Source organism: Pituophis catenifer, unplaced genomic scaffold (assembly GCF_029215685.1).
Source record: "Pituophis catenifer annectens isolate HBS135680 unplaced genomic scaffold, rPitCat1.0.hap2 SCAF_8, whole genome shotgun sequence".
NCBI classification, from domain to species: Eukaryota; Metazoa; Chordata; class Lepidosauria; order Squamata; family Colubridae; genus Pituophis; species Pituophis catenifer.
In genome coordinates this window covers 12,087,700-12,145,638 of record NW_027256888.1, presented here as the reverse complement: position 1 = coordinate 12,145,638, position 57,939 = coordinate 12,087,700, and the positions used below count along the sequence as shown (strand labels likewise).

At 42.1% G+C, this 57,939-nt stretch overlaps 2 protein-coding genes across 6 annotated transcripts; both read right to left on the bottom strand.

Annotated features, from left to right (window-relative positions):
* Positions 1-6,762: 6,762 nt before the first annotated feature.
* TMEM165 (transmembrane protein 165) lies at positions 6,763-19,746 on the bottom strand. 4 transcript variants are annotated; one of them, XR_011600678.1, is made up of 7 exons: positions 19,451-19,746; positions 13,138-13,363; positions 12,212-12,387; positions 10,992-11,174; positions 10,103-10,208; positions 8,138-8,322; positions 6,763-6,833 (listed from the first exon to the last, which is right to left on the bottom strand). XR_011600678.1 is itself a non-coding variant. In XM_070948293.1 (6 exons), exons 1-6 carry the CDS (start codon positions 19,625-19,627, stop codon positions 8,246-8,248), a joined length of 945 nt encoding a protein of 314 aa, XP_070804394.1. In that variant the 5' UTR covers positions 19,628-19,746; the 3' UTR covers positions 7,465-8,245. The 4 variants fall into 4 exon arrangements, 2 of the variants coding, with proteins under 2 accessions (XP_070804394.1, XP_070804395.1); XR_011600679.1 differs by having other exon boundaries at positions 6,783-6,830; XM_070948293.1 differs by lacking the exon at positions 6,763-6,833 and having other exon boundaries at positions 7,465-8,322.
* Positions 19,747-23,587: 3,841 nt separating this feature from the next.
* On the bottom strand, positions 23,588-38,905 carry SRD5A3 (steroid 5 alpha-reductase 3). Of its 2 annotated transcripts, none has more exons than XM_070948641.1 (5): positions 38,683-38,905; positions 33,430-33,608; positions 28,690-28,884; positions 26,998-27,120; positions 23,588-23,889 (listed from the first exon to the last, which is right to left on the bottom strand). In XM_070948641.1, the coding sequence occupies exons 1-5, from the start codon at positions 38,883-38,885 to the stop codon at positions 23,630-23,632; spliced, it is 960 nt and encodes a 319-aa protein (XP_070804742.1). In that variant the 5' UTR covers positions 38,886-38,905; the 3' UTR covers positions 23,588-23,629. The 2 variants fall into 2 exon arrangements, with proteins under 2 accessions (XP_070804742.1, XP_070804743.1); XM_070948642.1 differs by having other exon boundaries at positions 33,442-33,608.
* Positions 38,906-57,939: the final 19,034 nt, after the last annotated feature.

The following is a 57,939-nucleotide window of genomic DNA, read 5'->3' as shown; positions in this document are numbered from 1 at the left end:
GTATGTGAGTAACAACACAACTAACTCGTAAAGCAATTTAAATTGAGTTACCTGAAATGAGGTGGAATACCTAAATAAGATATAAAGGGATAACATTGTATTAAGACTTCAGATGACAAATTCACTTCATAAAGATAATAAAAAGATCCAACTGAAATTCTGTACAGATTTTTTTAAAAAATGTTTAATATATTTTATGGTACTAATTTTAAAATCCACGTCTGCAGAGCAAAATAAGTTTGAAAAGACTTATAAATTGGGTATCTAAAAGAAAAAAAAAAGTATTGGAATGTCTGAATCAAGAAAGATTGGGTAATAAAGAGGAGCTTTATTAATGTAACCAAAGTTATAGTGAAAGCCGCAAAGAATGTAGTGCTGTTTGGACAAAGAAACATCTTGGTAGAAAATACCAAATGTTTTATCCTAAGGTTAATTTGAATGCTATTCAGGTATCATGCTAAACTATCAGCTTATCTTAGTTGAAAATGTGCCCGTGTACATCTACTGACTATTTTTTAAGTGGTAGATAAATTGAGCGTAACATTCATACGAGATTCTGCTTTCATCTGTCTTGAAGAAATCAGAGAATGAAGCCATAATTTGTTTAAATGCCATCCATGGCTTTATTTCTTGGTTTTTCTGGGAAACATGCTAGGCTTGCCCACAATGTGGGTTGACTGTAGCCGCATTTATGACCACACCAGTGGCTATGCTTGAGCATGTTTGTTACTAAGGCAGGCATATGGTTTAATGTGATATGTGAATGGCTCCTTCAAGTTTTTTTCATTGCTATAGCCTTATATGGTTTCAGTCCTTCCTTCCCACCCCATGCATCATTCAACAGTTTTAATAGTTTGTACCGTAATCAAATTTTTAAGATTTATTTTTAAAGAATCAAAGAACCAAAGAATTGGATTAATCCTATTCCCTCTTGGCAAATACTGGAAACCAGTAGGTAGCTTACATAGGAAACTACGTAGCGTTATTATCTACATACATAAGAAATGTGGAAATAGTTCTATGAATTTAATTGCCAATAACTCTGTTCTGCCGTAACTTGTTTGTTGTAATCCCAAGCCTGGCTGTGTTGAACAAAGATCTTTGTATGTAGTAAATGATTGTCTAGTTGGGCTTGAAGCTGTTTAGAATATTATTAAATAAGACAATTGGGAGGGCTTTGGAATTGCTTTATAGATCAGGGTTTTAGCCTAAGAATGCAGAGCAACAGTCATGGGCAGTTTATTTGGTATAGATTTTCTTTGTAATTTTTATTGAGAAAGAACACATCTATAGTATCAGTAGAAGTGACATGTATTTTTGGAGATTATATAAAAGGTAAGCTAATGGAAGAAAAGTAGTAAGAAAGTAAAAAAAAAAATTACTAAAGATTTTTTTGTCTACAGCACTCCAGACATACTTCAGTGAAACAAAAATATTTTTTTTTAGAAGGTATGTTGGCATTTATGTTTATCTTCTGGCTGACGACTTTGTCTGAAGATCTTTTGCTTCCGTGGAGTGTCAGTGTGCCCTAAGTAGCAAAAAGAGCCAGCTTTCTCAAGGCTAACTTTTAATCTCAGAAATCGTTTGTAAGCGTGGTTATTCCACCGTCTGTGATCTAGTATGGCCAAATGTCTCTGCTGGGGGAGGCAGGGTGGGTGTTGTGGGCACGAGGAGTTAGGAGTTGCCATTGTGGGTATTGCACTTAACCTAAGGCAGGGGTGGGCAACCTGTACAGGGTCAGGGACCACAGTACAGCTTCCTGACCTGCAGGAGGCCTTCCGTTGACATGGAGAAATGGGCTGGCCTTTGCAGAGGCAGTGTTTGAGTGGGAAGTGGGGACAGGAGACCTCTGGGAGGCAGGTTCCCTTCCCACCATCAAACTCTGCAACCGTGCCAAAATGCATTCGTTTTGGCAGTGCAATTTTGGCCCCTTTTTCAGGGTGGTTGGATAGTGTGAAGGGTGGGAATGGGAACCTTTTGCTTCCATTCCCATTTTTTTTTGGGGGGGGGGGGGAAAGGAAAACTTGCTTTGGCAAAATCCAGTTGTTTTGCCATTGAATTTCAGCAGTGCCGCTGCAGAGAGGTTACAAATGAGTTCCTGGGAGTGGCAAGATGCCAACCTCTGTGCCGAAGCAACCGTTGAACAAGGGGTAGGAAGCCTGACAAAGTGCTGCTGAAAGGGAGAAGGGTAGTTTAGGTTTGCTTACATTTGTGGGGTTGGGAGGGTAAGGAAGACTCCAAGATGAGCTTCTGGGAATCCTAGAGGGAATCATACAAATATTTTTGATATTATATTTAATATATATATATATATATATATATATATATATACACATATATACTATATTTCTACACATATTAAGAGAATATAGTCAGCACTCTCCATATGCCTTCCATTATTTTTATGTAGAAGTTTACTTGCTGGTGCAATGAATTATTCCAGTCTGTCACAATCTGTAGGCTTCCTGCCTGCTGCCAGCTGACAAGAATAAAAATGACTGAACATCCACACAAGTCCAGAGCTGTCAGATAAAATCATGTTAGTTGCTTAAGAATCTGTCGAAAAGGTAATCCTTGTTAACCACTGTGGCTATAGAGTCACTGGGATTGCGAAGAGATGGAGGTAACCGCACTTAGGGTGGGATTCGAAATAATAAAATATTTTTTAAGTGGAAAGAATCTTGCCAAGAGACCAGAACCTAAAATATAAATAATGATGCACCTGGGTAGATTGGCAAGTCAAAATTGCTTTTTCTCTGAAATGCCACACTCTTTGTTTCTGCAAGTGGTGATCACTCTCCTGTAATACTTGAGTATGATATTAAATTAGATAGGCTAAAATGTGCGCAAATATAAGCACTTTATTGGGGGGGGGGAAATCTCATTTTGAAATATGATTTATTTAGGCAATGGGACTGTTCACAGAAGAAAGGGGTGGGGTCAGAATGTAGAAGAGGCATTGCTGGAAAATGTTTCTTAACATTTAGGCTTAAGTCTAAATATGTGATTATGCAGACATGTAGTATCGGTTGGCTTTGTACGGATATAAATAAATACCTAAGCTTTTTTCAGAACTGATTTTTTTTTTTTAAAAAAATAAATGTTGCACAATTGCCAGAGAATTATCAACGGGAGGCTTTCATATAATTCTAAGTGGTCCTTAGGATTAAATGTGTAGAGGGTTTACAGATGTGGCCTTTAGTAGATTGCTTCAGTCACAGGTATAATTTGTATTTTTTAGTGAACACCCATTTTTGTTGTGTATGTTTGTAGGTGTGCGTGATTTTTTTTTTTAAACAATGTTACTGTGTCATGTGATGTCAGCATGCATGTCAAACTCCTAAATCAATTGTCGGAAATGTATTGTTGAGAGATGTATGTGACGAGACAAGAAGGCCCAGAGGGAGCCGATTTGATTTGGAAGAGGGGACGCGTGGTTTCTTCTTCCCTAGCCCCCACGTTAAAAAAAATTGGAGATGTTTTCAAATGTATACAATTGTTTGAAGTTGAATGTTGAACAGTCAGTGAGCGAGACAAGCTTTGAGAGACATTTTTAAAAACATAATTTGGTTGCTTATGAAACTGAATAGTTTATTGATACATATTTTTTTAACACTACATTCCTCTGTCTTTAATAAACAAGTACTTTACAGTCTATATTGCTACGCTTCATGCTTTCTCATCTGCATGGGTATTGCCAGCAGCATGATCGGCCGTATTGCTTAAAAGATATTGTACCTGCCAGTAACACACAAACAAAGCAAAATGAAACACTGTGTATGAACAAAATACTGTGTTGCCTGATATACAGATCCCAGCTCTAACTGAGGTGCTGCACTAGTAGACAATCAAAATCTATGGAAGACTTTGGGGTGGGGGGGGGTATGTTCTTAAAAGATACAGCTGCTTTGAAAGTGTTTTTTATTCTTAAAAGTATTTATTTTTTAAATTGTCTAATTGGATACTTTTCAGTGTTGATTTCACATTGTCTTGGTTTTGCATTTTTAAAATTTGGCATTAGATTTGTATATGTAGGAAACCTGTGTGATTTTCATGATCTGACATCAGGAACTGTAGATATGGATCCTTAGTGTTCATGTGATCATTTACCAAGTGTCAGTTTTTAACTGAATAAACATAACATTTGAAATTTCTGCTTTGTAGCATTAAGGTTTTGATAATGTTTCCCGCTTGAATACTTCTTCTTGCTGACTTGGTATCTATACTATTACTTTTCTTCAACAACAACAATCTCAATCGGAAAGAATTGAGTGGGGTGGAGAGAGATGAAGAAATTGTAAATACAAGCAGCACCCTTTGCATTTGGCTAGTGATAGTTGTGGCTCTTTTTGCATTTCAGTGATGATGCTAATCATCTAGGACACTATTTCTCAACCTGGGCAACGTTTAAGACGTATGGACTTCAACTCCCAGAATTCTCCAGCCAACTTAAAAGTCCATACATCTTAAAGTTGCCCAGTGAGAAACACTGATCTAGTATAATAGAGCTGTTTCCAGCCTTAGATACCGGTCTCTCGCAAACACTGAACAGGAGTACCTTGCATTTCTAGACGGATGGAAAGGGAACAAAATTCGCTATTCTTTTTCAATGCTCATGCTTCTGACAAAAATTCAAACTTACAACAAGTGGTAGGAAGAACAATAATTTAGGCTAACTGCCAATTAGTTTTATTTTCAAGGATCTGAGATCTGAAAATCTTGAGGATTGTCACATAACTCTTGAAAATCCCAAGGATGAGAAATGACCTAGATTTTGAATCTTTCAAGAGTCTACAGCTCTCCCTATTGACTTTGATGGTGGGGAAATGAATACTGGTCTATAGAGTCTGTGTTGCTTCAATGGCCATAGGATTGTGGTCTGTGTGATTTCTTCCCTGCGTTAAATAAAATCATGTCTGATAAGATTTCATAGATGTGCTGTTTTTTTAAAAAAATACCTCTAATTGAATGCAAGACCCAGTTGCCCTTTAATAAAATTTAAGTAATAGTTCAGGAATTTACCTAAATAATAGTTAAACAAGTCTCAAGCGTTGTTAGGATTAGGAAAAACCAAATGCATAGTTAACAGAATAGGTGGAACCTGGTTCAATAGTAATAACTCTGAGAAGGATCTCAAGAGTTAAAAGGTGTTTTATGACCCTATAAAGAGTGCAAAGAAGGCCAACGATGATAAGAGGACTAGAGGCTAAACCATATGAGGAATGCTTAAAGGAACTAGGTATATCTAGCCTGACAAAAGAGAAGGGTGAGGGGGGGATAGGATAGCTGTCTTCCAGTACTTGAGGGGAAGTCATGAGGGAATCAATTTATTTTCTATAATTTCTCATTATAGTCACCCATCTAACAAATACCAGTTGCCAACAATACAATAAGAATGTCAACTTCATGTTGGCTTTAAAATTGCATTTTCCCCTCAACGTAGCTTCAAAATAGAATGATTTTCAAATATTACAATAAATCTTTTAAATAACTCTTACTGCCCTGATAATTACTCATCCGTCATTTTCCAATATTCAGAGACTGAGGGTTTGGTAGACTTGACACCCACGCAACAGGATTGGAGAAAGTTTGAAAATCAGCCGATTATGGAATAGGATCACTTATGATTGCAATAAAAAAAAAGCAGATCAAAAGGACTATCATGAAAAATTTAAGCCCTGATCAAAATGCTCCAACATTTGCTGTGTGATACGATTTGCTTAAATTATCTTTCAACGATGTAAGAATATGTTCGTGACACTGCGATGGTAAGAGTTCCATTATTTTTTTTAAAAAAATTCTTGCATAGCCTGTTATCAGTTGATAACCATATTGTTTACTTTTGATTTTTAACATTTGCTGTCCCATTTGCTGAGCTGTCCTGAGAAAGGAGTCCGAAAGTAGCTTTTTCTGCAGCAGAGCTAGGTGCACAAGGATTCATTATATTGTGCGGGAAGGAAGATCAGCAGTAATGATCCTAGAAAGGAATGACGAGAATAAGGGCCGAGACCAAAGTGGAGCAGGAAAATGTGTCCGTGTGCAAGAACAAGAAAAGCATGCAATCTGGCCACACGTCTCAGGTGATGAGCAGTCTGTTGACTCTATGCCTCCATGCTGTTACCACCAGCAAAAAAAAAAAAAAAAAAGCATCAGGTAGTCACCAAAGGAGCCTCAGCTGGTACTCTTTCTCTCATTTGATTTCAGGGACTGTAGGCTTCTCTCTCCCACCTACCAAGACAGCGGGAGGGCTTGATTTCATTCCATGCAGGTCACTATAGTATCAATGGATTGGGGACTCAGGTTTTACAACACTTTGCAACTCTGCTAGATGCTGTTGGCTTAAGGATGGCAAGACTGAAGAGCCTCTGGAAGGGATGATGTAAAAATAAGGACATACAGATGCAGAAGCAAATATACTACACAAGGCATGTTACCACGATAGGAAATGCTTTTAGATAGAAGAATGCTTTTAAAGTCTCAGTAAAATGGCAACAAAAAGATTAAACTTCTGAAAAACAGTGAAGGGTTTTTCTTCCCTCTTTTAGGCATAGCACCTACACTGGAAAACATGAAGGTGAACCCCTCTTCAGAATCCTCCAGAAATTATACCTGTACACATTACACTTAACTAGAAGAATCTCATACTTAGGAAAGATGAGAGTAAAGCAGTAAAAAATTCATCTTTACAAAATAATTTATTTTAAAATGATCTTTCCAGCTTGATACTCATCTTTTACAAACTGGATTCTTTCTTTTTTTTCCCCTTCCTTTTTTGGCTACAAGATGGACAAGTATATTGCTCAGTGATAGCAATTGGCAAATCCAGAATCCTGCTGGCAGATCAAAAATAAGAACAGCATTAATTGAACTATTTTCAAGAAACTAATTCCATTCCAAGCAATGGGAAGATACTGGTTTTATACCAGCAAAATAGCTGATCTAAATTCTCTCCTATGCCAGGCATATGATATAAGCATGGGGAATGCTTTGAATTCTTTGGATGGCTTCTGAACTTCTAGACCGAGGAGAGGATGGTGGAACAGTTTCAGAGGGCAAAAAGGAGAGGTAATTTGGAAAGCTTCCATTTGATCAATCTTATCTCAGCCTTCTTATTGAAGTATTGGTTAGGAATAAAAGCTTTAATTTGGGAAAGGGGTTCCCCCATATTGTGGCAGTGCCATTCTTTATGTAAAACATCATCTTTAGCAGCCCAACCTGATGCCTCATACTATGGCTCCACTAATTACATTAAACCAATGATTTGCTAAATGTTGCATCTAACTGGGTTTGCATAACACCAAGTTAAAGACCAGAGTTTATGTATCAAATGGCTGAATCTACACAGCGTACTAAGGCAAAATTGTGGCACAGCTTAGAACAATGCATGTGGCACTGAATCAGTGGCAAATTATCATATTTCCATAACTGACAAGCAGCATGACTTAAAATTAAAAACAAAAGCAATTATGAGAAATCACAGAAATATTTATCCATCAAAGGTACTGGAGTAAAAAGAAATGGGTACAACCACTAAAAATATAAAATATTGAACAGTACACATAATTTTCCTCTGAATAAAACCAAAACACATTTTAATTGCATTTCTATAATAGGAGGTACCTAGTTTTTATCCATTTGCTCCCATATTATTATACTTACTAAAAAGAAAACAACGACCACTTTAAGAATATTTTAATCTGAAAATGCATCAAATGTTCGGTAAAATACAAAAATTGATCTGCAAATATCTAGATGGATTCTGTATTTTGAGACCATTTCTGAATTAGCACATTCCATATCAAAATATCCTGATTCTTCCACAAGTCCACCACGTTCAATATCTTGAATAGATGACTTAATTGTTGGCACAGCTCTCCATTTCTGATTGTGGAACCATGTACTTGAGAAATAAAATCGAAGGGGGGGGTTTTCAAGCAGTGTTTTTTTTTTGGACATCTGCAAGTAAAATAACTCCGCAAAATTTCAGGAGCTGAAACCTCAGTTTATCTGAGTCGGTACAGTAAGCAAATGTACATTATTCCTATCCCAAATATATAGATCATGTAATTGTTCAGCAGAGACTGTATCTACAAAACATATCAAACTAATTGTTACTATAAAAATTACAGCATCCCACCTTCAGTGCTTGTTTGAATAAGTAGCTGTACATTATATACAGGAAGCCGAATGGCAGTCACTGGTTCTAATTCTTGTATTTCAAGGAAAAGGAGGAAAAATAGTCCTGCTAAAATCCAACATCTGGGCTTATAAATAGTGCAGAGAATGCAAAGGCTAAGAAAACAATGCCTCCTATGATTGTCACTGTAAAAGAAAAAAAAAAGGGGGGGGGGAGAGAATAACAAAGTGGTTAGAACTTATATATAAAGGACAAAATTTCACAAGGCTTTTTTTTTTGTATTCATGAAATTACTTTCATGCCTCTACTTCTTACCAGTATCTAATCAATCAAGACACCCGCCCTATATATTTCCAACATGGTCAGAGTCAAGAAGTTATAAACGACAAGCTTTAGTTAATGTTTATATACTGTAAGAAATAATCCACATCAAATGATCTTTGTGCAAGTCAGCAAAATTTGAACCACAAAGACCTCATCGATGGCTTTCATAGGAAACATGTACTTTCCCTTTCTGTTTTTTGTATTTTTATTGTTTCTAGGGTTTAAAGGTTGTATCTTTTGTTATGATTTTAGTTTTGTATTTTGTGTGTGTGTGATTTGAATCCTGTTAAGCCACCCACTCTCATGTATGTGAGATGGGCAGTTGTATAATTTCAACCAATAAATAAATGAAAAAAAAATGTCATTTTTGCCTACTGTATACTCCTATCAAGAAAGACTAAATAATAAAATATTTCAGTAAATGGTTAAATGAGACACATTTGAAAAACTGATCTTGAACCAATTGGAAAATTAAGACAGTATATAGGAAGTTTCATGACAAGATGACAGGTTTGTATCTGCTCAGGCCCATTCACACTGGCTGACAGTGGATTAAAGACAATTTCCCCTCTCTATCCAAAAAACCCCCCCATTCTAAATAGTGAGCATGAACTTAAAAAAAGAATATAGTAAATGGACAGATTTCACCTATTTCAGTTTTCTTGAACCAATTATCCACTAACTTAACAAATGGTAGGACTTGGCTCTATTTTAATGCATTGGTTACTTTGGGCAGGCCTAACGTGAAGGATTTGCTAGGTGTTTAAGACCATATGTCCCATGGATCAGCTTTTCAAAATCTACGGAACTGATAGTGATACCCTGTTTCCCCGAATATAAGACATCCCTTGATAATAAGCCCAATTGGGCTTTTAAGCGCATGCACTAAAATAATACCCCCCCAAAATATTTTTTTTATTTTAATTTTTTTATTATTTTATTATGACACATTAAAAAAATACAAAACATATGTTTATATACATAAACTCTTTTTACAGCTCTTTCGTAGTGATCCTTACTTATTATTTACTATTTATACAAATTTTAAAATATTTAATCCCATGTGCAGCCGGTCCCCGCCATTTCCTCTGGTTAGGGTTAGAGACAGAGCTGGAAATCTGCTAAGGCGGCAAGAGGAGCTTTATGTGCCCCAAAATAATAAGTCCTCCCCAAAAATAAGGCCAAGCGCTTATTTCAGGGTTCAAAAAAAATATAAGACAGGGTCTTATTTTCAGGGAAACACAGTAATATTAATTTCCAGGTGAAAGAGGGAGACTAAAAATGTATCATGATAGATAAGTCCTCAACTTATAAAAGTAATCGGGACTGGAATTTCCATCATTTAATGAAAATGATTCAAGGCGGTCCCCTTTATGAAGTTTATAAATAACTCAGGTCCAACACTCCTATTTCCCCCACAACAATCACCCTGTGAGGCTAGTTGGGCTGAGAATGACTGGCCCAAAGTCATCCAGATGGCTTTCATGCCTAAGGCAGGACTGGAACTCACAATCTCCTGCTTTCCAGCCTGGTGTCTTAATCATTAGACCAAACTGGTTTTTTTAATCTCCTGTTAGAAAACATTTCACTTTCCCTTTCTGTTTGCAAATCGATGGTTTTCTTTTCCTGCCCAGGACTTACCAGTTCGAACTGAGATTTTTTGTGCTATCATTCTTCCTCCAATCACCGCTAGGCCTGTACACAAACTATGCCCAAGTGTTCCACCCACAGCCACACCGTAGGGGTCCTGTGTCAAAAATGGGAAACATTTCAGTGCTATTTGAAAAGCTACAGCTCTTTTACTGCAGTTGCTTACAAAGGAGCCACTAATACTTTCAAAGGCCGCAAACAGATAAAAACACACAGAGAATGTACTGTCAGCCACATCCAGCCTTCGTTCATGACCAGAGAGAATTCACTAGAATGTCATTCCTGGGATAACAGAAAGTATCACAATCACTTTAAAAAAAATGAGAAGACTAAAAACAAAAGGTCCTTTTCCTACTCAGTTTAAATGCTCACCTCAGCACCAGGAGGAGAACCAATTTTCCCCCCTAATGTAACTTAACCAATTGGACAGAATAAAAGTGCAATGAATTAAAAATGTGTTAATATTAAACCAAAAAAAGATGTAACTAATTACAATGCAGGACTTGTATTTTCAGGTCTTTAAAGGTTACTATATAAGCTGAATTACAGTTGCTCCTACGACTGATTTGTCGCCGTGTTAACATTAAATCAAAGCCACATGGGTCTCAAAAGCACTCTTGCGACTGCAGGTCCCATCGCTTCTCCGCACAGAGATAAGCCAGATAATGTCCTTTCTCAGATACATCAACTCTACTGAGTGCATCTCACGGAGTATGCATTGCAACTGTGCCTTTTAAATTGGAAAGATCCCAAGGGAAGGTGGATTTATTACGCTGCTTAAGGCTCAAATCGTAATATTAATCTACCTATACCTAATTAGATCCTGAGCATTTTGCTCTGTAACTTCTGATCGTGTGCATTTCTCGTACAGTTGACTCACCTCTCTTGCTGCCAGGACAATGGTGGTCAATTGGGAGCGATCGCCCCATTCAGCTAGGAACGTTAAAGTGAATGCTTGCACAAAAATTGGAGAAATAAAATGCAGACATTTCCTCTGAGGTATTGCAGGGCCTGTACCCGCTTCCATATCTCCAGGGCCATTTAAGAGTTTCATTCTCTGGAGCTAGGAGAAGAGAAGCAGCAGCTGTTAGAATACTTGGGGAAGCACAGTCAGATCCAAAGAGTCAATACCAGCGATAGAGAAGCAATGATCAGCTTTACAATGTAAATCTACACAATGTACCAATGTAAATAGATACAAACAATTAAATAATTAATACTTCAGCATAAGAGTGATGAGTGTGGGAATCAAGACAGTTGCTGCAACTAATCACTGTGGTTAAAGCCTGAAGTTTTTGCTGGCTATAAAGATTTCTCCCTTTACAATCAATCCTTGGCTGGAAACAGAATATTCAATGAATATAAAGGAATGGGTAATCTGATTTTAAAATGGAATAGCAATCATAGACTACAATCCTGATTTCTGAAATAATCACAAATGGAAACAATTCTGATACTGAAGTGTTACAATATTATACTGATAATATATCATATCAATTCTTATGGTCATAGACTGGCATATATTGGCAATAAAAATACCAACAAAAATGTCCAGAAATGGATGTCTTAATAAGACTGATCCACTGCTAATTTTGGACACCCATCCATGTAATCCTATCAGGAACAATTTGTGAGTCTCTTGAAATTATCTAACTACAGGATTCAATAGCTCCTAGCACTAGTCAAGATACTAGGGTTGTAACTCAGTGGCATCTGGTAACTCATTTCCCCTCCCTAATTTAGTGATCTTATGCAGCAATTTGGATTCAAGGGAGAAAAAGTTATTCCAAAAGTGCAAGGAAGCAAGAATTCCATATCTGGGTAGGGGTTTGTTTTTTTTCCTGGACCAACACGCCACAAGTAGTAGTGATTGGTGCCCTTTGATTCACCTTTCCTTCTTCAGTCTGGATCTTTGCACAGCCTTCATATCATTAAGTACTCAATAGGTACTTGTTAAGAATATCACTTAAGAAGTACTAATCAAATACCAACCTAATCGTTTCTAAGCAAGCATGCTGGCTTTGAGAATTCTGGGAGTTCAAGTCCACACATCTTAAAAATGACCAAGGTCGAGAAACACTGTTATAAACCTTAACTTACTTCTTCATCTTTCTTTTTGAGTTCTGCTTGGACTTCCTCTAGTTCTTCCTGACCTTCATCTGCGCTCATCTTCAAGCCTTCTCGAAGCATTCGGATACCAAAAATTGCAAAGAGTGCTGTTGACACGTAGTAGGTATATATTCTAGGAATTACTGTGGTAGCGTAACCAAATAAAACTACAAACAGAAAAGCAAATAGTTTAGGCTTTCCATGAAGCAGACTAGGTTTATTTCTACTCTCTAAGCACTTTTTTAAAAAATTCAGGAAGTCCTGTATTTATTAATTAATCCCATGGAATTATATTATATATATTATTTCCCAAATTATACAGTAATACAACATTAATATACAATATTCCCACATTTCTACCTAGCTGAAATCCAGATAAATTTTTCAAGAAAAAGTCAGTTTATAAAAATCAACATGAATACAGCCTTTTATAGTAGCCAAAATATCCCTACATGATATTTTGCAGTAATTCTAATTTACAACTCCTCTATGAATAGGGCATAGAAAGTGTAATTTTTTTTATTGCATAAAATTTTTAGATTGATTAAATGATACAGACTTTAAGTGACTTAACAAGTAAAAAGAAAACAATTAAAGCTAATATAAAAAAACCGAAAACCAAATGGCTACTCAAAATCTTCCTTCAACACCGAAAACTATGGCCTCTAGTGCCTTCCTATTGTCAGAAGGGCTCCCCTAAAGAAGTGCAAAATATTTCAAATTCAAAACAAGTGTGTTCCAATGCTTCCCATAATGTCAGAATGGCACTGGGCCACTTCTGATAAAATGGAACCACCTAGTTTAAACTGGGCATTTCCACAACTGAAATGTTTCACAGATCCCTTATCCTCTCCCGCATACAGTACATACACCACGTTTTCACTATGTTCCAGGGAACAGAAGACAAAAGCACTAACCAGATAGACACGTCATCAGCCCTAAGGCCAGCATAGCACCAGCCAGCACTGTTAAGCGATTGTAACGCATTGCCATAATAGCAGCAATGAAGAAGGTTTTATCGCCCAGTTCTGAAACAATGATGACAGAAATCGCAGCCACGAATGCATGGATAAATCCTAGGTTAGTTTTGTCTGAAGACTCTTCACTAACAGAATGGACGGGAACAACGAGGGTAGGTCCTTTCTGAAAAAAATAATATGTTTTTTATTCCAAGTTTTAAGGAAATCAATTCCTTATCATGCCAACACATAAGAAAAATGTAATCCATTGGATAGTATGTAAAAGGGCCCTTACAAATTCTTTACTTACCTTATGAATTAGCCAAGAAGTTTAAGTGCCAAAATAAATCACCCAGTTCAACTTATCTGGGGATCGACACATCTCAGAGTATATACAATATTTCCTTAAAGTATTCATATTTTTTGTATATGCTCATGTAAGCACATACGTAGGTAAGCATAACGTCGAAGTACCATATGGGAAAGCCTTTTTATTTTATTTTATTTATTGGATTTATATGCTACCCATCTCATCTGGAGGCAGCTTACAAACATGAAAATCAGAAACACTAAAAAGATAAGACTGTAATAATCATAGTTAAAATTTAGATTAAAAAATAGTTTATCATTTAAAGATTAAAAGGAGGGAGTACAAAAATCACATGGGAAGGTCGGGTCGCCTCTCAATCTACTAAGTACATGAGAATGATACCCGCCCCCCCGTTGGTGCCCCAGGCCTGCTGCCAGCACCAGGTCTCCAAGCCCTTATGCAAGATCAGGAGGGTCAATGCAGATCTATCCTCAGAGGGTATGTTCCAAAGGGCAGTGTTGTGGTCCGTCAGCGGCCTGTGCAGATTGTAGCTGATTCCAACAACGAGGAGGCTGGTGTGATGCTGCGCCAGCAGCCTGTGAGGCTGGCGCTCGAGTCAGACAGTGAAGAGGCTGGAGAAGAGGTGGTGCCAGAGGTGGGGATTCAACCAGGGCCTTCAGAACCTCCAGAAGCTCCTCAGGAGGAGGTCTCCTTGAAAGTAAGGCTTGGGGCTAATTGGCCACTCCCTTAGCCTATTTAAGAAGGAACGCCGCTTGCAACAAGCTGTAGAGAACAACTTTAGTTCACTCTCCTTTGTGTTTGCAAAACTGCTTCTGGGCTTTCTGCCAACTCTAGTAAGACTGTGATTACCTTATCTTAGAATTCTGGTAGGCTGTTAAGACAGTTCATTAACAGCCTTTGAATCATAAAGACTAAGTTATTTTGAGTAAATAAGCTTTGTATAGAGTTTGTGTGTGCTGCGTTCTTTGGGGTCCATAGCTGGGGCAGAACAGACAGGGGCCATAGCAGAGAAGGCTCTTCGCCTGCCAGAATTCCTCAGCTGAACGGGTCCTTAGCATGCCCGCTCTGCCAGCAGAGGTGGATTAGCCAATCTCAATGAGGTGATATGGTTCCTCCAGTAGTTTAGACCCATGTCATGCAAGGCTTTAAAGATAATAACCAACAGCTTGAATTGAACTCAGAAGTAAACCGGCAGCCAATTTAGCTCACGGAGCAGCGGTGAAATTTGTGGCCCCCAAGACCTACTCACGTTGCTACTTTCTGCACCAGCTGTAGCTTCCGAATACGCTTTAAGGGTAGCCTCATGCACATTTTTCATGGTATTTTTGTTAAAAATTTGAGGGTCGCCTTATCCGTGGATGAGCTTATATGAAAGTATATGCAACATTCGTTAGCTTTAAATTTAGAAGTGTTTTTATTATAAACCTGAAGTTGGTATCAACTCTTAAGAAACCATAAACTTAAGAGTATTTCTTACTATATTGTTTTGAATATTCCTTAAGACTTCCTTAAGCACAAACCTGTGTGCTGCCCAAAGTCACCAAGAGGCAGGCAGCATAAAAATTTAATATATCATAAAACAATCATCTCATGTTCACCTATTCTCCTTGATATTTAATGTAAATTGTTTCATCAAGGTTTTTATTTATCCCTGCTGAAACAAAAGTACAAAAATGATCTGAATTTTAGATGCTGACTCATTGGCATTCTATTTTTCATATTTTATTGTTATGGCACTTTACCCGTAGCTGCAATTTATCTGCATGTCTTCAACAATAAACTGTAGTCACTCCCAACAAATTTCTACTTATCTTTAATTCATCATACTAACAATTATTTAGGAGGCATATTTGAAGGAATCAACCATAGTCTTGACAAAAAAAAATACAGAAAGCAGATACAATAGTTCTTTTCAAGTACTTGAATATACGTCACACAAAATTTCTCCGAAATCTACTATTGTCCCAAAATATAGGACTTAGAATAATAGAAAAGCAACTCTAATGCAAAGTCATATCTAAACTGTCACCAGAACTGAGATCAATATAATACTATTCTTCTATCTGCTGACCTTCTAAATCAGAGTTACGGTATTTTATTACCTCACTATTTAAAGGTAGTATATACAGGTAGTCCTTGACTTTTGACCACAACTGAGTCCAAAATTTCCATTGCTAAACAAGACAGTTGTTAAGTGAGTGTTGTCCATTTTTATGACTTTTCTTGGCATAGCTATTAAATAAAGCAATGCAGTTGTTGTTGAGTTAGTATCATGGTTGTTAAGTGAATCTGGCTTTCCCCATTGACTTTGCTTGTCAGGTCGCAAAAGTTGATAACATAACCTCAGGACACTGAAAACATCATAAATACATGCCAGTTGAAAAAGCTCTGAATTTTGATAACATGATGATAGGGAGGATGCCGCAATGGTCGTAAGAGTGAAAGACAGTCACAAGTCACTTTTTTCAGTGCCACTTTAATTTTGAACAGCCACTAAACAAATGGTTTTAAGTCAAGGATTACCTACATGTTCTTTTTGAATACATTTGCTAAATACATATCCTAACACAGAGATTAAAATACAACTGTATTTTTAGAATATTATTCTAGAAAACACTATTCTATTTCTATTTCTAATACTACCCTGTTTTCCCGAAAATAAGACATCCCCTGATAATAAGCCTAATCAGGCTTTTGAGCACATGCACTAAAATAAGCCTCCCCTTGAAAATAAGCCCTCCCCAAAAATATTTAAATGCAAAGCTGGAAATCAGGTAAGATGGAAAGAGGAGTCCCATCTTGCTCCATGGACCCCAAAATAATAAGACTTCCCCGAAAATAAGGCCTTATTTCGGGGTTCAACAAAATATAAGACAAGATCTTATTTTCAGAGAAACATGGTATTCTAGAAATAGAATTCTAAGAAAAGTGAAGTAGCTACAAGTTCTATTTTTAAATAAGTGAAATTACCAAATAATAGCAAGTGTGTTTTTTTTTAAAAGTGATTTTATAGTCCCAACATAGTTTTGTCTTCACAAATGAAATATGAATTGAAGTTTCATGCACTTTCATCTACAAGCTAGTGTTTCATGATATTCCAAATCTTCACCTTTACTGATTGTTGACAAGCTAAGTGTTTTTCTTTTATTACAAACATAATTATATTGTCGTAGATCACAAAGAAAGCTAGTTCTTATTTGTCTCAAATCTTTCCAACCAGGTGCTATAGCAGTTCAGGAAGAAAAGCAGATTTTATCATGCAAATACATCCAATATGTTTCAACCTGTCTATTCTTTGTCAACATTCAGTAAAGGTGAAGATTTGCCATATCATGAAACACTAGCTTGTAGATGAAAGTGCATGAAACTTTGATTCACATTTTATTTCTGAAGACAAAACTATCCTGGGACTATAAAATCAGTACTTTTTAAAAAAGACACTCTTGTTATTATTTGATAATCAGCATACTACTAAAACTCTGAGTCTTGTAACCTTTAACTAGGCAAAATAGTCCATTATAGGGCAAAACTTTTCCAACCAAAATACCTTGAATGGCCTAACTTACAGAATGTGTCCAAATTTTGGCACCCATGACTCCCATGGAATTGAAATTTGGCAAATTTTATAAAACTGCTTATAACGTAAGAATTATCATAAAGTATTTTATGACAAAACAAAATGTGATAAAACATTTTCTATGGTCAATTCCTGATGTTTGTGTTATACATTTTATAATTTATAGCAAGAGCATATGAGGGCAGTAACCTTTTTATAGTTTAGAACATCTCATGAAATCTGATTAAACAATGCATGAATGAACAGAAACGTTTTCTATCTGACCACGATTACAAAGTTGTGTTCCAAGAACTGCTGAACAGTCAACACTATGTAGGCATTATGGCAAGATACTTAATTCAGCACAACTGAAAGAATTAAGAAATTGATACATAACAGTAAATTTAAAGTCTGTTTAGAAAAACAATTACATATATGGGTTAAGCCAATGGGCTGCATATTCATAAAATGACAAATCATTCTCATTTCACACTTGGAAACTATCATGCAAGTTCAGGACTTTCTCACAGTAACTTGAAAAAAAAAACATTGCTGTAACACAATTTGAACTGTCATTATCCAATTCCAACAATCAAATCAAATTGCTGAAATATATTTACTTTTCAAAACCTTGAAAAGACCTCCTGAAAGGTCACTATGATCTGTAACATGTGAGCTAATTGATTGTGCAATTTGGCAACATCACTATTTCAAAATCAACCGAATTAAACGAATAGCCGTTAAGTTACATAATAGACAGCGTAACTGTTCAGAGCGAGACTATATCACTTTCTTCCAATAGACAAAGTGTAAAATAAATTTAAGTAATTACTAATACTGCTGTTGTCTGCAGCTCGTCAATAGCACATTAGTCAGATGAGGATATAAAATGAGCTAAGCATGTGTCATATGGATAAAGAAGGGAGCATACACATCAGGAAAGCCGAGGCATTTTAATAAAATGCTTTTAGTTGGATACTCTACCAGTCTTCTGATTTTATCCCCCCTTCTGAGATCCAACAGGATTCTCTTCTTTGCAGTGTCCTACGATTTCTGAGATGAGGCATTTAAGAAAATGAAATGTGGGCATTACAGGTGGGTAGTCCTCGATGGAGCCCAAAATTGTGGTTGCTAAGCGAGAGATTTGTTAAGTGAGTTTTGCCCCATTCAATGATCTTTCTTGCCACAGTTGTTAATCATGGCAGCTGTTAAGTTACTATAACAGTTGTTAAATGAATCTGGCTTCCCCATTAACTCTGCTTTTCAGAAGATTGCAAAAAGATCAATGACCCTGGGACACTGCAACCGTCATAAATATGAGTCAGTTGCCAAGCAGCCAAATTTTGTGTGTGTGTGTGTGTGTACTTTCCCCCCCAAAATAAGACATCCCCCGATAATAAGCCCAATCAGGCTTTTGAGCGCATAGCAATAAGGCCAAGCGATTATTTCAGGGTTCAAAAAAATATAATATAGGGTCTTACTTTCGGGGAAACATGGTATGTGTATGTGTGTGTATATATCTTACACGGGAGAAGACCCAAATAGACTAAGACTTGCATACCTATACCCATGAAAATCTATGAAAATACATACATATATACATATACACACACACACTCATATATATATATGTAGATGTAGATATATGTATATACATATGTGCGTGTATATATATATATATATATATATGTATATATATGCATGTGTGTGTATGTATGCATATATATATATATGTCTATGTAAGTTTTATATATATGCATATATATGTGTGTGTGTATGTGTGCATATATATGTGTGTGTATGTATATATATATATGTGTGTGTATGTATGTGTATATATATATGTGTGTGTGTGTGTGTATATATATATATATATGTGTGTGTGTGTATGTGTATATATATATATGTGTATGTATGTATGTGTATATATATATGTGTGTATGTATGCATATATATATATATGTATGCATATATATGTGTGTGTGGGTGTATGTATGTGTGTGTGTGGGTGTATATATATGTGTGTGTGTATGTATATATATAAACACACACACATACACACGGGAGTCCTCAATTTACGACCAAAATCAATGGTGTTAAGTGAGACAGTTGTTAAGTGAGTTTTGTCCCCCTTCTGCGACGTTTGTCTATGGATGAATCCAATCTGCTTCTCCCATCCCACTTTTCACCCGGCCACGTTTCGCCCCAGGGACGGAGACTTGAAGGACCGCTATCCACCGTTTGAGCAGGAAAGGAAAGGAGAAGCGCCGGAGAAGCCGAGGCTTTCCGCACCCTTCCTTCCCCGAAGTCGGCCGGAGCTTTCGGGGACGAGAGTAGTCCAGCCCCGGCCACCGTGGCGTCCGCCTCCGCTTCCCTCAGCTCACCTCAGCCCGGAGGAGGTCCGGCCCTTGCACCGCCGGCTGCTGGTGAGGCGCCGGCGCCGGCTTCTGCTGCTCCTGGTGAGGCGGGAAGTCTCGCTCGAGGTTGACTTCTTGCTCGGGGGCCGCCAAGGCCGCGGCCAGCAGCAGCAGCAGCGGCCATAACCGCGGGACCCCCGCCATTTCTGTCCCCGAGCCCGGCCCGTTTTCCCCTCAGTCTCGGAAAGAGCGGCCGCCACAGGCGGAAGTGAGTGGAAGCCGCCCCGCCGCCATGGCCGCTTCCTCAGAGGCCGGTCGTGCAACCCAACCCAACCGCTCTCGTCTCGTCTTGCCGTCACTCAACGACGTCCCGCCTTCCGCCGCCGATTCCCTTTGTCTGATTGGACAACTCCCCGCTCGGCTCTGGGATTGGCGTCAGAGAATAGGAACCATCATGCTAGGTTGTCCCGTCTCTTCGAAGAGGAGGGAGTGAACAGGCTGAGGAGGGACAGAGCGAGCCAGCCAGCCAGCCAACCACGTGCGTCACGTGATGCAGTTCTGGCAGGTAGAAACTCCTCCCACTTGTGGTTTGCTGGCAGGGGAAGAGATTAAAAAGTGGACACGTTTTGGAATCTGCAATAATTTGGAAATGCAATTATTAATGCCCAAAATCATAGACTTTGGGGTTAATCTCTCAGATTAGTGCAGTCTCCTGCAGGTAGGAATCAATTGCTAATTTAAAGGGCAGTTCAATGCAAAAGTTGTCTGGTCTTCTCCCCTTATAGGTTTTGTTCCTCTTTATAGCAAACAAAGTAAATCAGCAACCCAGGTGAAATAATATTAGGTTCTTTTTTTAGTACTTCCAATCATTAATCTAGCTTTAATTTTATTTATTTATTTTATTTTATTGCAATTTATATGCCGCCCTTCTCCTGAAGGACTCAGGGTGGCTTACAAGATAAAAATTCAACAATATGAATTCAATATAAATTAAAATCCAATTAAAATTAATTAAAATTATTACAATAATTTAATGTTAATACATAAGTGCAGCCGTTAGTACTTGCAAACAGGTGTACCTAACTACCTTTTCAAACTTTTTTTTAACAATTAAAGAAATGGAATCTTACTAGCAATTGGTACAATTTTGAAAACCTGAAGCATTTTGAAAATATTGACATAATGTAAAGAAATACATTCACCTTGAGCAGTTTTGGTAAACGTTTAGAGCGGTGGTGAAATCCAATTTTTTTTACTACCGGTTCTGTGGGCGTGGCTTGGTGGATGTTGCTTGGTGGGCGTGGCAGGGGAAGGATACTGCAAGATCCCCATTCCCTCCCCACTCTTGGGGGAAGGATATTGCAAAATCTTCATCCCCACCCCACTATGGGGCCAGCCAGAGGTGGTATTTGCCAGTTCTCCGAACTACTCAAAATTTCTGCTACCGGTTCTCTCCAGAACCTGTCAGAACCTGCTGGATTTCACCCCTGGTTTAGAGTCAAGCAAATGTATAGCTCTTGAATTAGTGCCCCCTGGTAGTCCTCGACTTACGACCACAATTTGAGCCCAAGTTTCTGTTGCTAAGTGAGACATTTGTGACATAAATTTTGCCCCATTTTATGACTTTTTTTTTTTGCAACATGGTTGTAAAGCGAACCTGGATTCTTCATTGACTTTTGCTTGTCAGATAATTGCAAAAGGTTGACTTCAGGACACTGCAAACCGTCATAAATATGAATCAGTTGGACCTGCAGGTAGTATAGATGACTCTGATAAAACCAACAGTCTTGTCATTCTGAATGCATGTGCAATGAGTATGCCCAATTCAGCAAATTCCTGCAGAGCATGTTAGAGATCTACTATTTATTTATCATATATATATATCTCCCTCTACTAGCTTTTGATTTCATGTGTGCAGCTGATGGGAAGTTATTCCACATCCAAGTCTCTTTTCTTTTACAAAGTCAAATTTCTCACATCGTTTGACCTTAACAGCAGTGATAACATTGAACATGTATTTAGCTTGGGGAATGAGACAAATCTTTTGTGTGAGATTTGGAATGGATATCTGCATATTGCAATACCAAGCAGGTTGGCGCAGATAGTTAAAATCTCTCCATACATCTGTACTTACCAATCTTTGCCAAACAATTTAACAGAATCTGTCCTTTTATTTTGCTGGGATTCTGTTGGCTACATCCAGAAGATTGCCAGTGCTAAAAGTGCCTTAAGATCCAGGAGTTGCTTAGAAATCAAATCCTATTATTGGTACCAATATTTAGAAAACATATTATAGCAAAGCCTCCCACAAAGTTTTGCTCCAGGCACCAAACTACATTCAGGTAGTCCTCAACTTACGATAGTTCATTTACTGACCGTTCAAAGTTACAACAGCACTGAAAAAAGTGACTTATGACTATTGCAGCATCCCATGGTCGTGTGATCAAAGTTCAGATGTTTAGCAACTGATTCATATTTATGACGGTTACAGTATTCCGGGAGTCATGTGATCTCATTTTACAAACTTTATTTATTTATTTATTTATTTATTTATTTATTATTTATTTATTTTGTCGAGTACATATTAGATAATATATATAAGTATAAGCATGAATTGAATACATAAAATGAATACAATTAAAGGGAACATTAGGACAGGGACGGAAGGCACGCTGGTGCTCTTATGCACGCCCCTTACAGACCTCTTAGGAATGGGGTGAGGTTAACAGTAGACAGTTTTAGGTTAAAGTTTTGGGGGTTTGGGGATTTTTTTTTGGTTTTGCTGACAAGCAAAGTCAATGGGGAAGCTGGGTTCACTTAACAACCTTGTTACTAACTTAACACCTGCAGTGATCCACTTAACAAATGTCTCACATAGCAACAGAAATTCTGGGCTCAGTTTTGGTCATAAGTTGAGGACTACCTGCAATATAAAATCACAGCTATTCCTATAGCAACCCAAGTGGCCGTACATGAACAAAGTTTTTGTGCCTTAGCCCTATTTTAGCAAACGAGAGCTGCAGTATTTGGTTATCAAACATCTTGAAGATTTTTCCTTTCCTTCTTTCTTTTCCTTTCCTTTCCTTTCCTTTCCTTTCCTTTCCTTCCTTCCTCTTCCTTTCCTTCCGAACTCTATTTCACTTATGCAGTACTCTTAGGCATCTTTGAGAGAAGAGGGACACAAACAACGAAACATGCATTGTGCATATGCATTGTACACAATATTGTGACAAACCACAGGACCAGCATACTTGTGTGTCATATGAATGATCGGGATTTGTGTCATGACATAACAGGGATCTTGGAAGTCATCAGACCATCCCAATCCAAAAGCTGTCCAACCTTTGCTTGAAAAACTCCAGTAATGGAGCACATATGATTGTTCTCATGGTCATAAAATTATGCATTTTCATTTTGGATTTCTCTCTGTAAGTTTCCACCCCTTGATTGTTGGCCTACCTACAGGCACTACAGAGAATACATCTGGGTCTGGTCCTCTGTGACAGATGCAAAATTTTCATTGCCAGGTATTTTAGGCACCTTGTTGGTTCCCATTGTATCTGTGAAAGACAGTTTATATTGATAATTTCCACCAAATCTCCCCTCCAGATGGGCTGGGTAATGCTTCCAGGATTCCCAGCTAGCTTCAGGTCAACAAATTTGGGTGGGCCTTTGTTTGAAGAAGCCTGGCATTTCTACACAGACAGAAATATTGCAATTGATAGTTTATAAAGTTGCATTTTCTACCGCAGGACTTATGCTCTGGACTTATCTGGAAGTAATTTGCCATTTCCTCCTTCTAAATTGCTAGCTTGTTTTTTTTTTTTTTAATTATCTGGTAGTTTCTTATGCAAATACTAGACAGGTTCAGCCCTGAATTTTTTTGAAATCATCCAAGCTTAGCATTTGCATATTTCTCAACACACAGGTATAACACATGGCAACTGCCAGTCAAGTTTTAATTTTAATTTCATGTACGCAAACGATGAAATAAAAATAAATAATAATTGAATAAGAAATTGAAATGAGAATAAAGATAATTAGGAAATCCGGGGCTGCTCAAGTACCACTTTAGATTGAACTGAAAATTCAATTTCAGCAAAAAAAAAAAAAAAAAAAAAGTTGGTAATAATCACTTCATCCCAGAAAAGTTCAAGATATTAATTGCTGCAAATGTGGAATCATACTCCATTTAATATAAATAATTTAAAAAATAAAAGGTATATATGCTTTCCGATATTTTGGATAGTGCTTAAATTTGTTTAAGTAATATTCGTGGCACAAAACAGCACTTAGTGCCTGGTTAAAAAAGACATATGCCACCACTAGCCACCAAGTTAAGTTATAAAATCCAAAAGTGACAGCCATTGACGTATATATGAGAAATTCTGCAAAATAATGAGGACTGGACACCATTTCAAACCAGTCACCAAAAGGAATGCTGTGATCCAAACTGGAGACCTTTCCTAAAAAAAAAAAAGAAAAGAAAAGAAATAAATTAGCTGTTGAATTTAGAAAGGTGAGCAGAACTAGTGATGTACCGAATTTTTTGGAGTATAAGATGCACCTTTTCCCCCCAAAAAAGAGGGTGAAAATCTGGGTGCCTTTTATATTCCGAATGTAGCCCTGCCCAACTTCTCAAACGGAGGTTTCAGAGGCTGAAAAAGCATCAGAAACGAAGCTTCAGAAAAGAAGCCCCCAAACAGAGCTTCAGAAAAGAAGCCTCCAAACAGAGCTTCAGAGGCTTTTTTTCTGAAGCTGTTTTGGAGGCTTTCAGAGGCAGGAAAAAAAAGCAAAGCACAGAGCTCACAACCAAGGAACCTGTTGCTAAAATTCACCTCTGGGAACAGCTGATTGGGGGTATTCCGGGAGGCCGATCCACCTGCCAATCAGCTTTTTTCTTATTTTCCTCCCCAAAAACTAAGGTACGTCTTGTACTCTGGGGCGTCTTATACTCCGAAAAATACGGTAATTAGATAGTGAGAGAGAAAAACGGTCAGACTACAACTTTAATAAATCCATTAGCTCTATTTGGCCCTTTTCCATTACAGTGACTGTAATCTGGTCCAGCGACTTTGTCATTAAGCAAAATAGTTGCTAAGTGAATTTGTGTCTCAAAGAGCAAGAAAGAGAAGCTGTGAAAATCCCTGATTGCTGTTCTGTCATTCAAATAAAGTTCTCTGTACAGTGTCCGGTGCCTGACCTGTTTTTTCTTCTTCTCCTTTTTGAACCCCCACATAGGCCAGAGAGATTGTTTAAAGAGCTCCTTCCTGAAACTGACCAGACCTTAATCAGTTTTGCATTGAAGGCTTTTGTTGTTAGATGCAGGAAATTTGGTCATAAATGCACCCTAGTCTGAAAATTTATTTTTTTATCCTGCCTTTATTACCGTTTATAAATACCATCACATTTATAAACGATCACTAACCAAGATAGTTGCTAATCAACAAGTGGATACACCAGTATTAGTTTCCACTTGTTGTTTCCACTTGTTTCCAAGACAAAACTAAGTGCTTATTTTGATTGATTTGGAGGATCTTCATCACTTTGATCAATCTGTTTATTATTTTTTTTCAGCAGCCAGTCTTCTCTAACCCATGATTACTGTGAATGATAAGATATCCAGTTTGGCCAAAGAACCTGTTTTCCTGGATTACATGATGTCTTAATGATTATGCCTCTGGGTACATCCAAAATATGTTCCAGTCTCACATGTTACACACTGTGCTTATAAAAAAAAAATTACATTTAAATGTTTTCCCCAAGTAAATATTTTAGCTTCATCTTGCATTCATCTGGCTTCAAACTATGTTCAACATCAAGGGCCACCATCCCAGCTAGTATGGCCCACGAATGAAATTTGCTCTTACTCTTTAGCTATAGTTTAAACCAGGAGTCTCTAACCTTGGCAACTTTAAGACTTGTGGACTTCAACTCCCAGGATTCCTCAGCCAGTTGCTGGCTGAGGAATTCTGGGAGTTGAAGTCCACAAGTCTTAAAGTTGCCAAGGTTGGAGACCCCTGGTCTAAATTCCCTAGGCCTGTGTTGCTAATAATGGGTCTTGTCCAAGTGGCCTTTGATGTAGACCAGGGGTGTTAAACTCACGTCATCACGGTGGCGTCTCATGTGACGTATTGGGACTTCCCCCCCTTCGCTAAATTGGCTGTGGGCGTGGCCAGGGCATGACACATCCGGCCCGTGGGCCGGGAGTTTGACAGCCATGATGTAAACCAAAATCAGGATGCTGGTGAAAGATGCCAAAACAGTCCCTCGATCCAAAACATGTGTTTCGACTATCGTTTCTCACAATAACTCTCTTCTTTCCGTCTCAATTTAAGTCTCCATCTTGAGAGAAAATGCTAAGAAGGGCAACAAGGCAGGAGGGTTTGGAGTGATTGGGTTCCACAATCCTCCATCACACATATATTTGGTTCCTTACATTGAATCCTCTGCTCTTTTACATACAAGATCAGAATATTTATGCATTGGGGATATGCAGCATTTTTGGATCCCAAGTCGAAAAAGATGGCTTGGATGGAACCAATATGCCTACCATACTTGGAGCCTCCTTAAGAGAAGCTGTGTCTTCTGGGCTCACATGGAACCTACTCAAGTCACAGGAAAATATGGTTTTGACTGAAAAGAAATGCCAACAGAGTACAAGAAAGTGCTGTATGGCAGATATGAGTTCATGGTTGTTGGCATGTTATTAACTCAAGATCAACTTTTCCTGGGATTGGTTGCTACCATACAATCCCAGGATAATAATCAACATTTTTAAGGCAATACCCACAGGGTTTAGTGCAGGGGTGAAATGCTCCCAGTTCGGACCGGATCGCCCGAGCCGGTAGCGATGGAGGCGGGTGGTTCGGAGAACCAGTAGCAAAAATCCCTGCCCCACCCCCTCCATGCCCAGCTGTGCCGCACAATCATCAGAGGCTTTTTTTTTAACTTTTAAAATCATTTTTCCTACAACCTCTTCGGACAAAAAATGCTTTTAAAAGTTAAAAAAAAAAAGCCTCTGATGATCGTGCGGCTCAGCTGGGATCGTCAAAGGCTTTTAAAAGAAAAAAAAACCTTTGCCGATCAGACAACTCAGCTTGGATCGTCAGAGGCATTTAAAAGAAAAAAAGCCTCTGCCGATCAGGCAACTCAGCTTGGATCGTCAGAGCCTTTTGAAACCATTATTTTTTACAACCTCTTCACCGAAGAGGTTGCCAAAAAATGGTTTTAAAACTTAAAAAAAAAAAAAAAATTGGCCATGCCCATCCAGTCACATTACACCTCCCCCCCCCCAAACCATGCCCACAGAACCGGTAGTAACAAATTTTAGATTTCACCACTGGTTCAGTGTGTAGTTAAACTCACTCCAAAGCACCTTTTTGACTTGGCATTGGAAGCACTAACATCCCTAATTAGAATTTAAAGACCTAAGTTGCTTGTTCTGTATGCTTTCTACCTAAATATCACCAATGTTCTTTGAACGATAAACGAAGGATTGCAACAGGGGCTATGCTAACATATTTGACCTGGGGAAGATTAAAAAATGTTGACTGGAGTAGCAATTCTTTTACCTGATTTATCTTTTCGAAGGTTAGCAAGAATAACATGACATCTGTGTTGATGGACAGAAGCCCAACAGAACATCACAAGCCCGAGAACATGGTACCAGCAGACTGTCAGTGAGTGGGCTTTGCCTAAATGAAGAGAGACAGAATGTATTTATTCATTTAAAATATTTTGAACCTTTCAAAATATTTTATTACCTTTCCTTCCATGGTTGTTAAGTCAATCACTGCAGTTGTTAAGTTACTAACATGGTTACTACTGCGATGGTCTCTACCTGGGGCTGCCCTTGAAGACCACTCGGAGGCTTCAGCTGGTGCAGAATGCGGCCGCGTGGGTACTAATGGGAGTGTCCTGACACTCTCATGTTACACCTCTCCTGCGGGACCTGCACTGGCTACCGGTTGCCCTCCGGGTGAGATTCAAGGTGCTGGTAATTACCTATAAAGCCCTACATGGCTTAGGCTCGGGGTATTTGGCGGACCATCTGCGACCAGCGACAGCTCCCCATCGCCCGGTGCGCTCTCACAGGGAGGGCCTCCTTGGGGTGCCGTCGGCCAGATAATGTCGGCTGGTGACCCCTAGGGAGCGGGCCTTCTCCGTGGGCGCACCTACCCTGTGGAATCAGCTCCCCCTGGAGCTCCGGGTGGCTCCTGATCTTCACTCTTTCCGCCATGATCTTAAAACATGGCTATTTCACCTGGCTGATTTGGACTGAAGGGGTTTTAAAGGGGATTTTAATGGTCATTTTATAATCTTATTGGGTATTTTTAACATTGATTTTGCTTGTTTTTATTGTTGTGAGCTGCCCTGAGTCCTTTGGAGATAGGGCGGCATACAAGTTTAAATAATAAAATAAATAAATAAATAAGTGAATCCAGCTTCCCCTTTGACTTTGCTTGTCAGAAGGTCCCAAAACGGGATCACATGACACTGCAATCATCATAAATATGAATTGATAGCCAAGCATCTGAATTTTGATCATGTGACCATGGGAAGCTACAATGGTCGTAAGTGTGAACAATAGTCATAAGTCACTTTTTTCAGTGACGTTGCAACTTTGAACAGTCACTAAATGAACTGTTCTAAGTTGAGGACTACCTGTATTGCCCCCCTGCCCCCCAAAAATCTGGGTCCTCATTTTACCGAACTGGAAAGGATGGAAGGATGAGTCAACCTTGAGCCGGTGAGAATTGAACTGCTGGCACTCAACAGAAATAGCCTGCAATACTGCCTTCTAGGGGACGCGGTGGCTCAGTGCTAAGACGCTGAACTTGTCGATCGAAAGGTTGGCAGTTCAGTGGTTCGACTCCCTAGTGCCGCGTAACGGGGTGAGCTCCCGTTACTTGTCCCAGCTTCTGCCAACCTAGCAGTTCGAAAGCACATTAAAAAAAAAATGCAAGTAGAAAAATAGGGACTACCTTTGGTGGGAAGGTAACAGTGTTCCATGTGCCTTTGGCATTTAGTCGTGCCAGCCACATGACCACAGAGATGTCTTTGGATAGCGCTGGCTCTTCGGCTTTGAAACGGAGATGAGCAGCGCCCCCTAGAGTCAGGAACGACTAGCACATATGTGCGAGGGGAACCTTTACCTTTACCGTTAACAATTTTAGGGCTGACCCCTCTCTTTACCCCTCCCCTGGCTCTGTCAGCCATTCTCCTACAGTTTATTGCAAGAATGCAAAAGAGAGAATGCTTACCTTCTCTACTCTTTGCTGGCACCTGACACAGCACTGTGAACCCCACCAAAACATAGTAAAAGAGGCCGAAGCAGTAGTGTGCAAAATGAATGACCCCTCCAGAATAGATGCTAACGTGAAGACATTCTTTTAACCGTCGACAGCTATTCACCCAGACCAAAAGGCAGACCAGGAAGGCTGACAGGAATTCGGCACCTAGAAAAACCAACAAAGTCAGGGTGTAAAACACGTGTTACCTTGTCATAGGTGTGTCAAATTCAGCCGAAACAAATTGCAAGATATACAAGAAATCCTCATAGATATTACGCATGTTTTATGTTCAGAATTCTTGTTGGTGGGAAAAATAGGGGATCAGCCTCTAGATTTTTTCCATCTCAGATAAAAGACAAATGGCTTTTGGTGACTAACAGATGAGAAGAAACTGAATAGTTCTTGATATGGGACACATTTTATCAATGGCTAGATAATAGAAACAGAACTTAGAAAGGAAGAGATATAAAGGGAGGAAATGGTACAGAAGAGAGGCATTAAAGAAGATGATGTTAAATGTTAAGTATTAAGGATATTACATTATAATGTTATTATATTATTAATATGATGGTAAGGACTAAATATAATGAAGTTGTAGAAGTATGATTATCTAAACATAATTGTACCCAGAATGCACACTGTTTAATGAAAATTGAGTGTTACATAAATAAAACATGAAAATTAAAAACATCCAAATACAGGTAATCCTCATTTTACAACCATATGTTTAGTGACCATTCAAATTTACACCATCACTGAAAAAAGTGACTTATGACCGTTTTTCACACTTACAACCATTATAGCATCCCCATGGTCACGGCAACTGACTCATATTTATGACGGTTGCAGTGTCCTGGGGTCACGGGATCACCTTTTGCGACCTTCTGACAAACTAAGTCAACGGAGAAGCCAGGTTCACTTAATAACTGTGTTACTCATTTAACAAGTGCAGTGATTCACTTAACAACTGTCGCAAGAAAAGTCATAAAATGGGGCAAAATTAAGTTAACAAATGTTTCACTTAGCAACAGAAATTTTGGGCTCAATTGTGATTGTACGTTGAGGACTACTTATATGACAGACATCAATAAAAAAAAAAATAGAGGACCAGAAGAAGCCACTCACATGTTACACATTATAACAGGCTCACATAGTATCTTGGCTAACTGCCTGGAGAAAGAACCTGGTTCTCAAGGTCTTTCTGAATGCCAGCAGTCAGGGCCATCTGAATTCTTGTCAAAAGTTCCTTGCAAAAATTAAATCCAGAAAGCACACACAGATAAACTGATTCAGCAGGATTCATAAACTTCTTTATATACTTAATACCAGATGAAGTAAATTTTACAATACCAATATAGATTCTTCTTCAACATAGTAGCAGTTATAAGCAAAACACAAGGCAGGAGAGAAGAGTTAGTTTCATTTCAGCAGAGCAGACAAGTTTCAGTTTCTCTGCACAGACTCAGAAGCTGCAGACTAAAACATGCCCTGGCTCCAGTCTGTCTCAGCTCCCAAACAGCCCTGTTGGCTGACTTACTTGCTATGCCTATACATTGGCTCACCTTGTTACCATCTCCTATTCCACTTGATGAATATACTCTGACAATTTTGAGGAAGGTGCAGACACAGTGAAAAGAAGGTCCTAGCTCCTGTCAGTTGACATTGATGAACTGATAGGACCCAGAGCAAGCCAATCTTGCTGATCTTCTTGGACAGGCAATGATAATTTGTCTGATCATGCTGGACAGGCAGAGCTGGTTTCCCAATCTCCAGGCTCTGTGCTCTGAAGGCTTTTATGGATGACCCCCAGCATCTATATAATTTGGGATGAACACCCTTTGAATAGTGTGGGAGTAGGAATGGATTTCCAGAGGAAAAAATTGCAGACTACAGGAACCAGGAGCCCTATTCAGATGACCCTGAGGACACCGATAAACCTCCAAGTGGCCTCAACAACTCTCTAAAAGGATGCAAATGACTAGCTTTGTCTGCAAGGAATATAAATCCTTCCATTCGCCGCCATCCTGTCAGAGCTGAAGAAGCTTCTTGGATGAGAAGCAAAATGTCTTCAAAAGGAAAAAACCAGAAAGTCCATTTGACTCCTGAAAAAGCAACTTTGGGACAACCATGACCTGGATCAGGGGTGAAATGCTCCCGGTTCGGACCGGATTGCCCGATCCGGTAGCGATGGCGGCGGGTGGTTCGGAGAACCGGTAGCAAAAATCCCTGCACACCCCCCCCCCCCATCATGCTCAGCTAAGTCGCACGATCATCAGAGGCTTTTTTTTTTTTTTTTTACTTTTAAAAGCATTTTTTCTACCTCTTCTGACGAAAAAATGCTTTTAAAAGTAAAAAAAAAAAGCCTTTGATGATCGCGCGGCTCAGCTGGGATCCTCAGAGGCTTTTCAAAGCATTTTTTTCTGCAACCTCTTGGCTGAAGAAGTGGTAAAAAAAAATGCTTTGAAAAGTCTCTGACGATCCCAGCTGAGTCGCCTGATCGTCAGAGAGGCTTTTCAAAGCATTTTTTTAAAATGCCTCTCTGACGATCCCAGCAGAGTTGCTTGATCTCCAGAGGCTTTTCAAAGCATTTTTTTCTGCAACCTCTTGGCTGAAGAGGTGGTAAAAAAAATGCTTTGAAAAGTCTCTGATGATCCCAGCTGAGTCGCCTGATCGTCAGAGAGGCTTTTCAAAGCATTTTTTTAAAATGCCTCTCTGACGATCCCAGCAGAGTTGCTTGATCTCCAGAGGCTTTTCAAAGCATTTTTTTCTGCAACCTCTTGGCTGAAGAGGTGGTAAAAAAAATGCTTTGAAAAGTCTCTGATGATCCCAGCTGAGTCGCCTGATCGTCAGAGAGGCTTTTCAAAGCATTTTTTAAAATGCCTCTCTGACGATCCCAGCAGAGTTGCTTGATCGCCAGAGGCTTTTCAAAGCATTAGAAAAAATGCTTTGAAAAGTTAATAAAAAAAAAAAAGTTGGCCACGCCCACCCAGTCACATTACCCCGCCACCAAGCCACACCCACAGAACCGGTAGTAACACATTTTACATTTCACCCCTGACCTGGATGACTGAAAATCTCTAGACTTTCAGCACCTTGAATGCCAACTGGAAGTCCAAGGGTAAGCAGTGCAGCTTATGTGATAGCAATGTTATGTGAATGTACTGAGGGCCCATAGTTTCTGGCTATTTCTTCAAAACCTCTTCTGGCTTTTTCAAACAGGAGTTGAGAGATTAGGAAGTTTAGATCTCTCAATTGTTTTCAGTAAAAATGTCCAACTCATTCAAAGCTGTGGGGGAGGCATCTGATCAATCCTGGTAGTCCTCAACGTACAACCATAATTGAGCCCAAAATTTCTGTCGCTAAGTGAGATATTTGTTACGTGAGTTTTGTCCCATTTTACAGTCTTTCTTGCCAGTTAGTAACATAGTTGTTAAGCGAATCTGGCTTCCCTAATAACTTTCCTTGTTGGAAAGTCATAAAAGAAGGCCACCTGATTCCAGGACACTACAACCGTCATAAAGAGAGTCAGTTGTCAAATGTCTGAATTTTGATCACCTGACCACGGTGATGCTGTAAGTGTGAAAAGTGGCGATAAGTCACTTTTTTCAGTGCCATTGTAACTTCAAGCGATCACTAAACAAACATTGTAAGTCCAAGGCTACCTGTATATTTTCATGTATCCAATATATTAAAATACTGTATGTCCTTCAACCTGCATTATTATTTTGAGTATAGTTATTTATCATACCTCTTTTCTACAGTTTTCTGGATCTTTCCAGATCCAGCAGCCCTATTCTTCTCTCCCTGCCCTCCGCAACTGAAGTTGGGATACGTGGAAAGGAATATATTTGAAAAAATCTGCAGTGAAAATGATTTTGTTTATCCTCCGATTTTATGCACAGAATAAATAATTGCAGCTTTGGTAGGGAAGCTATTCTGCAAAATCTACAATATATTGGGACCGGTGGTGAAATGTAAAATTTGTTACTACCGGTTCTGTGCGCGTGGCTTGGTAGGGGTGTTGCTAATGTGACTGGGTGGGAGTGGCCAACTTTTCTTTTTTTAAAAAACTTTTAAATCCATTTTTTCTACATTTTTTTCAACCTTTTCGGCCAAAGAGGTTGTAGAAAAAATGCTTTTAAAAGCCTCTGACGATCCCATCAGAGTCTTTTTTTAAAATACTTTTAAAAGAATTTTTTCGGCCGAAGAGGTTGTAGAAAATATAATTTTAAAAATAATAAAAAAAGCCTCTGATGATTGCGCGGCTCAGCTGGGCATGGGGGGGGCAGGGATGTTTGTTACCGGTTCTCTGAACCACCTGTCGCCATCGCTACTGGATCGGGCGATCCGGTTTGAACCGGGAGCATTTCACCCCTGATTGGGACCCTCTCTACCAGGGGTGAAATTCAGCAGGTTCTAACAAGTTTTGGAGAACAGGTAGCGGAAATTTTGAGTTGTTCGGAGAACCGGCAAATACCACTTCTGGCTGGCCCCAGAGTGGGGTGGGAATGGAGATTTTGCAGTATCCTTCCCCCAGGAGTGAGGAGGGAATGGGGATTTTGTAGTATCCTTCCCCCAGGAGTGAGGAGGGAATGGGGATTTTGCAGTATCCTTCCCCTGCCTCGCCCACCAAGCCACGCCCACAGAACCAGTAGGGAAAAATTTTGTATTTCACCCCTGCTCTCTACCAAATAATATACGTACACGTACATGAATTCATACCATTTTCTGAGTGGTGGACGCCTTTGTCTTCCTTTGCTCCATCAAGAACGTCAAGCAAATCCCGGAGCCAGGAGGGGAATGACCGAGAGAAAAACACAGACTGCATAAACAGCAGTAGCAGGAAGCCATTCCAGGTCACAGACACAATGTAAAAATGGTAGAACCACCTGCAGAAGGAACAGTTTAGGGTTAGTCTGTACATTGTGTTGCACCACAATGTGGTTGGTTTGCTTTCAGATCATCAATTAAGCAAACTGTAACACACTAGTTTCCAATTGTTGTGACCCAGGCCCAAGTAGGTAGTAGTTGACGCAAACAGTTCCAAAACAGACTTTAATAGAACAGCTGAGAATTAACTCATTCTCAAACTAAATCGAAACAAATTCTTCATAACACAAATTCTTCAGTCTAATCACCAACCTTGGCATAATTAGGCAAACTGCCAAAGGCTTCTCTTGGCAAAAGTTCAGAAACAGAAGACGCCGACCAGAGATAAGTGCAGCAAGACAAGAACAAGTCTATCAACGTTGTTTTCCGACAAAGAGCCCAAGAGCCGTTGCTGGTCTTTTAAGCCTTACGGGAGGGGCCAATCATCTCTTGACCCTACTCCTGAGTTGTCCTCTTTGCTTTATCTGCTCCTGCCTTCTGGCAGCTCTTCTCATACGTGCACTAGGAACAGGCTCCTCCTGTTCCTCTGCCTCTCTACTGTCAGCCTCTAGAGGCTCCGGAGTCCGCACATCACTCCCCAATGGCCCTGGCCCCATCTCTGCCTCCGACACAGAGCCCTCATCCGAGCCTTCCCCAGCCTCCAGGACTGGTCCCTGTTCTACCTCAGCCTCATCGCTGTCCGACTCCGCTGCCAGCTCTGCAGGCTGCTGGCGGACCACACCACCAATCTAATTCTTGTGTTGGAGGGGCCAACATTTTTTCAGTGCCGCTGTAACTTCAGACAGTCACTAAATGAACTTGTTGTAAGTCAAGGACTACCTGAATCAACCCCACATTGGGAATTCCGGACTGAACGTCAGACACGAGTGGGCAGAGGGGAAAATCATTCTGCTCATGCTTGGATGCACTCTGGAGTGTGGATTTATATCAACCCCATCATGGAAAAGGACCTTAGTGGCAGCCTGGAAAGTGAAGCAGGAAGGACACAGCTGTATCCAGAGTCCATTCTAGGAGGCATCCAGTTTTGGTCACCACATTACAAAACAGATGTTGAGAGTTTCGGAAAAGTACAGAGAAGAGCAACTAAGATGATTAAAAGTCTGGAGAATAAAACATATGAAGACCGGTTGCAGGATCTGGGCTTGGCTAGTCTAGAGAAAAGAAGGACTAAGGGGGACATGATAACAGTACAGGTAGTCCTCGACTTACAACAGTTCCTTTAGTGACTGTTCAAAGTTACAACGGCACTGGAAAAAGTGACTTACGACCGTTATCACAGTTACAACCTTTGCAGCGTCCCCATAATCGTGTGATCAAAACTCAAATGCTTGGCAACTGGTTCACATCTATGACCGTTGCTGTGCCCCAAGGTCATGTGATCAAACTTTTATAACCACCTGACAAGCAAAGTCAATGAGGAAAACCAGATTCACTTAACAACCAGGTTACTATCATATCAATTGCAGCGATTCGCTTAACAACTGTGGCAAGAAAGGTCGTAAAATGGGGGCAAAGTTCACTTAAATGTCTCACTTAACAACATCAATTTTGGGCTCAATTGTGGTCATAAATCAAGGACTACCTATATTCCAATATTTCCTGCCAGAAAGGAGTCAATCTATTTTTCAAAACTTCAGAAGGCAAGACAAGGAACAATGGATAGAATAGAATAGAATAGAATAGAATAGAATAGAATAGAATAGAATAGCCTTGGTAGTACAGTGGTCTAAGGCACCCTGTTATTAAGCTGGTTATTAAGACCAGCTGCCTGCAATTACTGCAGGTTCGAATCTCGCCAAGGCTCAAGGTTGACTCAGCCTTCCATCCTTTCTAAGGTAGGTAAATTGAGGACCCAGTTGTGAGGGCAATAAGCTGACTTTGTATAAATATACAAAAGGATGAAGGCTATTGCTGAGCACATTGTAAGCCGCCCTGAGTCTCCGGAGAAGGGCGGCATATAAATCAAATTAAAAAAAAAAATAGAATAGAATTCTTTATTGGCCAAGTGTGATTGGACACACAAGGAATTTCTCTTGGTGTATACGCTCTCGGAGTACATAAAAGAAAAGATACATTCGTCAAGAATCATAAGGTACAACAATTAATGATAGTCATAGGGAACAAATAAGCAATCAAATCATATTAGGAAACAGTCAATATAAATCGTAAGGATACCAGCAACAAGGTTACAGTCATAAGTGGGAGGAGATGGATGGTGGGAACGATGAGAAGATTAATAGTAGTGCAGACTTAGTGAATAGTTTGACAGTGTTGAGGGAATTATTTGTTTAGCAGAGTGATGGCGTTCGGGAAAAACCTGTTCTTGTGTCTAGTTGTTCTGGTGTGCAGTGTCCTATAGCGTCGTTTTGAGGTTAGGAGTTGAAACAGTTTATGTCCAGGATGTGAGGGGTCTGTAAATATTTTCCACATCCCTCTTTTTGACACGTGCAATATACAGGTCCTCAATGGAAGGCAGGTGGGTAGCCATTGTTTTTTCTGCAGTTCTAATTATCCTCTGAAGTCTCTGTCTGTCTTGTTGGGTTGCAGAACCAAACCAGACACTTATAGAGGTGCAGATGACAGACTCAATTAATAATGGATCCGTCCTAATATTCCGTTTTTACTTACTCTTTTCATGTATTCAAATGATGTTTATAGTTTTACCTGTTATCTTATAGATGCTTGTCTAAATAGAAGAATAGAATAGAATAGAATAGAATAGAATAGAATAGAATAGAATAGAATAGAATAGAATAGGATTAGAAGAATAGAATAGAATAGAATAGAATAGAATAGAAATAGAATAGAATAGGATTAGAAGAATAGAATAGAATAGAAATAGAAGAATAGAATAGAATAGAATAGAATAGAATAGAATAGAATAGAATAGAAATAGAAGAATAGAATAGAATAGGAATAGAAAAATAGAACAGAATAGAATAGAATAGGATTAGAAGAATAGAATAGAAATAGAAGAATAGAATAGAATATTCTAGAATAGAAATAGAAGAATATTCTAGAATAGAAATAGAATAGAATAGAATAGAATAGAATAGAATAGAATAGAATAGAATAGGATTAGAAGAATAGAATAGAATAGAATAGAATAGAAATAGAAGAATAGAATAGAATAGAATAGAATAGGAATGGAATAGAATAGAATAGAATAGAATAGAATAGAATAGAATAGAATAGAATAGAATAGAAATAGAAGAATAGAATAGAATAGGGATAGAAAAATAGAACAGAATAGAATAGAATAGAATAGGATTAGAAGAATAGAATAGAATAGAATAGAATAGAATAGAATAGAATAGAATAGAATAGAATAGAATAGGAATAGAATAGAAATAGAAGAATATTTCAACCAAAATGCTGGAGATGTGATTGCTTAGATGCCACATATTATCATATGTGGTGGACTTGTAAGAAAGTGAAGGCTTTTTGGATAAAAATTTGGTGGGTTATGCAAAATATTTTGAAGATAAAACTTCAGTTTTCTCCACAACTGTTTTTATTGGGTATAGCTAAGGGTTTTACATTGGGTGAAACAAAGCTGATATTGTATATGGTGACAGCAGCGAGATTATTAATAGGTCAATATTGGAAAAGTGATGCTATGCCCACTATTGAAGAATGGACTTTGAAGATGGCCAGTTTTGCAGAGATGGCGAAGATTTCAGCATATTTAAAAGACAGATCTCAAGAGTCTTATGTACGGGAGTGGAAAAAGTGGATAGATTATGTGCAGAATAAATATCAAACTAGGAAATATCAGATAGCTGAATGAATGTATTACGTAGGGATAGATTAATTGAGTTTTATGAAGGTATAAATAGTATACAGGGGGTGGAGGGGTTTAAGTTTCATAAAATGTATTTTTGATTAGGATTTTATTTTGAGGAAGTCCTGGGGGGAAAAGGGGAGGGTTAGGGAGGGTTTGGGTGGTTTTGGGGGGGGGGAAACTGGGGAGAAAATGTATTTGTAAAACTTTTCAAATAAAAAAAAGAAAAAAGAAATAGAAGAATAGAATAGAATAGAAATAGAAGAATAGAATAGAAATAGAAGAATAGAATAGAATAGAATAGGATTAGAAGAATAGAAGAATAGAATAGAATAGAATAGAATAGAATAGAATAGAATAGAATAGAAAGAATAGAAGAATAGAATAGAATAGGATTAGAAGAATAGAATAGAATAGAAATAGAAGAATAGAATAGAATAGAATAGGAATAGAATAGAATAGAAAGAAGAATAGAATAGAATAGGAATAGAAAAATAGAACAGAATATTCTAGAATAGGATTAGAAGAATATTCTAGAATAGAATAGAAATAGAAGAATATTCTAGAATAGAATAGAAATAGAATAGAATAGAGTATTCTAGAATAGAATAGAATAGAAATAGAAATAGAAGAATATTCTAGAATAGAAAGAATAGAATAGAACAGAATAAGAATAGAATAGAATAGAAATAGAAGAATAGAATAGAATAAAATAGAATAGAATAGAAATAGAAGAATAGACTAAAATATTCTAGAATAGAATAGAATAGAAATAGAAATAGAAGAATAGAATAGAATAGAAAGAATAGAATAGAACAGAATAAGAATAGAATAGAATAGAAATAGAAGAATAGACTAGAAATAGAAAAATAGAATAGAATATTCTAGAATAGAAATAGAAGAATAGAATAGAATATTCTAGAATAGAATAGAATAGAAATAGAAGAATAGAATAGAATAGAATAGAATAGAATAGAATATTCTAGAATAGAATAGAATAGAAATAGAAGAATAGAATAGAATAGAATAGAATAGAATAGAATAGAATAGAATAGAATAGAATAGAATAGAATAGAACAATTAACCAGTGGAAAAACTTGCCTTCAAAAGTTGTAGCTGCTCCATCACTGGAATTTTTTAAGAAGAGACTGGACAGCCACTTGTCTGAAATGGTATAGGATCTCCTCCTGCTTGAGCAGGGGGTTGGACTAGAAGACCTCCAGGGTCCCTTCCAAGGTTTATTCTCATTGCATTCCTCTCCTAGATAACTGCTGACCCCATTGGTTTACCTCTTGGGAACATCAAAGGTCTGCAGAAGGACAGGACGCTGCCCACAGGCTGTCTTGGTCTTCCCGTACCGGATCAGGTCTTGAAAGATCCCGGCGAGATCAAGGGAGAGAGCCCCGGGTGATCCTTTCGCTGGCTGGACTTGCAGAACCAGTAGAGCGGCGAAGAAACAAGCTGCCAAAGCCAGCCACACCACAACCAACATTTCCCCCCACCGCGCAGGCGCCAAACTCACCGCTTGCTTCTTCCTCCCCTCCCCGCTCAATTATGCCAGAAGCAATCTGCGGGAAGCGGTCGCGGAGGAGGAGGGGGGGTCCATTCCGCCAGCCAATGGAAAGACAGGGGGAGGAGCTGCGGGAGCCGATCAGGAAGACAAGAACCGTCCTATCCACTGAAAGGAAGACCGTTTGGGCCCGCCCTCTTAACTCGACCTCTCTGTTCCGGCATCAGCTCGATGGTGCGCTTTTTGCCAAGTGATAATGGTGTCGTTCAATTTAGCCGCTTTAAGACTTGTGAACTTCAACTCCCAGAATTCTCCAGCCAGCATAGCATAACTGGAGAATTCTGGGAGTTGAAGTCCACAAGTCTTAAAGCTGCCAAGTTTGAAGACCTCTCTGTTCTATATACTTTTCGGATCTTTTTTTGTGACGTTTTCCGATTGGTTGAGTCCTTGTGGTTTCGGAGATTGAGAAAAAAAAGCATTGAGGATACCGAAGTGTTACAGCCTGTGTCCCCCGTCCAGCCATTTCTGGCTCTTTTTGAAACATTTACTGTATATAAAGTGCGCACCCAGAAAAAAAAAACAAAGAATAATTACAGAGCTTCACCGTCATCCGATTTAATGAAGATTTGTGTGCGTTCTGTGCGTTGTGTTGGTTCTGGAATTAGTTGTTTGTTTGGTGTTTGTCATCTGTCTGTCTGTCTGTCTGTTTATCCATCCATCCATCTATCTTATATTTATCTCTTATCTATCTGTCTATCTGTCTATCTATCCCTATATCTCTTATCTATCTTATATTTATCTTATCTAATATTTATCTCTTATCTATCTATCCATCCTTCCATCCATCTCTTATCTCTATCCATCTATCTATCTCTTATCTATCTTATCTATATCTGTCTATATCTATCTCATATCTATTATCTATCTTATATTTATCTCTTATCTATCTATCTACCTATTCATCCATCTATCTCTTATCTCTATCCATCTATCTATCTCTTATCTATCTTATCTATATCTATCTGTCTATATCTATCTCATATCTATTATTTATCTTATATTTATCTCTTATCTATCTACCTATCTATCCATCCATCCATCCATCCATCCATCCATCCATCCATCCATCCATCCATCTATCTCTTATCTCTATCCATCTATCTATCTCTTATCTATCTTATCTATATCTACCTGTCTATATCTATCTCATATCTATTATCTATCTATCTATCTATCTATCTATCTATCTATCTATCTATCTATCTATCTATCTATCTATTTATCCATCCATCCATCCATCCATCCATCCATCCATCCATCTCTTATCTCTATCCATCTATCTATCTCTTATCAATCTTATCTATATCTATCTCATATCTTATCTATCTTATATTTATCTCTTATCTAATCTATGTCTATATGACTGTCCGTCTGCCTGCCTGCCTGCCTGCCTGCCTGCCTGCCTGCCTGCCTGCCTGCCTGCCTGCCTACCTACCTACCTACCTACCTACCTACCTACCTACCTACCTATCTATCTATCTATCTATCTATCTATCTATCTATCTATCTATCTAAATTTATTGCCTGCACAACTCCTGTGGAGTCTCCTGCACAAAATTAAAAGCGAAACATGGTTGCCTTCTGCAGGAGAAGAACGAATAGATGTCCTTTGTTCAATCTAATGATTATTTCCAGACCTGCTAATTTGAAATAGGGTCACCACTAAACAAAAAGGTTTGGCAATCTGGATGCTGAGTAAAAATTGCTTGCTTGGTAGTTGCAAATAGGATCAGAGCACAACAGTCTCAAAAAAGCTAAGCAGTGCTGGATTTGGTTTATTTTGGATGGGAGAAAAGGCTCTAGGCTGCAGAAGAAGATTGGGCGGGTGGGCAGGGGGGGAAACCCCCATTCTAGAGCTAAGTGATTCTCAACTCTTTTTGAATCCATGGCACAAAATTATTAAACATAGCAGTAGTTCTGTGGCACACCAGGAAATTATGAATTGTATATATGCATTTTTAAACCTGAAAGTCATGGTTGTACAGATTATGTAGATTGCAGAACATACATAATACAAAACAAAATTGGGGGGGAAAAAAATAACAAAAATCTTGTGGCACCCTAGAAACAAACCCACAGTACATTTATGTGCTGTGGCGCACAGGTTGAGAACCATTGCTCTAGATGTTAGGTTTCGATGCTATCTCAAAATAAATGAATTTCCAAACTGCCGATCTTTAAGGAAATTTTCTCTTTATTCGAGCACAGCAATCTGATCCTGACTCTTTCGCGGTCAGTACTGACCTTTGCCCCCCAATCCCTCCCTTTCTGATCCCCAATTCTCTGCTTCTCATTGGCTATCTTCCAAGTCACTTTCCTGATTCCTTCTTCGTTAGATCACAGGAATGTCTCCCCCCTCCCCATCTCCGAGGAGACAGAATCTTCAAAGGGATTTAGCAGGCAAAAGTTCAGGCTTCTCCCCCCTTTATTATATGTCAGTGCTGGGACGCTGACACTAGAGCAGGGATATCTAAATTAGGGCCTATGGGCTATATCCGGCCCTCTGGTAGGTTCCCTCCGACTAGTTCCTCCCAAGTGCTGTGTTCCAATCGTTTCCAAACAGCAGAAAGAAAAAGCAAGGTTGAATTCACCAGTGTTTGGAAAAGAAAGTAGGATTCCCTCCATTTTTCCAATGGGGGAGGGGTTTTGCAAGCCAGCTTGTCAGGCCTGCCTCCTCTAAATAGAAACGATCCTTGGTGCTGTTGATTGAGAAAGGTATGGTTTTATTAGAAGTCAAGAATATTGCACTGCCAACACAGACCTACAGGCTGCATCAACAGAGAGATAGAATCAAGATCATGTGAAGTGTTGATATCACTTTACAAAACTTTGTTAAGAATTCCACACTTGGAATTCTGAACCCCGTTTTGGTCACCACGATGTAAAAAAGATGTGGAGACTCTAGAAAGAGTGCAGAGAAGAGCAACAAAGAGGATTTAGGGGGCTGGAAGGATAAAACATAGGAAGAAGGGTTTCTGGAATTGGGTATGGCTACTCTAGTGAAGAGAACGAACAGGGGACACATGCTAGCAGTGTTCCAATATCTGAGGGGCTGCCACAAAGAAGAGGGGGTCAATCTATTCTCCAAAGCATCTGAAGGCAGGACAAGAAGTAAAGAATAGAACAGAACAGAACAGAACAGAACAGAACAGAACAGAACAGAACAGAACAGAACAGAACACGAAGGGACCTTGGAGGTCTTCTAGTTCAGCCCCCTCGTCAAGCAGGAGAACCTATACCATTTCAGATAAGTGATTGTCTAGTCCAGTGGTGTCAAACTCAATTTCATTGAGAGCCACATCTCTCTTGAGGGAGATGGGGAGTTTTCACAGACATGAGGATTATTTTCTCCTGGTTGGCCCACATCAGAGGAGTTCCACTTTTGGACTTCGTCATCTAAGTAATCTGGTTCGCCTCGCAATCAGGGGGCTGTGAGTTCGATCCTACGTAGAAGCAGATATTTCTCTCTCTGGGCACAATGAGAATGTATCTGCTGAAGAAAACTCATTGGCGACAGGAAGGGCATCCGGCCAGTAAACACTTAGTTCCATTCAGTTGCCCAGACTCCACCCCACAAGGGATTATGGGGTTGTTAAAAGAAGATGATGATGACGAATCTAAGTAATCTGGTGAGCCCAAGGTGACTCTCCTTTCATCCCGTTTCTAGGCCACAAAGGTTTTTTGTTATATCTTCGGCTTACGAGATGTGGCCGAGGTTGTCCAAAACAAATTTCCCCACCTGCTGATTGCACTAGTCAAACAAATCTATTTATGCTTTGGAGCAAGCAAGAAAGGGTCCAGCAGTGCCTTTCCGAATCCGGAACAAATCGACCTCTTTCTGGTTTTTTTCCTCCTTACAAAGCTAAAGAGACGCAGAGAAAGCCAAAGAGCAAGAAGGGGAATACTGTTAAATGGCAACAGGAAGATTTTTTTAATTTCGGGTCTGGCCACCTTTCATTGCAACATCCGCAAAATGGCTAAGGTATGTTTTAGTTCAGCATTTTGCCTTGCTTCTCGTTGCCCTTCCTTTCAGTCTTCCTCATGACCTGGAAATGGTCAAAAAAGTCAATAGAACAGTGGGGATGGCATGAGCCAAAGGCTGGAGTTTGGAGCACAATGTCTAGGAGCAGGCAATTGCAGCCGCCATGTTTGGGCCTCTCTCTCTCTCAGCCCACTTCACCTCACAGGGTTGTTGTTGTGAGGAAAAGAGGAGGGAGAAGGTACATGTTAGATATACTCTCCATTTTGAATTATTTGTAAAAAGAATAAAGGCGGGATATAAGTAAATAAATAAAAATGTTGCCTTTAGGCATCACATCTGGACTTGACTGGGGATAATGGAGGTGGTAGTCCAAGATACCAGAAGACAGCAACTCAGAAAAAACACAGAACTGGAGAATTAGCAGCTATCCAAAATTTGAACTATGAACCTCAGGATTTCTTGCCAGTGGCTGAGGCGGTCATGAGTTCCAGATCAGCCTTTTTGGATGTTCCTCATCTTTTCCTGGATCCATTCCAGTTGACATTAAAAAACAAATGCCAACAGGGTTATAGAATCCTCAGTTTGGAAGACCTCTTGAGGCTATCCAAACTCACCCTCTGCTCAGGGAAGGCCCAGTTCAACCATTTCAAACAGAAATCATCATAGTCATCTTTCAACGACCCGATAATCTCTTGTGGGATGGAGTCTGGGCAACTGAATGGAGCTGAGTGTTTATTGGCCGGATGCCCTTCCTGTCGCCAAAGCGGAGTTTTGTTCAGCAGATAAATTCTCATTGTGGCCTGAGAGAGAAACATCTGCCTCTACCTAGGATCGAACTCACAGCCTCCTGATTTGTGAGGCAAGAGCTCCACTTCTAGGCCACCACACCACTCCACACCATTTCAAACAGAAATATATTAAGGTATTAAGCATCCCCATGGTCACGTGATAAAATTCAGGTGCTTGGCAACTTGTGACCCCCCCTTTTCGACCTTCTGACAAGTAAAGGCAATGTGGAAGCCAAGTTCATTTAACAATTGTATTACTAACTTAACAACTGCACTGATTTGCTTAATAACCATAGCAAGAAAGATCATAAAGTAGAGCAGAATTCACCGAACGGCTGTCTCACTTAGCAACAGAAATTTTGGGTTCAGTTGTCGTAAGTCGAGGACTTCCTGTATATGTCAGATAGATTGTTTTGGGACCCACAGTCACAGTTTCTGCACTTTCCTGCAGAAAAGTCAAAGTTCCCCTTAATCAGCAGAGTCTCCGCAAGGGAAAAGTCGAATTAGCAACTTTTTTTTTTTTTTTTTAATTTGATTTATATGCCGCCCTTCTCCGAAGACTCAGGGCGGCTTACAATGTGCTCAGCAATAGCCTTCATTCAACTTGTTCCACTTACAGCCAAACAGCTGTTCAACGAACAACCAGGCGGCAGTTGGAGTCAACCCCCCCCCCCCGTGTTCCGTGACATCAGGCTGACATCAGCAGCTGGATGACGTCACAACATTCCTGTCATTCAGCCAAGTCTCTACTGGTCCCCAGTATCCGTGTCTGAAAGGAAGGCCCTTCTCAAGGAACTCCGTGTAGACGTTCACTCTTTAGTTGTGCTTGGTGGCCAGAATATACCGGAGAAGGTATCTCCTTCTGAGTCCTTCTCTTCAGCTGCTTTTAGGCTGCTTTATTTCCAGATAGGAAACGCATCCTTCCTTCTCTCCCACACCCCATGTTCTGCAACCCAACAAGAGAGAGACAGACTTCGGAGGATAATTAGAACTGCAGAAAAAACAATGGCTACCAACCTGCCTTCCCTTGAGGGCCTGTATCCTGCACGAGTCAAAAAGAGGGCTGGGAAAATATTTACAGACCCCTCGCATCCTGGACCAAGGGTGAGTTCTAATTTTTTTTACTACCGGCTTATTTTGTGGGTGTGGCTTGAAGGTCATGTGACTAGGTGGGCGCGGCTAGCTGGTCAGTCATTTCTGGAAGGTCCTCGCACTTACGACCAGTCCTCGCACTTACAAACTGACTCATTTGTTGCTTTTAACACTGATCAGCTGTAGGACGGCCCTTTGAAGCCCCGCGGCAAGAGTTTAAACGGTTTTTTTTCCCTCTAGTCATCAGCTGGGACTCAGGAGGCAGCAATAGATTGGGGGCGGGACCAAATAAAAGGTAAGAATAATGTGGGGGGGGGTGGGGGGTGGGAGGGCAGGGGCCGGAGAACCAGTTCGGTGACGTCATATCGTCACCGCTACCGGCTCGGCCGAACCGGACCGAACCAGGAAGAACCCACCACTGTCCTGGACATAAACTGTTTCAACTCCTACCCTCAAAACGACGGTATAGAGCACTGCGCACCAGAACAACTAGACATAAGGACATCACTCTGCTAAACAAATAATTCCCTCAACACTGTCAAACTATTCACTAAGTCTGCATTACTATAAATCTTTTCATCGTTCCCACCACCCATCTCCTTCCACTTATGATTGTATTACTATAATTTTGTTGCTGGTATCCTTACGATTTATATTGATATTGTTTTCTGATTGCTTATTTGTACCCTATGACTATCGTTAAGTGTTGTACCTTATGATTCTTGATGAACGTACCTTTTCTTTTATGTACACTGAGAGTGTATGCACCAAGACAAATTCCTTGTGTGTCCAATCACACTTGGCCAATAAAAAAATTCTATTCTATTCTATTCTATTCTATTCTATTCTATTCTATTCTATTCTATTCTATTCTATTCTTTTCTTCTCTCCCTCCCTCCCTCCCTCCCTCCCTCCCTCCCTCCCTCCCTCCCTCCCTCCCTTCTTTCTTTCTTTCTTTCTTTCTTTCTTTCTTTCTTTCTTTCTTTCTTTCTTTCTCTTATCTACCTATTCCACTACTTCTTGGTTCTTGGTCTCTCAATCCTTGAAGACATTCTGACCCTGCTAGGATTTTAGAAGATCAGAAAAAGGCAAATCGGTGCTGCCATCTACTGTGAGAGAGACCACTTGGAAACCAATTTATATTTCAGTAAAGCTTTTCGGAAGAGGAAGGTCAGGGGTGCCTCCTAGGGCAATTATCAAACCAGTTTAGGACATATAATATGAAGTGTGCCTTCAATTTCTCCATAACTCCTTATCTGTCAGTGGTAATGAAAGACCAAGAGAAGGAAATGAAAGATTAATGTTGATTGAATGGAGGCAGATATATGTGTCCCAGAATAATGTTGAAAGATCCAATTCTGGTCAATCATCGGTAACAGAAGTTTACTCTTCTGAGTAAACCCATGCTGGAGCTCATCCTTAGGGGACTTCTCTCTACCGGAATATGTGCTTTGGGCTATTCTATGCTTCAAATTTATGTGGTGCCTTCAGCAGGTTCTGACCAGTTCTGGAGAACCGGTAGTGGAAATTTTGAGTAGTTCGGAGAACCGGTAGTAAAAATTCAGTCTGGCCCCGCCCCCATCTATTCTCTGCCTCCCAAGTTCCAGCTGATCGGGAGGAAATGGGGATTTTGCAGTAACCTTCCCCTGGAGTGGGGTGGGAATGGAGATTTTACAGTATTCTTCCCCTTCCATGCCCACTAAACCACACCCACCAAGCCATGCCCTGCCCTCCAAGCCACACCCACAGAACCGGTAGTAAAAATTTTTGAAACCCACCACTGGTGCCTTCCTATTGGTTGCTCAGTGTGTTGATGGATGGCGATTGGCTGTTGTTTCCTTGTGCTGCCAAGCCAATGGCTCCTAAGTACCTGATAAGCTGGTGGTAAATCAGCACTCCAATTGATTGACGAGTGGCCTGTTTGGAAAATAATTTGACCCCCTCTTCTTTGTGGCAGCCCCTCAAATACTGGAAGACTGCTATCAAGGTACCCCTAATTCTTCTTTTCTTTAGAAAAGAATGGCCTCTAATTTTGGTAGATGCCCAAAAGTGGAGAAATGCGGACCAAAAATGCATAGAAATATCAGTACAGGTGGTTTTCAACTTATAACCATTTGTTTAGTGTCCGTTTGAAGCTACAATAGCACTGAAAAAAAGTGATTTCCGGCCCTTTTTCACACTGATGACCACTGCAGCATCCCTGTGGTTGACTTCCAACAAGCTAAGGTAGTCCTCGACTTACGACCACAACTGAGCCCAAACTTTTTTCAGTGCCGTTGTAACTTTGAATGGTCACTAAATGAACTGTTGTAAGTCGAGGACTACTTTACTACATGCCGGGCCTGGGTTTCCTTTTTTTTCGTTATCCACTTTCTGCCAAGTTTTTCCAAATTCTTCCAGTAGATGGTGGCATCCACCTGGCCCCCCTACCTACCAGTCTCTTTTATAAACTCTTAGTAAAGCAACCATCCAATCGAATCAAATAGCTCATCTTGCCAAAGCAAACGGTCTTCGCTGAAATCGCAAACGGCAAGCAGAGGAGAGGAAAAGCTAACCTCTGAAGGGAAGTGACCGGGAAACGAGGAAAAAGAGAAGAAAGGAAGGTGAAAGTTTGCAAAAGGCCAGAGTCTCCTACAGGTTGTGACCCAGGCCCAAGGAGGTAGTAGTCGACGCAAACAGTCCCAAAACAAACAGACTTTATTAGAACAGCTGAGAATTAACTCATTCTCAGCGTAGTCCAAACTAAATGAAAACAAATTCTTCATAACACAAATTCTTCAGTCTAATCACCAACCTTGGTATAATTAGGCAAACTGCCAAAGGCTTCTCTTGGCAAAAGTTCAGAAGCAGAAGACGCCGACCAGAGATAAGTGCAGCAAGACAAGAACAAGTCTATCAATGTTGTTTTCCGACAAAGAGCACGTGACTCTGGCACAGTGCAACCGTCATAAGTGTGAGTCAGTTGCCAAATGTCTGACATTAGATCGTATGATCTCATGGAGATGCCGCAACGGTCATAAGTGTGAAAAGCGGTCACAGTTGTTTTTTTCAGTGCTGCTGTAGCTTTGAACCATCACTAAACGAAATGTTGTAAGCCAAGAGCTCCAGGTAATGTAATGTAATGTAATGTAATGTAATGTAATGTAATGTAATGTAATGTAATGTAATGTAATGTAATGTAATGTAATGTAAATAAATTAAAAACAAAACAAGCCTGAGTGGCAGGCTTGACCAATCAAAGAATAAAGTTGATCCCCCTTAATCTTGGCTAGGTTCGGAGTGGAGGAGGAGGAGCGGAGGAGGAGGAGTGCAGAAGATCGGAGTGGAGGAGGAGGCGTGGAGGAGGAGGAGGAGGAGTGCAGAAGATCGTTGTGGAGGAGGAGGAGCAGAGGAGGAGGCGTGGAGGAGGAGGAGGAATGGAGAAGATCGGAGTGGAGGAGGAGGCGTGGAGGAGGAGGAGGAGTGCAGAAGATCGTTGTGGAGGAAGAGCAGAGGAGGAGGAGTGGAGGAGGAGGAGTGCAGAAGATCGGAGTGGAGGAGGAGGAGTGGAGGAGGAGGAGGAGTTTATAAGATCGGAGTGGAGGAGGAGGCGTGGAGGAGGAGGAGGAGTGCAGAAGATCGTTGTGGAGGAGGAGGAGCAGAGGAGGAGGCGTGGAGGAGGAGGAGTGCAGAAGATCGGAGTGGAGGAGGAGGAGCGGAGGAGGAGGAGGAGTTTATAAGATCGGAGTGGAGGAGGAGGCGTGGAGGAGGAGGAGTGCAGAAGATCGGAGTGAGGAGGAGGAGCGGAGGAGGAGGAGTTTATAAGATCGGAGTGGAGGAGGAGGCGTGGAGGAGGAGGAGTACAGAAGATCGTTGTGGAGGAGGAGGAGCAGAGGAGGAGGCGTGGAGGAGGAGGAGGAGTGGAGAAGATTGGAGTGGAGGAGGAGGAGCGGAGGAGGAGGAGGAGTTTATAAGATCGGAGTGGAGGAGGAGGCGTGGAGGAGGAGGAGTGCAGAAGATCGTTGTGGAGGAGGAGGAGCAGAGGAGGCGGCGTGGAGGAGGAGGAGGAGTGGAGAAGATTGGAGTGGAGGAGGAGGAGCGGAGGAGGAGGAGGAGTTTATAAGATCGGAGTGGAGGAGGAGGCGTGGAGGAGTAGTAGTAGTGGAGAGGATCGTTGTGGAGGAGGAGGAGCAGAGGAGGAGGCGTGGAGGAGGAGGAGGAGTGGAGAAGATCGTTGTGGAGGAGGAGGAGCAGAGGAGGAGGCATGGAGGAGGAAGAGTAGTGGAGAAGATCATTGTGGAGAAGGAGGAGCAGAGGAGGCGTGGAGGAGTAGTAGTAGTGAAGAAGATCGGAGTGGAGGAGGAGCTGAGGAGGAGGAAACGAGAGTGTACCCTTGCAAAGTTTGGAATATTAGTATATCAGGTAAGACTGCCTTTTGATTCTGCAGAATGGGATGGGTGGAGTGGAGTGGAGTGGAATGGAATAGAATAGAATAGAATAGAATAGAATAGAATAGAATAGAATAGAATAGAGTAGAATAGAGTAGAATAGAGTAGAATAGAGTAGAATAGAATAGAATAGAATAGAATAGAATAGAATAGAATAGAATAGAGTTGAATAGAGTTGAATAGAGTTGAATTGAATTCTCTATTGGCCAAATGTGATTGGGCCTACAAGGTCCGGTGCATAAGCTTGCAGTGTACATACAAACAACAATCATTAATCATAAGATACAAACAACAAGTGATAAATCACAAAATAGGAGAAGATAGTAGGAAAGATGAGAAAGATGAGAAGGATAGTAGCAATACTACATGGGTACATGTTATGTCCATATATGGGCACCCGCCGGGGATTGGCTAATCCTCCGGCGGGAAATTCAAAGAGCTGTCATTGGGCGGCTGAGCCTGCCGGAGCGCATAAAAGAGCTCCGGCAGCCCAGCCCCTGTCTTGTTTCCTGTGCTTGAATAAAGTACTGAATTGGACCAGAGCTGGTCGCGTCTTGTTTTCCCTGCGCCGATCTAACACTGGCGACGAAGGACTAGAACCAAGCGACGAACCTCGTGGCACGAAGCCAACCTCATAGAGCTAAGTCACTGAGCAACTGAGTCACTTCGTAGGGATTTCCAGAGGCATGGCATCAGCTGAAGTCACTTTGCCAGCCCTTGCTCCATTCCGCCCAGGGAAGGACAAGTGGAAATCCTACGTGGTCAAATTTCGGCAATACCTGAGAGGAAACAACATCAGGGATGCCGATGATGACCGAAAAAAGGGCATCTTCTTGGCCAACTGCGGCTCCAAAGTCCTCGATATGGCAATCGATCTCGTAGCACCACGAGACATCGAAGAAGTGCCATGGACAGACCTGCTGCAGATCCTGGAAGAGCACTATGCCCCAACTGGAACACCAGTGGCGAACCGTTTCACCTTCCATCAGAGGGATCAAAAGGAAGGTGAGACCATCAAAGAATTCGTGGCCGCCCTGCACCAAATCGCAGCCAGCTGTGAGTTCGATCACGTGGACAACGCCATCGCTGACCGCGTGGTTTTCGGCATGAGGGACAGAGGCCTGCAAAAGAAATTCCTGAGCAGGAAGAAACTCGTGCTCAAGGATGTGGTGGAGGAAGCCACCGCATCCGAAATCTCGGAGAAAGCGGCTGCTGCAGTAAGCAGAGCAAAGGGAATCCACAAGATTCGCTCCACAACGCAATCATCAACTGAGGATTCCACAGCTGGATCAGAGTCGGAGGAGGAATCCACCGTACACAAGGTATCCAGACCCCCAAGGCGGGAAACCGCCCAAAAAAGTTACAAGGGGGAGCGCTGTGCCAGCTGCAGAGGGGACCACGCCAGAGCCAGCTGCAAATGGAGAGACGCAACCTGCCGGCGTTGCAACAGGAGAGGGCACATTGCAGAGGCATGCAGAGCTGAGGAACCAGCCCCAGAGCCCTCCAGCCACCGCCCTCGCGAAAACCGGGAGGACAACGCGAGGGCATCCAAACGGTCCTCCTACCAATCCAGACGGGGCGAGAGCGACGGGAACCGGAGGAGAGCAGTACACCAAACCACAATACACCTCTCCGACGACGACGACACCACCACCAAGTGCCACGCGACCGTGCTGCTCGAAGGGACCCCATGCTCCATGGAAGTAGACTCTGGCTCCATCTACTCAATCATGGATTGGAAAAACTTAAAACGCATCAAGCCAGACGTCCGCAAGAGGGACCTGAGACCCCTGCGCTCCAGGCTGGTGGACTTCGGGGGAAACCACATCGGAGTCCTGGGAAGAGCCTCGCTCCACGTGTCTTACCAAGAATTCCAAGGCAACCTCCCCCTCACCATCGTCGAGCACGACCGCCCAACCCTGCTAGGCATGGAGTGGTTCAAGCCACTAGGGCTCGGGATAGTAGGGGTTAACCAAATTCGTCAGGACGAACTCGACACCCTCCTCGAAGAGTTCAAGGAAGTCTTCGACGGTAAGCTGGGGAAATTTGTGGGGAAGCCCATTTCCTTTAATCTTGATAAGACAATTACCCCCATTAGGCTTAAGCCCCGCAGAGTTCCGTTTGCCCTGAGGCCCAAAGTAGATGCTCAGCTAGATAAGCTGATAGCCCAGGGCGTGTTGGAACCGATCGATCATGCAGCATGGGAGACACCCATTGTGACCCCCATGAAGCATGATGGATCTGTGCGCATCTGCGCCGACTATAAATGTTCGATTAACAAGGCCCTTTCGCAGAGCGCATACCCAGTTCCAGTGGTGCAACACCTGCTGCATTCACTTGGGAGTGGGACAATATTTGCAAAACTGGACCTGGCCCAGGCTTACCAGCAATTGCCAGTGGATGAAAAAACTGCGGAGGCACAAACGATTGTCACCCATAGGGGCGCATTTAAGTGCAACCGCCTCCAATTTGGAGTCAGCGCAGCCCCAGGCATTTTTCAATCAATGATGGAACGCCTTCTCCAAGGCATTCCAGGGGTGGTGCCGTACTTTGATGATGTGTTGATCTCCGGGCACTCTAAAACCCAGCTGCTTGAGCGACTCAAACAAGTTTTGCAGCGCTTCAAGGAGAAGGGTTTGAGAGTGAGGAGGGACAAATGCATCATTGGGGTCCAGGAGGTCGAGTTCCTGGGCTATCTCATAGATGGCACCGGCATCCACCCCACCAAAGCTAAAGTTAGGGCAATCCACGAAGCTCCAGCCCCCAAAAACAAAGCCGAGCTTCAAGCATTTTTGGGATTGCTAAATTTTTATGCGGTGTTCCTTAAACAGAAGGCAACAGCCGCTGAGCCACTCCATCGATTGCTGGGGAAAGCGGTTCCGTGGAGATGGGGGACAGAGGAAGAAAACGCCTTCAAGATCATCAAGGGGCTCCTATCCTCCGACAGCGTGCTGATCCAGTACCACGAGACGCTTCCTCTGCTGCTGACCTGCGACGCTTCACCATATGGGATTGGCGCAGTCCTCAGCCACCAGCTCCCCAACGGATCAGAGGCACCCATCGCCTACTTCTCTAAAACGATGTCCAGCACCGAGAGGAATTACAGCCAGCTGGACAAGGAAGCCTTGGCCATTGTGGCTGGAGTCAAGCGCTTCCATGAGTACCTATATGGCCGGAACTTCACGGTCATCACTGACCACAAGCCACTTTTGGGACTATTAGCGGGTGACAAACCCACACCCGGCTACATGTCACCCAGGATGACACGCTGGGCCATATTCCTTGCCGGGTATTCATACAGACTCATTCACAAGCCCGGCAAAACCATCGGGAACGCAGATGCCCTGAGTAGGTGCCCATCCAAAGAGCCAGTAGAAGACCCCGCACCCACCATGAGCCTCCTCCACATCGACGCCGACAGAGACTGCCCAGTGACGTCAGCAGATGTGGCCACCCATACCCAGAGGGACCCCATACTCAGGCAAGTGAGATCCTGGGTCCTGCGAGGCTGGCCAGCAGAAAAACCGGCAGAAAAGTTCAGCCCCTTCGCACGGAAGCAACAGGAGCTGTCCACCATGAAAGGCTGTATCCTATGGGGAGACCGGGTGCTGATTCCCAGCGCTTTACAGAAGAAGACGCTCGAGACGCTCCACAACGGACACCCTGGCATCGTAAGGATGAAAGGACTGGCACGGAGTTACGTCTGGTGGCCATCCCTGGACAAGGACATTGAAGAGTGGGTCGCCAGATGTGACCCGTGCCAAGAGGTACGTCCCGCCCCCGCCCAAGCCCCAGTGTCAGAGTGGGAGACACCCAGCAGCCCATGGGCACGGATCCATATTGACTTCGCGGGTCCAATGCAGGGGCACTACCTCTTAATTGTTGTGGACGCTTTCTCCAAGTGGCTAGAGGTCATCCCCATGTCATCTACCACTTCCGAAGCCACCATCAGGGCACTCAGGCGCCTATTCGCAACGCACGGGCTGCCAGATGTCCTAGTCTCAGACAATGGCCCACAGTTAACGTCCAAGGCCATGGAAGAGTTCCTGGCGGGACAGGGCATCCGCCACGCCCTCACCGCATTTTACAGGCCAGCCGGAAACGGTCAAGCGGAACGCATGGTGAGACTCACCAAGGAGACGCTCACCAAGATGAGTCCGGGCGACTGGCAAGAGAGGATCGACAACTTCCTCCTTACACAGCACATCACCCCGCATGCCACCACCAAGAAGAGCCCAGCTGAGCTACTGATGGGCAGACGCCTGAGGTCACCCCTGGACCGGCTGCACCCCCAGTACAACCCCGAAGTGACAGCAACGGCCAGCCGGCCGCTCCGCGCCTTCACCATAGGAGACCCGGTGTTTGCGCTTAACTTCAACGGCTCTCCGAAGTGGCTAAAGGGGAGAATAGAGAGCACAACCGGCCCGAAGTCCTACCGAGTCGAGCTGGAAGATGGACAGGTCTGTAGACGGCACATCGACCAGCTCCGGAAAAGGTGGAGGGGATCGGAAGGAAACCAGCCTGACGAGGTAGGCCTACCACACCCCGACGAGGTAGGCCTACAACACCCCGACGAGGTAGGCCTGCAACACCCCGGCAAGGCAGGCCTACAACACCCAGGCGAGGCAGACCACCGACACCCCGACGAGGCCGGCCAAGCACATTACCATGCACTCACCCATCGGCAATCCAGAGCAGTAGACCGGGACCTGCCGCAAGAGGGATGGCATCACCAACCCGGCGAGGTGGGCATCCGCCACTCCATGGAGAGGGACTGCCACAACAGTCAAGGAGTAGACCGGGACCCACCCAGGGAGGGAGAATCGCACCCCTCCAGCGACGAGTACCCACAACAGCCCTGCCAGGGAGACCGACGCTCCAGGCAAGTAGACCGGGGACAACCACACGGGGGAGGCGCACAACACGCAACCCGAGCCGGCCAGCAACCGACCGGCGAGGGAGACCCCAACCGCCATCCAGACCGGGTCGACCAACACCAACCCTGTAAGGTCGACCAACACCACTCCAGCAAGGGAGGCGCACACCACCCAGACCAGGTCGAACAGCACCACCCCGGCGAGGTCGGCCAGCACCAACCCTGCGAAGCCAACCAGCACCAACCCAGCCGCGGAGATGAACACCACCCCGGCGAGGTGGACCACACTGGACAGCGACAGCGACGGGAGCCACGGAAGCCCAACGAAACACCAATGGACTTACCGGGTTTCGGATGGCACCCACCGGACAGCAGCGACGTCCAGCCGCGAGGTTCCAGACATTCCGGGCGAGGGAAGGACCAGCGACTCCAGCACGAACTTCCAGATGTTGCGGCCGGAGGTGCTGGGACGGATCCCGCACACTTGACGGCCGGAGCCCCTGCCACCCCCACCGGGGAGCCGGGAGGGACAGGAGCTCCGCCTGCACAGGCCGGCGGCGGAGCTCAGACTGAACTGCTCAGGTCATCTCGGGCAAGCAGGCGCCCCGCCTACTTGCGTGACTTCGTCACGTACATTAACTGTGATGGACATTTTTCAGACTAAGGGGGGAGGAGTGTTATGTCCATATATGGGCACCCGCCGGGGATTGGCTAATCTTCCGGCGGGAAATTCAAAGAGCTGTCATTGGGCGGCTGAGCCTGCCGGAGCGCATAAAAGAGCTCCGGCAGCCCAGCCGCTTGTCTTGTTTCCTGTGCTTGAATAAAGTACTGAATTGGACCAGAGCTGGTCGCGTCTTGTTTTCCCTGCGCCGATCTAACAGTACATATCTTTAGGCCTAAGACAGTGCTGTTGGAATTAGGAGTTCAGCAGAGTGAGAGTAAGGGGTGGGGGAAGCTGTCTTTGTGTCTAAATGCTTTGGCACCCAAGGCCCAATAGCAGCCTCCAGAGGAGAGAAGTTGGAAGAGTTTATGTCCAGGATGTGAGGGGTCTGTAGTTATTTTCTCAGCCTTTCTTTCTAGCTCATGCATTGTACAGATCCTCAATGGAAGGCAGGCTGGTGGCAATTGGTTTTTTCCTAGTTCTGTAGATGATGGATGGGTGGGTGGGTGGGTGGGTGGAGATACAGTAGAAGATAGATAGATAGATAGATAGATAGATAGATAGATAGATAGATAGATAGAGGGGAGATAAATAGAAGGGTAGGTAGATAGACTGACAGACCGACAGGCAGACAGATGGATGGACAGACAGATAGATGGACGGATGGGAGCACCAAGGACCCCTCATTTCAACCTGGAGTTACAAACATTCTCCTTTATTGATAGGATCTGCTTCCAGATCTTCACGGCAGGATGAGCCACATCCTGAGAAAGTTGCGGTTCCTAAAGAAGATGGACAGCAATGAGTCCAATCCAGAGATCAGTCATGACCTGCTATGGTGGGACAACCAGGAAGCCCCTTTCTCTGGTTCCTGCCCGTCCAGTTCCCATTCCTCAGTCACTCAGCGAATCAGGCAGGTCTTGCCTCTGCTTGTGAAATCTTCCCAAGCTCCAATGGAGGTCAGGAAGAAGCTTCAGTCCCCAGCGGTGCTGCTGCCCGATTTGGCACACAGAAGAACTGCCAGGACTCCCCCGGGGGCTCCTCAGGTGGAGATCAAGCATGGCATGAAAAAGCCCACTCCCTTGCCAAGGCTGAACGAGAAAGGAAGGGCCCAGAGGACCAACCTAGCCGAAGGGAGAAGATGTTCTCCAGACGCCGTCCTGCCTGTCCATCCAGGTATATACGCTAGAGAATGGTCTACCTATGGAACCAGCCTTGTCCTATCCCACCAGCCCATCTCACACTATCAATCAATCAATCAATCAGCATAGAGCCGGAAGGGACTTTGGAGGTCTTCTAGTCCAACCCCCTGCTCAAGAGAGAGATCCTATACCATACCAGACAAGTGAACGTCCAGTCTCTTTTTAGAAACCTCCACTGTTGGAGCCCTCACCACTTCTGGTGGCAAGCAGTTCCACTGGTTGATTGTTCTCACTGTTAGGAAGTTTCCCCTGAATTCCAGGTTGCTTCTCTCCTTGAGGAGCTTCCATCTGTGGTTTCTCCTCCTGCCTTCTGGTTCTTTGGAAAAGAAGTTGGCTGCCCTCCTCTTTGGGGCAGCCCCTCAAATACTGGAAGACTGCGATCCCGTCCTCCCTAATTCTTCTCTTCTCTAGACTGGCCACACCCAGTTCCTGCACCCGTTCTTCCTCAGTTATGGCGCAGACCACCTCAGCCAAAGGATTCCGACTGGCGGGGTCTAGGAAGAGGGTCCTCTCTACCACTGCCACTGTATTAGGGAACGAGGGGAGGAAAGACCCCTCTCTCTCGGCCTTTTTCAAAGGGGGCGAAACCTGGCTGTGTAGCCTTGTGCAGCAGACACAAAGGTCCACCCAATTCTGGGGCTGGCTGGTACCCCAAGAGCCCCCCCCCCCCCTTATTCACCAATATTGAACGATCATCAATATATATTACATGTATCTTATGTGTATCTTATCTTATACTATATTATATTATGTACCATATGGAGCTGTGATGGCACGTGGAGCCATATCTGTGGGCACGCGAGCGTTGCACTAGCTCCAGCCAGCTGATTTCTGGGCCTTCTGGGCTCACCGGAAGATGGGAAACGAGCCGTTTCCAGCCTCCGGAGGGCCTCTGGGGGGGGGAAAGCCATTTTCTCCCTCCCCATGCTCCAAAAAAGCCTCTGGAGCCTGGGGAGAACGAAAAACAGGCCAACCATGCCATCGCAAGCCATAAGCGGGAGGGAGCACGGGGGGGGGGGTTGTGGTCGCATGCGTGGGGGGAGGGGCACATTGAATTATGTGTGACATGTTTGACCCCTCCCTCCCGGTCCAACTGGTCATCCTTTATGCACACTTTTTTTTCTCTTTGCTTTGAGATGGCTTGTCCCGTCCAATTGCCCATCCACCTCAGTCTCTCCAACGAAGGCTTCCGAAATTTGTGGAAAAGGAAGACACCACTAAGAAGCAGGTCTGTCAAAGACGTCTTGGACTTGATGGACGAGAGAGAAATATTCCAGATCCTGGACCATCTTCGTAAACAGGTTGGTTTGGGTCACGGTGGGCCTGGGAGGTCCACCGTGGAGAGGTTGCAGAAGCCAGGGCTGCCTCGGTGGAGATGATTTATCCCAAAAGTAGACAAATGTGGTTATCGAGAATTTGCTGAACTATGGAGCCCTTGGTTTTCCCTGAGCTCGGTTGTTTACCTGCAGACATTTCATGACCCAACTAGGTAGCTTCATCAGTGCTGGTGAGTGTGAGGTTTGCTCTGCTCCCTGCTTATTCAGGAGAAGCTACGGTGTATAAACAGAGAGCGAACATCACGTCCTTCTAGTACTGCATAAGTTCCCTAGTTGGATCATGAAAGATGTGCAAGAAAAGAACTAAGCTCAGAGAGCACCAAGGACCCCACAGTTATCTTCCTCCTCCTCCTCCTCCTCTCTGCCAACCTCAATCTGTTCTAGCACTGATGACGTTCCCTAGTTGGGTCATGAAACATCTGCAAGAATCTCCAAGCTCAGGGAGCACCAAGGACCCCCCCAGTTCAACCCTGAGCTGCAAATAGTCTTTTCCATTTGCTGAGCTCCAATTGGTCCTTAATTTACAACCTCAACTGAGCCCAAATTTTAGCTTCCTGAGCAGGATATTTTGTAAACGACTTTTGCCCCCACTTTCCTGCCACAGCTGCTCA

What these genes read in the sequence shown, in the direction of transcription:
- TMEM165 (XM_070948293.1), bottom strand. Translation starts at nt 19,627, where the DNA reads ATGGCGGGGGTCCCGCGGTTATGGCCGCTGCTGCTGCTGCTGGCCGCG. An exon ending in CGGACCTCCTCCGGGCTGAG is followed by an intron (nt 13,364 to 19,450) that starts GTGAGCTGAGGG and finishes TATTTTTTTCAG; the next exon opens with AAAGGACCTACCCTCGTTGT. An exon ending in TCAAAAAGAAAGATGAAGAA is followed by an intron (nt 11,175 to 12,211) that starts GTAAGTTAAGGT and finishes CTCTTCTCCTAG; the next exon opens with CTCCAGAGAATGAAACTCTT.
- SRD5A3 (XM_070948641.1), bottom strand. Translation starts at nt 38,885, where the DNA reads ATGTTGGTTGTGGTGTGGCTGGCTTTGGCAGCTTGTTTCTTCGCCGCT. An exon ending in AGAAAATGGTATGAATTCAT is followed by an intron (nt 28,885 to 33,429) that starts GTACGTGTACGT and finishes TGGTTTTTCTAG; the next exon opens with GTGCCGAATTCCTGTCAGCC. An exon ending in GCCAGCAAAGAGTAGAGAAG is followed by an intron (nt 27,121 to 28,689) that starts GTAAGCATTCTC and finishes CTCTTCATTTAG; the next exon opens with GCAAAGCCCACTCACTGACA.